Source organism: Papaver somniferum, chromosome 1 (genome assembly GCF_003573695.1).
Source record: "Papaver somniferum cultivar HN1 chromosome 1, ASM357369v1, whole genome shotgun sequence".
NCBI classification, from domain to species: domain Eukaryota; kingdom Viridiplantae; phylum Streptophyta; class Magnoliopsida; order Ranunculales; family Papaveraceae; genus Papaver; species Papaver somniferum.
This window is the reverse complement of record NC_039358.1, coordinates 172,079,905-172,151,993: the sequence shown is the minus strand read 5'-3', so window position 1 is coordinate 172,151,993 and position 72,089 is coordinate 172,079,905. Positions and strand designations below refer to the sequence as shown.

General features: G+C 38.1%; 4 protein-coding genes and 1 long non-coding RNA gene across 6 annotated transcripts; 2 read left to right on the top strand and 3 right to left on the bottom strand.

Annotated features, from left to right (window-relative positions):
- Positions 1-21,272: 21,272 nt before the first annotated feature.
- Positions 21,273-24,236, top strand: LOC113334123 (peroxidase 19). Its single transcript, XM_026580476.1, has 3 exons — positions 21,273-21,701; positions 21,960-22,160; positions 23,642-24,236. The coding sequence occupies exons 1-3, from the start codon at positions 21,432-21,434 to the stop codon at positions 24,221-24,223; spliced, it is 1,053 nt and encodes a 350-aa protein (XP_026436261.1). The 5' UTR covers positions 21,273-21,431; the 3' UTR covers positions 24,224-24,236.
- A 268-nt stretch (positions 24,237-24,504) lies between these two features.
- Positions 24,505-27,293, bottom strand: LOC113308135. 2 transcript variants are annotated; one of them, XR_003339523.1, is made up of 3 exons: positions 27,083-27,293; positions 25,187-25,248; positions 24,505-25,076 (listed from the first exon to the last, which is right to left on the bottom strand). It is a non-coding gene; the product is annotated as an uncharacterized LOC113308135 (long non-coding RNA). The 2 variants fall into 2 exon arrangements; XR_003339521.1 differs by lacking the exon at positions 25,187-25,248.
- On the top strand, positions 25,844-27,076 carry LOC113308121 (ethylene-responsive transcription factor 1B-like). Its single transcript, XM_026556609.1, has one exon. The coding sequence runs from the start codon at positions 25,867-25,869 to the stop codon at positions 26,707-26,709; it is 843 nt and encodes a 280-aa protein (XP_026412394.1). The 5' UTR covers positions 25,844-25,866; the 3' UTR covers positions 26,710-27,076.
- A 439-nt stretch (positions 27,294-27,732) lies between the features above and the next one.
- On the bottom strand, positions 27,733-28,515 carry LOC113308127 (pathogenesis-related genes transcriptional activator PTI5-like). Its single transcript, XM_026556617.1, has one exon. It carries the CDS (start codon positions 28,423-28,425, stop codon positions 27,886-27,888), a length of 540 nt encoding a protein of 179 aa, XP_026412402.1. The 5' UTR covers positions 28,426-28,515; the 3' UTR covers positions 27,733-27,885.
- A 9,955-nt stretch (positions 28,516-38,470) lies between these two features.
- Positions 38,471-39,472, bottom strand: LOC113354130. The gene is made up of 2 exons (XM_026597560.1): positions 39,079-39,472; positions 38,471-38,961 (listed from the first exon to the last, which is right to left on the bottom strand). The coding sequence occupies exons 1-2, from the start codon at positions 39,470-39,472 to the stop codon at positions 38,471-38,473; spliced, it is 885 nt and encodes a 294-aa protein (XP_026453345.1).
- Between the last annotated feature and the right edge of the window lie 32,617 nt (positions 39,473-72,089).

Here is a 72,089-nt window from a genome sequence, read left to right as displayed (position 1 = left end):
GAAATCAGTGCACAAACTCACCCCTGCCCTTGGCTCACAGCCTTGGTTCCATGCTGTTTTGTCATCTTTGCTTTGTTAACTGTTTTGGTTCTTTGCAATTGCCATATCACAGCCTTGGTTCATGCCATTTTCCCTCTTTATTTCACTGCCACTATAACATTGTGATCTTGCATCTTGTTTTACATCATCTGCCAGCATAGTTTAACTTCTTTATGCTCCCACTCCCTGTGGACTAATCCCTTGCTTACTCTCTATACTAAAACTTGGCCTTGTATACTTGCAAGTCTTTTGTGTGTCGTTCCCAAGCACACCAAAAGCTCAACCAAATTAACCACAAGTAAACCCATGATTAATTCAATTGGAATACGCAATTAAATCAAACCACAAAAGTGATCAATTTAATTGAAAGTGCTCAACATAATTAAACTCACGGAGCTACGACTAAGTCAATCACACGGAGATGACTAACTTAACCGTTCAAATACTCAACATAAGGAAAACCTTACGGAATATATGACTACATTAACCAAAGAACATGATAGTGTAGCCTTTCATATACTCAACACAAGAACTTGTGGAATATATGAAAACTCAACTAGATTAAATACAAGAGAACCTATAATTAGTCTAATTGGAATACAAATAACCAAACTAATCACCGAAGTAATCAATTTAATTATTTTGGAATCAACATAAAAGAACTTATGGAACCCCAACTAAGTTCATCATAGAATATGACAACCTTAACCGTACATGTACTCAACATAAGAAAGAAAACTTATGGAGTACAAACTAATAACCAAACGGGTTGATTAATTTATTTCTTAATGCTCGACATATAGCATCTTATGGAACAACCAACAAATCCAAGGTAAATCGACTTAGTTGGAAGGTGCTTAACATAGGACACACAATGGAGCCTTCACGGTAAAACATAATAAAATGGATCAATGAAGATCAATACCGTGGATAACATACAAGGATCTATTCTATTTTCCATCATAACGACATAATAGACTTTATCCTTGTTGAACAAAAGATTTTTATCCTATTTTCCATCAAATTAATGATTACATAGGCTTCACTTTTGTATATGTCAAAAGTCCATTCGTCCTTTCATCAATACGAATACCGATTCATGAACGACTTTACTTTTAACTGCAATATGGGACCTTCAAGTTCACGGACGTAAAAAATACATATCCCATAAAAATATTGCAATATCACAAACCACTAAAATACTGCAATAATCATCATCCTCCAAATATTTTTAGAATTTAATACCGATAAACCTAAAAAATAACATAAGAAGATGAAAACAAAAATAGCTATGTGTAGTCACAATCATCGTTATTCAAAGCACTAGTTATTCTTCCAACTAATCCAAAATGAAGACATACTAGGTATCTATACCTCTTAACAATCATTTTACTTACCTTGAATATTCTTCTCGTATTCCCTATATTCTTCAATCTCATCTTCGATTAGGTCAATCCTTGAATCAAGACTATCCATTTTCTCCTCAAGTTTTTTGTAAGACAATTCAAGTTCATTTTTCAGAGCACGAACTTGTTCCAAAATGAGATTCATGGTTATAGAGAGCTTATCAAACTGAGAGACAAAAGGTTTCTCATCAGAAGAAGAGACATGTTTGTCATAGCATATCTCATTGTCAGAGGAATCGAAACGAATCTTCTTTGAGGGAAATAGAATTGTCCATACATCACTTTCTTTACTTGAAAGACTAGAGGAGGACATGATAGAGAGGATGAAATGAGAGTGCTGAAGAGGTAGAGCCTTTTAAAAGGAATACAGGTGTAGAACTACCAGAAACACCCTTTTTACCAAATCATAACAGAAGTTGGTTATCAAAAAAAACTGAAGCCGTTCTCGAACAAGACCTGGAAAAAAAAGGCACACAAAAATATGTTACAGTCCCATTGTATATTATGATTCTTGTATAAGAGGAAGAGAACACAAGAATCATTTTTCAACAAGATTACTGAGCATAAGGCCTCCAATCCAAGATTAGACTGGGATAATCTTTGCAAAGAGAGAAACCAACCATTTCACTAGGTTTCTGCTTATCCATTGTGATCAGAGTTTTAGAAAACTTGATTGCAGATCTTTGCAGATTCTGCACCGTTTTTGAAAACACCTTTTGATGAAAGGTAGACTTCCTTTTTGTTTTCAGCATACTAGGTTAGACAGGAAGGACTGTTTTTGATTTGACGTGCTAAGATAATCCTGAGGAGAACTCAACTGAACGGAGTGATTTGGTAGACTCTTTTCCGATAAACTCCTGGAGTTCAACACAAAATCAGGAGAGGTTTGCTGATCCAACACATGCGGACATGTCACGAAGGAATCATGAGAATGATTTTCAGCAAAAAGACTGAGAGAGTAATCATAGATTTCCTCAGGACAATAATCAAGAGTATTCATCCATACTTTAGTTATCTCTCTTATCTCCGTTTCAGGATTTTTCGAAGAGGCTTGAACACACATAAGACCAGTTTCATTAGTACGGCTCTTCTTGGTATTCTTATCCTTTATATTGACTAACACAGTTTCTTTTTGAGACTTTCTTTTACTACGTCTGAGGATCTTCTTAAGTTTTTGTATAAACAAAGAGAACGTAGAAATAAAACAATTCTCACTTTTGTCTTTCGTCAATTTTGGATGAAAAGATTTATGATCAGGAGAGGTGACACGGTTGTCAAGCAAATGATGATCGTCTCTTCCCATATATTCGCGATCGAAAATTCTAATTTTTCCGACCAGTGTGTTACGTGAAATAGTATTAAATTTATTTCCTTCAACGATGGCATGTCTTTTAGAGTCGTATCTGGATGGCAGCGATCGAAGGATTTTCATCACAATTTGCTTTTCAGGAATTGTCCTACCCAATGCACATGATGCATTAACAATTTCAGAGAGTTTGTGATAAAAATCGTCGAACGAATCTTCTTCTGCCATAGAAAGGTATTCCCATTCGGAATTAAGGTTTTGAAGCCTAGTTTTCTTTTCACTGGGGTTACTTTCAAATACACTTTCTAAAGTATCCCAAGCTTCTATAGACGTAGTGCATGAGACCACATGATGTTTAAGATTTGGGGAAACAACATGTAGGATGGCGTTCAACCCGTCAGAGTTTTTCCTTGCAGCAACTAACTCGGCAGTATTGTACATACATAAATCTTTTGGTACAATAACATATCTTTCCATAACAACGGGAGTCTCATATCCATTCATAACACATATCCATGATTGGAAGTCACGCGACTGAAGAAAAGTGCGCATAACAACTTTCCACCATAGATAGTTTGAGCCATCGAGGACTGGTGGTATGTTAATAGAGATAACACCCATGTCCATAGAGTCAGATCGCTACAAACATAGACTTGTTAGGTCTTGAATGTTTGCCTGCTCTGATACCAATTGAAAAAGCGGGGGTCTAACAACACCACCCAATATTTCGATTAGCAATTTGTATGGACTAACTCCGAAATACTTTGCTAGAGAATCAACTAGACAGTCAGACTCAATCTAGATAAAAGTATCTCAAGGAGTTAATATCTCTCTCTTGATTTGATTTTTACTCAAGCTAAAAACAATAGCGAGTCTTTATCAAATACAAGGGATACTTGGACGGTACCAAAGACCAATGTCCAAGGATCAATCAATATCAATCAACAACCAAAGGTTGGATTTCCAATTGATGATCACGAACGCACAACCTGTATTATTTCAATTATAAAGATAAACAATATAATGCGGAAAAGAAATAACACAGACACCAGAAATTTTGTTAACGAGGAAACCGCAAATGCAGAAAAACCCCGGGACCTAGTCCAGGTTGAATACACACTGTATTAAGCCGCTACAGACACTAGCCTACTGCAAACTAACTTCGGACTGGACTTTAGTTGAACCCAATCAGTCTCCCACCAATCCAAGGTACAGTTGTACTCCTACGCCTCTGATCCCAGCAGGATACTACGCACTTGATTCCCTTAACTGATCTCACCCACAACCAAGAGTTGTTGTAACCCAAAATCACAGACTTGATAATAAACAGATCTGTCTCACACAGAAAAGTCTATAAAAGGATAAATATGTCTCCCACAGATAAACCCTAAGTTTTGTTCCGTCTTTAGATATAAAATCAAGGTAACATGAACCAATTGATAATCCGGTCTTATATTCCCGAAGAACAGCTTAGATTAATCAATCACCTCTCTACAATCCTTCCTGACTACACAAGCGGATTGTCGAGGAATCACAAACAGTGAGACGAAGATGTTTCTGACTTCTTTATCTTTCCTATCGGAGAACTCTCACGATCTCAAGTCAATCAATCGATTGTACTCGTACGATAGAAGATGCAAGATCAGATCACACAACTACGATAAAGTAGCATCGGTCTGGATTCACAATCCCAATGAAATCTTTAAGTCGTTAACCTGATTTTAGAGAAGAAAATCAAAGGTTAATGGAGATCGACTCTAGCGGGCGCACTAGTAGCACACAGACGTGTGGGGATTAGTTTTGCACAATGCTAGATGTCTCCTTTATATAGCCTTCAAATCAGGGTTTTGCCTTAGTTACAAAGCAATCCTTATTCACCGTTAGATGAAAACCTGACTTAGATTCAAGCTAATATTTCTCAACCGTTAGATCGAAAACTTAGTTTGGCAGACACACTCGGGTAGACGTTTACTGGGTTCTTGAAAACCATGCCCAAACATGTACGTGCATGTTGGTTCAACATAGTAGCCCAAAAGGTTAACCATATGAGCATTTCATATTAACCTTGTTCTTCTTCACCATAACTAGTTCAATTGACTCAAATGAACTAGTTAAAGAACATACTACACAAGACACAATTGAAACAAAGATGATTCGATTCGATTGAATCGGCTCATGAACATTATAGCCACGGTGTGCATAAAGCATTCCTTAGTAATTTAATGTTTCATGTTCAGAGCACATCTTTAGATCATAACCTCTTAAGTTCACAAACAAGTTCGCGGACTTAAGTTAATCGGTTGAGTTTTCCAAACTCAGCAGAAATTCTCGGGATGAGAACTTCCGCCAGTTCGCGGACTTAGCACACAAACGAGTTTTGGAAAATCCAAGCAGAAATTCTCGGTCGAGAACTTCTGACAGTTCGCGGACTTGGCAAGCCAATTCCACAATCCTCCCGATTTCTCTTGATCAACAAAGTTCGAAAACTTCGGTTCAAGGAATACATGGTTATGTAATCTAAACTCTCATTTCAATCATTGAGACATTCTCAGAGGACGCTATGTATCCATTATTCACAGACCGATTCACATCAGAGCAATTCTCAAAGTGATTGAAACTTTTCATGACTTTCGTCACTAGGTGAAGATAAACTTGATCAAAGCGAAAAGCTTTACCAACACACGATTTCGAGATAAAAGATAAGCAATGAATGCTCAGCTCGAAATTTCAAATGTGTATGATCCAATCTATATAACATACGCCTTTTGTCTCATAAGAAGTAGGAGATAGAAGAGATAGACTTTTGAGTGATAGATAAGTTCAATTCTCCACATACCTTTTTGTTGATGAAGTTCCATGGTTCCTTGTATAGATCTTCGTCGTTGTATGATGAATAACCATGAAGTCCTTGAGCTCAACTACACTTTTCTATCCTAGTCCGATACTTAGCTATGTAGGCTAGAAATCAAGACTTATAGTTTTGATCACTAACAATGACAAACATGCTTGAGATAGCAACGCATGCGAGGTTGACCGAGCTATGCTCTAACACCTATAAAGGATCTCATGTTATAGTGAATGAGCTTGCGAATCCAATGAGCCAAGAATCACTCAATTCCGAGTTATAACGATAAAGTTATGAGTGATTTAAGTTCATTAGTAGGAAACATTCCATGGGCTTTGGAGTGGTTCGCGAACTTGGGCCCAATAGTGACTAAAAGGGATTTTTGGTCAAGTTGGTGATGTTTCCTTATCTAGGAAAGTTAGCTATTGTTCCAAACACTTTTGATTACCATATTAAAGTGTTTGTGATTCCTGCCTAAGCTAAAGTGTGATTTATTCACATAAATACGATTTTTGCTAAATAAGTTATTTATTTAATTATTTTGGCAAGAGTTTTAACTTAGGAAAGACTCCCATATTTAGGAGAGTCTTGTAAAAGGAAAATAGCTTTTCTTAGCTTCCAAGCTATTGTTCATTATAAATAAGGAGTTCGCGATTTTATACATTTTTTTCACCCCTTTGGAAAATTGGCGTAAGCTCTGCGGGTTGTTTTCCACGTCTTCCGTTCTTCGTGAACGAGAGTGAGATAAAAGTCTTTGTATTAGGGATCACAAAGCCAAGTTGGATTTAATCTTTCTGATTGATAATACAACTTGTAATCTAGGTTTTTCACCTCTTGTCTATTCTAAAGTTTTCTCTTCTGATATAAAACCATTCAAGAGTTGTTGATCATAAACCCTAGGTTTTGATAGATTTCAGTTTCCGATCGTATACCAACACTTGTTAGTCGATATCGGAGACTAGAAAGAAAAACTTCTATTGAGGCATATCGTAAAAATCCTTGAGAAGTTTTAAAGAAGATATCTCTAGATTTATTCTAGTTGTTCTTGTTGTAGAATTATTAGGGTTTTCTTAACTTGGAAATTGATCTTTGGAATCACCCAAGTTTACTTACGAAAATCAGGTTCACGGACTCATTGTGTGTACGCATACTAATTGTAAGTTAAAACCCTAATCTACAAGTTTGTTTTGATATTACTTTTACCTAGTAATTGTTTTATCAAAATAAACACAAGATTTCCAAAACCTTGATTGACATCTAAAGGGAAATCAAACCGGTGTTTTGTGCAAACAAAATAACGAATCGTATCAATCGTGGTGGTGTATCTTCTAAAGGGAACCTTGGGTTCCGCTAGAATATTTGTGTGAAGAGTTCCTAAAGAGAATCAGTATTCTGCTAGGAGTTCTACAAGTGCTGAAGAAGGTATTACATCTAGTCTGAATAGGTAGTAGGAAATTGGTGTAACAGCTTATTGTTCAGTGTGTATTTATTCTGGACTAGGTACCGGGGTTTTTCTGCATTTGTGGTTTCCTCGTTAACAAAATTCTGGTTTCTGTGTTATTTCTTTTCCGCATTATATTTTATTTATATAATAGAAATATCACAGGTTGTACGTTAAGATCAATCAGTTCTTGTATCCGGCCTTAGGGTTGTTGAGTGAATTGGTTGACACTTGAACATTGGTCTTTGGTACCGTTCAAGTTAATTCTCTTATATTCAATCGGGCTCGCAAATCCCTATTTGATGATTGCGGATTTAAATCAAGAGATAGAGATATAAAACTCTTTGATATACTTTTCATAGATTGAGTCTAACTGTCTAGTTGATTCTCTTGAAAATATATTGGAGTTTGTCTATTCAGATTGCCAAACGAAATATTGGGTGGTGTTGTTAGACCCCCGTTTTTTCACATATGTGTTTCCACACAATGATTATATCCATCATTGGTTATATAGACCTAAAATCTCATTCCAACCATTAAAACATTCTTAGAGGGCGTTATACAGTTGTTGCATTATTTCTCGTCAAAGCGATTTTCAAAGTGATTGAAACATTATGACTTTCGTCATTAGGTGAAGATAAACCCGATCAAAGCGAAACGCTTTACCAACGCATGATTTCGAGATATAGATAGGCGAGATATACTCGGCTCGAAATATCAAATATGTATGATCCAGTCTATATAGCATACGACTTTTGTCTCATAAGAAGTAGGAGATAGAAGATATAGAATTTTGAGTGATAGATAAGTTCAAGTCTCCACATACCTTTTTGTTGATGAAGTTCCACGGTTCCTTGAGTAGATCTTCGTCGTTGTATGATGAATCGCCATGAAGTCCTTGAGCTCAACTACACTTTTCTATCCTAGTCCGAGACTTAGCTATGTAGACTACAAATCAAGACTCATAGTTTTGATCACTAACATTGACATACATGCTTGAGATAGCAACGCATGCGAGGTCGACCGAGCTATGCTCTAACAATATCCCCCTTTGTCAATTTTAGTGACAAAACTATTAATACATATGGAATACAAAAAAGATAAACTTTAGTGGCTCCTATTCCATAGTCTAATCTTCAACGTTCCCTGAAATATTCGTCCTTCCAAGTACTCCAATGATCCCAAAGGTTGTAAGTTTAGCATCACCGTTGTTGAAGATCCATAGCTATAACAATGAGAGAAATCGAGATTCTCGATCATTATTATACAGTGACATAGTATTATTATGTAACATCAAAGTCCAATTGCATCACGACTTTAACAATAATACTACGGTGATATGTATCACTCCCCCTTAGTCAATACTCCATCTCACATGGAAACCACTCCCCCTTACACAATGATCTGAAAACCATATGTATATGTAGTAGAACTACACATTAATTCTCCCCCTTTTTGTCAATAAAATTGGCAAAGGTACAAGAACGGGTTCCTAATGAAATTTCCGAGAAGAGACGTTTCACAGACTAAAAGATGAAATACATAACAAATTAATTTAGATGCAATCATAAAGTCGAAGCTAAATGCATTCATCAATGAGTTTTAAGATACAAGATAACCCCTATAAAATTCCACAGCTGCACGCCCCGCAAGATATTACCATTAACCACAAGTTCAAAAGAACTCTCCCCCATTTGATGTCATTCCCGAGAGAACAACAAGAGCGACCTTAATTTCGAAAGAAAAGAAGGATTTTTAATTGGACACCAAAAACCATAGGAAAATGATTTTCTATATCCAAAACTCAATCAAATTAATCACAAGTAAACCCATGATTAAGTTAATTGGAATACGCAACTAAATCAAACCACAAAAGTGATCAATTTAATTGATTATGCTCAATATAAGTAAACTTACGGATCTACGACTAAGGTAATCATACGGAGATGACTAACTTAATCGTTCACATACTCAACATAAGGAAAACCATACGGAATATACGACTACATCAACCAATAGAACATAGTTAGTATAGCCGTTCATATACTCAACACAAGAACTTGTGGAATATATGAAAACTCAACTAGACTAATTACAAGAGAACCCATAATTAATCTAATTGGAATACAAACAACCAAACTAATCACGAAGGTAATCAATTTAATTGTCAAAAGTTTTGCTCGACAAAAGAAGACTTTCGGAGCAAATAACTAAATAACCAACCAAGATGATTAATTTGGTTCATAATGCTCAACATATAGCATCTTATGGAACAATCAACAAATCCAATAAGAATAATCGACTTAGTTGTATCGTGCTCAACATAAGACACACAATGGAGCCTTCACAGTAATACAAAAAGAATGGATCAATGAAGATCAATACCGTGGAATTCATACAAGGATCTATTCTATATTTCCATCACTATATGCATAATGACATAATAGACTTTATCCTTGTCACACAAAAGATTTTATCCTATTTTCCATCAAGTAGATGACTGCATAGGCATAACTTTTGTATTTGTCAAAAGTCCATTCGTCCTTTCATCAATACGAAAACCAATTCATGAACAACTTTACTTTTGACAACATATGGGACCTTCAAGTTCACGAACGCAAACAATACATATCCCATAAAAATATTACAATATCACAAAATCATAAAGATTAATACTACAATAACATCATCCTCCAAATATTTTTAGAATTTAAAACCAATAAACATAAAAAATAAACATAAGAAGATGAAAATAAAATAGTTATGTGTAGTCACAATCTTCGCTATTGAAAACGCTAGTTATTCTTCCAACTAATCCAAAAAGAAGACATACTAGGAAACAAACTAGAACCAAGGTCAGACGAAAAACTAAATCCTGTCTGCAACCAGGGATTGAACAAGAATGAGTTCCTCAGTTTCCTTCCTTAGTTCGCCTTTTAGGTAGTCAAGGTTCCTCGTTGCAATACTGAGTTGTTCTCGAACGACCTTAAAGTCTCCAAGAAGATTTCCTACCAGTTGTGAAGAAATCTGAACTGGTAGTTTGTCTTCGTTTTCATGATCAAGAGCATGAAAGCAAGACATATTAATAAGACAAAGGTCAACATCATCAACCTTGTTACTTCCCTCCATTGTGCACCAAAAAGAATTTTAGAAAATCTTTTTGCACTTCCTGAACACAATATATATAAGGAATTCCATCAAACCCTAGGAAACATGCCGTTCGTGAGTGTTGGTGCGTGTACTGGAGAAACGGGCCTAAGATAGACCAAAGAAGCCCAAAACGTAAAAAGAAATAGATGTTGAGGAGCAAATGGAATAAAGTAACATCGAATGCAGTACAATCCTGACAGCTTTCTCAAGATGAAAATCCTTAGAATCATGAGCATCCCTTTTTAACTAAACATAATTAAAAGAGATGCAACATGAACATGCCAGGGTGTAATAAGATGAGCATCTTGCTCATCATTATTTACTTCTTATTTTCCCTTTTCATCGGTATTTATCAAGCTACCTGGTATAGTTGAAGAAGCAATATCAAGAGAAGATTTAGAAGTACCTTTGTTAACAGCATTCCATGTTTTCTTGATATTCCGTCTTAGGTTGTTTATACAGATCTTTAGATCAGACACCCTATTGCTGACGTGTAGAAAATTTGAGTTGGAAGACTTGAATTAACAGTCCTTTTTGAGAAGATTAGAAGAACTTAAATCGTTTTTCTTTCTCCTGTTCGTTTTTCTCTTTCCAGACTGATTTACAACACTTGTCACACTTTTGCTGTTTTTCCTTCCACCATTGTAGGCATCCTTCGGTTTGAAAACATAATTAGGAAAAGCCTTATCACAGTATATCCCTTGAGGCCGAGCAGGGTTGATTCCAATCTGTGATATAGGTTTAACAACTTCTTTAGACATCCAAGTAAGAATGTTGTGAAGTTTTTCATTCCTTATCCGAAGACGACACCTTCGCTCAGAGCGTCCTTTGTTTCCGCAGTAATAGCAGTTGAAGGACTTACGTCTAGTAGTTCTCTTTTGAGCATATTTAGAAGAAGTAGAATCCTTGTTTTTGCAAGCTGACACAGGTTCTTCACATGGAGAAATATTAACAGCTTTAACAAACTTAATCTTACCACTGTTAGGAGCGTCTATTCCTTTATATCCCATACCATGTTTATCATTATGTTCTTTACAGGCTCCCACCATAGAAGACAGTTTTGTAGAGCTAAAACCGAACCTATTTAGATTCTCTTCCAGTGATTTTACCTTATTAAGAGCAGCAGTGAGTTTGGTTTCCAAGGATTTCTCTTCGGTAAGAAGACTGTGTTCTTTGTCATTGAAACATTTCTGTTGAGATTCACATCTTGCTTCAGTTTCGGCAAGTCTCTCTTTTAACATACAGAGGTCACGAAGAAGATTATCACATTCAGATTTTTTTGAGCGAACCTCTTCTTCATGATCTTTAACGGTAGATTGTAACAGTTTGTATCCACCATCATAACCTTTGAAGAGTTTTCTCAACTTTCTGTTTTCTTGACAGAGGGGACCCATGCAATTTCTCAAGCAAGTAGTTGTCCTTGTTTCTTTCAATTCATGATTAAACAACTTGATGTATTGAGAAACTTCCTCATCAAGACTTTGTCCTTCTTCTGAATCACTATCATCCGAGAGATCATCCAACTGTTCATCAAGATATTTTCCCCAGTTGAATGCGGATTCGGATGAAGGAGACGTGAAGGAGTTTTCCTCAGTGGTTTCAGATCTTTGAAACTTATCTGAGCAACCATGTACTTATGTTGCGTTGTCAGAGATAGTACTCTTGTCCATAGAGTCAGATCGCTACAAACACAGACTTGTAAGGTCTTAACCGTGTTTGCAAGCTCTGATACCAATTGAAAAAGCGGGGGTCTAACAACACCACCCAATATTTCGCTTAACAATCTGTATGGACTAACTCCGAAATACTTTGCTAGAGAATCAACTAGACAGTCAGACTCAATCTAGATAAAAGTATCTCAAGGAGTTAATATCTCTCTCTTGATTTGATTTTTACTCAAGCTAAAAACAATAGCGAGTCTTTATCAAATACAAGGAATAACTTGTACGGTACCAAAGACCAATGTCCAAGTGTTAACAATGAAATCGACAACCACAAGGTCGGATCTCCAATCGATTAACCTTTAAAGCACAACCTGTATTATTTCAATTATAAAGATAAACAATATAATGCGGAAAATGAAATAACACAGACACCAGAAATTTTGTTAACGAGGAAACCGCAAATGCAGAAAAACCACGGAACCTAGTTGATAGACACATTTATGTGTCTATTTTCATCTCTTTTGTATATTTTGTTAGTACCCATTTGTTCTTATTACGGTGTTTTTATGTTTGTTTAGATGTTTTTGGAGAAAATACCCTTATGTGGAAAGAGTTGCTCAAAAAGTGATGATTTACACCCCGGAGAAAAGTACTAAAGGCACCCCAGAAATGCATCGGAAACGTCCCGGAGGAACCCGGAAAAATTACTATTTCCACCCAAGAATTACTATTTCAGCCCAAATTGCTAAAGGGACACCCGTACAGGATTAGGGGGAGGACATTTTGTTCTCAAAAATTCAAATTTTAGGAAATGGCGGGAAACCAAGAACAGGTTCTGGCAGATTTTTGTTTCGATTTTTTGAACGATCTACAAAGAGATTCAATGGCTGAAACTTGGTGGGATTGTTCCTGGGACATGTATAAATCTATTGGTTGTGCTATGGTCGATCGAATTTGGCTAGGATTAGCTAGGGAAGTCACGGGAAGAAAACAGAGCTGCACGTGCAGGAAAGGGATAATCGTGAGTTCTGGGAGGATCAATGTGTGTTCTGATGATGTGTGAGGGTTCGAGCAACATCTTGGGTGATGATTAGATGATTTGGAACGTGCTGGGGGATATCTAACGCGTGAAGAATCTAATTCAGGAAACTTTTGCTCAAGAAAATATTCGGAAGATATTTTCTTTAAACACCGAGTAATGAAGATTATATGGAGTAATTGAGGGAGATTCAACGAGCTGTAGGTGTATAAATATGTTACCTTGGAGTACTAGAGAGGTTGTCGAGAGTTTGGGGGCTTGAGGAGAACTGAGGAGCAAGAAATCACCATGAACAGCAAGCTTCCTGCTGCTGTTTTATGCTGCTGATGAAGATGAAGAACACGAAGAACAGACTCTCAGAAACCGTCGTTCTTCAACAGTGACAACGACAGCGGATCGTGGGTCTTAGGTGTGGGTCTTAGAACCCTAGCGACAACAACAGTTACATTTTATCGTTTATTTTGGACGCCTTTTGTGCGTCGCATATTACAGTTTCACACCATTTGCTCTTCTTCTCTTTATTGTAAACACCAATTGATCTTAATAAAATATTTTGAGAGGTATTTCACCATGATGAGCTAAACCCAACATTGGGACAACGGAGGAGGCGATTTTCCTCATTCTGGTAAATTCAATTTATTATTTTTATGACTTTTGCATTGATTTAAAATTGAAAAATGATTTTGATTAATTAGTTATCATTTTATTTGATGCGGCATGCTTGCTTAAATGTTTGATGTCCCATGCTTACGATTTATAACTAATATTCTGAGAATCTATATTGGCAAAATAAGAGTCCTTACATTTTATGTTTTGAGCGATAATTGTGAAGGATAAATAAAATGTACCATATGCATGAGAATTGGACAAGTCCTTAGTCCCAGTAACTCTCTACCAATTTGTCAATATTTGTATATATATTTATTTTCTAAAAAAATTATCCTTCACAAGTCCGAGAGTTTGAACCTCACTACTACAACCACGAAAAATCAATAATCACTAGTCCAGATTGAACACACACTATATTAAGCCGCTACAGACACTAGTCTACTCTAGGCTAACTTCGGACTGGACTATAGTTGAACCCCAATCAGTCTCCCACTAATTCAAGGTACAGTTGTACTCCTACGCCTCTGATCCTAGCGGGGTACTGCGCACTTGATTCTCTTAGATGATCTCACCCACAACTAAGAGTTGCTGCAACCCAAAATCGCAGACTTGATAATAAACAAATCTGTCTCACACAGAAAAGTCTATCAAAGGATAAATCTGTCTCCCACAGAAAAACCCTAGGTTTTTGTTCCGTCTTAAGATATGAAATCAAGGTGAATAGGAACCAATTGATAATCCGGTCTTATATTCCCGAAGAACAGCCTAGATTAATCAATCACCTCTCAACAGTCTTACTTGAATACACAAGAGGACGTCGAGAAATCACAAACAGTGAGACGAAGATGTTTGTGACTTCTTTATCTTGCCTATCGGAGAACTCTCACGATCTCAAGCCAATCAAAGATTGTACTCGTACGATAGAAGATGCAATATCAGATCACACAACTACGATAAAAGTAGTATCGGTCTGGCTTCACAATCCCAATGAAGTCTTTAAGTCGTTAATCTGGTTTTAGAGAAGAAAACCAAAGGTTAGAGGAGAATCGACTCTAGCGAGCGCAATAGTATCACACAGACGTGTGGGGATTAGTTTCGCCCAATGCTAGATGTCTCCTATATATAGTCTTCAAATCATAGTTTTTCCTTAGTTACAAAGCAATCAATATTCACCTTCAGATGAAAACCTGATTTAGATTCAAGCTAATATTTCTCAACCGTTAGATCGAAAACTTAGCTTGTCACACACACTTGGGATATACGTTTACTGGGTTTGTGAAAACCGTGCCCAAACGTGTACGTGTATGTTGGTTCAACATAGTAACCCAAAAGGTCAACCATATGAGCATTTCATATTAACCTTGTTCTTCTTTACCATAACTAGTTCAATTAAATCAAATGAACTAGTTAGAGAGTTGTTCAACTGCTACGAGATCTTATGTAACTACAGAAGACACAATTGAAACAAAGATGATTCGATTCGATTGAATCGGCTCATGAACTTTATAGCCACGGTTTGCATACTGCATTCCTTAGTAATTTAAGTTTCATGTTCAGAGCACATCTTTAGATCATAACCCACTCAAGTACGCAAACAAATTCGCGGACATAAGACAACCGGCAGAGTTTTTCAAACTCATCAGAAAATCTCAACAATGAGACTTCCGCCAGCTCGCAGACTAAATACGCAAACGATTTTTTGGAAAATCCCAGCAGAAATTCTCGGCAAGAAAACTTCTGTTAGTTTGCGGACTGAGTTCGCAAACTGAGTTCACGGACTTGGCAAAGCCAATTCCTCCGGTTTCTCTCAATCAACAAAGTTCGCAAACTTCGGATTAAGGAATAGGACTTATGCACATATGTGTTTCCACACAATGCTTATATCCATCATTGGTTATATAGACCTAAACTCTCATTCCAACCATTGAAACATTCTTAGAGGACGTTATATAGTTGTTACACTATTTCTTGTCAAAGTGATTTTCAAAGTGATTGAAACATTATAACTTTCGTCATTAGGTGAAGATAAACCCGATCAAAGCGAAACTCTTTACCAACACATGATTTCGAGATATAGATAGTTGAGATATACTCGGCTCGAAATATCAAATGTGTATGATCCAGTCTATATAGCATACGACTTTTGTCTCATAAGAAGTAGGAGATAGAAGAGATAGACTTTTGAGTGATAGATAAGTTCAAGTCTCCACATACCTTTTTGTTGATGAAGTTCCACGGTTCCTTGAGTAGATCTTCGTCGTTGTATGATGAATCGCCATGAAGTCCTTGAGCTCAACTACACTTTTCTATCCTAGTCCGAGACTTAGCTATGTAGACTAGAAATCAAGACTCATAGTTTTGATCACTAACATTGACAAACATGCTTGAGATAGAAACGCATGCGAGGTCGACCGAGCTATGCTCTAACACTAACGTCTCTTCAACATTCCCACACACACACAACATTTACTAACCAAATTAATCTTGAATCTGTCGCGAATCTTGTCATTCGTAGCACAAATTAACTCCACGTAAGAACTTCCAGTTCCGGGAAGTTAACGAAGGATGCACTGCTTGCCTCCAAATAAGCAACGCACCTTCCAGAGTTTCATATTGATTACGTATTAAATTTTACGCTGAAGTGACCTCTGAAATATGGCATCCATACCCTGCAATCTTCACCACCCTGCAGAGTAGGTATGTCGTGAATATCTATCCCAGCTGCTAGCATTATGGATGTATGTTCCCGCGAGATAACCCACTTACCATCCGCCCATAAATCACTGACCAAAGTATTCATATCCAGGTTCTGGTCATTGAGGATCTCTGCAATATACTCATTAGCACACCAAGCATCAAAATATAAAGTAGTGGACCTACCATCACCAAGTGAAACTTTAGTATTTGCATCCACCAATTTGTAAACACTGTGAATTCCCGGAAGAATAGTTGATTGGACCCCATTCTCCTTAATATGACCATTACTTCCAAAAAAAATTGCTCGAAGATACCCATCCCAAGCTTTCTTGAAATTGTAAATTTTCCACCACAGTTTCATAAGCAACTCATTATTCATTATAGCCATTCGAGTTAAGCCAAGGCTTCCCTCGACATAAGGACTACAAATATTGTCATAAGCCACCACCATAGCCCGACTAATATTCGAATCTCCAAACCAAATGAAGTTCCTAATAGATCTTTATTGCAAAATGAATTTTCTTGGCCATTTATAAACAATGATGTTATGTATAGAGTAACTCGCAATCACTAACTTAACAAGCACAATTCGGTCATGAAAAGATAATAATCTCCCCTTTCCATCCTGCAAGTTGAATTAACAAGCACAATTCGACACACATCACAAGCCCTTAGTCTGTTGGATCTTCAATTTCCCGCATTACTTTATTTCTTGTTTTTTTTAGATTGGAAGAGAGATTTTATTAAAATAAGAGAGAACTTACAAATCTACCATTGGTAGAAATATAAATATAAATGAAAAATAAAATAAAATAAAAACTAACAAATTAGCAAAATACAATTTTTATATAGTTACATAGTTAGAAAAGTTCAGATAAACCCTATTTCTTGCAGTAGATGCCCATGCAAGAATTAAGGCTTCGACATCTTCACATAGACTGATGTTAGACTTAAAGGTAGACTTATCTTCGAAGATACAACATATCATTTCCTTCTAGAAGGTCCAGACTAAAACGGCCAGAATGAGGTCCAAAACAATTCTACCAGCAATAATGAGATTATTATTTGGCCAAGTGTATGCCACTACTAGGAATATATCTGGAAAAACCTACGACAATTGTGATCTGGGTTATAGCTGAACATACTTTTCGAGCAATCTTGCAGTGCGAAAACAAATGATTATGAAATTTCGCATTATCTCCATGATGAACACAAGAATTATAAAGAGTGATTCCTTTGCGCAATAACGTATGTGTAATGTTAATTTTCCATGAACCAAACACAAAACCAGGAGATTCATTTTGAGTGGAGTGTGGGGTCTCCAAATTAAGTTGCAAGGGAAATAATTAATACCAACATGGACAACCAACTTACTATACAAGGACATCACAAGAAAAAAAAAAGTAGAAACATTTAAATACCAATCTTCTAGTATCAGACAGGTTGTCTAGAGTGAGAGGATTGGTGCCAATGACAAGTAAAAGTGATGCAACCTTGTTAGTTTTATCAGTTTATAATACTCTTTTGAAATAAATTCTCCAAGACCCATCAGAAGTAATATGCTCAGCAACGAAGGAATGGTTCAATTTGTAAAGCATGGAGAACTCAACAACTAAGAAAGAATTTCCTATCCAATTATCACACAAAAAGGATATTTGCAAATCAGAATGAATATTGAAAGTAGAATTTGAAAAAAAAATTAAATGACCATCATCCTCAATAGTTCTTCAGCAAGAGACACTAATAGCAGAAGTTACATTACCAAGGACCCAAGAGACGGATTGAGAATGAAAAGGTATAGAACTATAAATGGGCTTAGAACCATTAGATAAACTTATATGATTCTTGTATGAGACATTTTGGCTAGTTTCTTAGACTACTCGTGTAATTAACAGCTAGTCTATATTAACAACAATCAATTCAAATGATGAACCAGTGGATCTTGGATCTCGAGGTAGGCGTGGCCTGTCATCAAAAGAGGTGGGAATATATTTAACTCTTTTGTAACCATTGTTATTTTCTTTTACAAAGATTTATGTTTGTGAAACTCATGCATTGTTTGATTGTATATTTCATGCATTATTTCATTTTGAGTTTCGAAAGTTATGTTGATTCTTTTAATCTTTCCATGATTTGGAAAGGAATTGTAATGCATTGTTTGTCTTTGTGAACGTTTGAGAAATAATAATTTCCATTTGAATGCTTGGGGAATAAGAATTCCTATCTGTGGTATATAGGAACTACTCCTTCTTTTATACCTACTTACTTTCAGCTTTTACGCAATGGCTAGGGTGATACATTGCAATATTATTATTGAGTGTGGTTAGAACAAATATTATACATTGTTTGACGAAGGAGTTAGTTCCATATACATGATTGTTTATATCTGTGAATTGGTTGCCTTTTAATGTTTAGGAAAAACATGTAATGTTTTCCAGATCATTCTAGTGATTACTTGAAATTTAAATGTTATTTCCACTGGGAAACCCTTTTAGGGATGATGTGCTCACCCATTCCCACTTTCAGTTTCAGAGACAGATCAGAGTTGCGCAGCGAAAGCTTCAAGGGTTGAGTTTTTGTTTGATGATTATATTCCACAGATGGAACCTCAACAATAGATTTCCAACACTATTTTTCAACATAACATAACCTTTAGATTGAGCACATCAAGACCATCTCTACCTTTTTTTCCCCGCATATTTGAAGACAAGGAAAAACCATAAAACTCATCTGATCGCAGTTATATCTAGATATCCTGAGAAACCTTTTATGATCGCATTGAATAGAAGATGGGAAATGGGGAAGTATTTCCTAGTTTCCCGACCGAATATCTCAGAGACGTAAAGATCACTTAGAGTTATAGTTTTCTAAGCTCCCAGCTTGGGAATACTTTATAGCTAATAAGATGCTCTTCTTTATCGTCTATAGACACGAGCTTTAGTTTTTGCTGAATGGATCAGTGTGAGCCTTCCAGTTCTTTGTTTTTGGTGTATTGCAATAATTTTCTTTTATTTTATTTTTTGCTGAATGGATCAGTGTGAGCCTTCCGGTTCTTTGTTTTTGGTGTATATTGTAATGTTTTTTCTAAATTGGGTCAAATGGACGAGTATCCAACAAACCTGGTCGTGATGGACGGGTAAAATATTGTATTGGGTGAAATCGACGAGAGACAAATAATTGTAAGACAAACTATTATACCCTCCACTAAGCTTTGTCTTCCTTTGAGATAAGAAAAAACTTCAGATCTTCTTTCTCAAAAATATCGGACTTCTTCTCAATCATCGGCATCATCTTCCTCCACCATCTCCACCACCACAAAACACGAGTACCACCAAATACATCATCTACCTCCACCACTTGTGTCGTCTCCATCACCACCAAAAACCCCGCATCATCTTCCTCTAACACCATCATTGAAATCATCATGTTTTTCTAACACCATCATCAACACCGACGCTAACCCCACCATCATCCACAATGAGTTTGCTTAATGCACTAATTTAATTGAAATTTTCTAAATTCATAAAATGCCCTAATTTGATTGAAATTTCTCAAAAATTCATAAATTTAATGAATTTGGGTTTTGTGTCAAATCAATTTCACAAGATTTGAAATGAAGATCATGGTCAAATTGGTTGGTTTCAAAACCCTAATAGTGTTTTTGATTATATTTGATTTCAAAATGGTTTTGGTTTTAGTTTATGAGTTTTCCATCTTAGTATACACTTTGATATCATCATGTGTTATCACTGGATGAAATTGGATTCATCATGTGTTGCCACTAGATGAGCCTAGTTTTATCATGTGTTGCCACTGGATAAAATTGGTCTATGTTATCACTGGATGAAATTAGTTTCACTATGTGTTATCACCGAATGAAATTGGTTTCATCATGTATTGCCACCGGATGAGCCTAGTTTTATCCAGGTTTCATCATTTGTTGAAATATGTTACTGTAGTTTCATTATGAAATACAAAATAAATGAAGACTTGTTTTTGCAGTCCTGACTGTGGAATTTTTTGCATTCCTGATTCAATCTGTTATTATCTATCATCAGCTAATTGAGGAAGATTTATTGGAGAAGAAGAAAGACAATGTATTTGAGGAAGAAAAAGCATGTTCTTCTTTGAAGCGAAGGTCTCTGCAACATTTAAAGAAGACAATGGCATATTGGTCCGTTCCAGATAATTAATAAACAAAATTCTGGGTGGAATTCCCAAGATGGATAATAGAAAAGTATCTTTCCAATTCCTGTCCATTTAAGCAGTATCAAACATTACATGTATTTTTCATCCAGGAATTACTGTTTTAGGGCTATTTGACCAATTTCGTGTCTCCTAATTTGGTAGCCAAGGGAGCCACAATGTGTACCTAACAACCAAAACAATCTTAAATATCTCTAATCAAAGCGAAAGAATGTAATATATGGTTTTCACTTCATCATATATACTCTCCCGTCCCAAATTAGTTGAGCTAGTTATTTTCAAATTTTATCCCATTAATAGTTGACTTTATATCATTTGATAGTCATGTTTATTTTCATTAGGTATAGGTGTTTTAAAATGCTTTTCAATGATATAAAATTTATGGATATCCATAATATAGTTTGAGAAATAAATCATTTTTAAATTGTATTACTAGCTCAACTAATTTGGGACAGAGGTAAGTATATGCTCTCTGATTTAATAAGAAAGTATGCTTTATTGCGTGTTCAAAACAAAAGAAAAGAAATCTTGATGATCATAAAATGCATCATTAACAGTGAAGGCTGATGATCAACCTCCACGGATGGTTTGAGAATTTTAGAAACATGCATTCTTTCCGGGTGCAATTAAATACGCTCACTGCCATAATTTATCATACGGGACCGACTCTTTGAATTGCCTCTTTAATTAGAGCGAGATACTTGTTATATGTAGTAGTCTTATACTATTCATCATGCCTTGCGCAAGTATCCTTTCGCTTCGTGGTGCATGATGAAATAGTAATATTTTCAAAAACCAAAGGGTAATTTGATTCACATCGTTTGTAATCAATGCATTCATGTTCTTTACATCACAAACTTCATTCTTTCATCACCCCCTCGTCTCTCTCTCTAATATTTTATATCCTTCTTCCACTCTCTCTAGTCTTTCATATTTTTAGTTTTCCATTGTCTGTTCCTTATGTTTTCATTTTTTAGCTCATCACTTGCACATTTGTCTCATTAATCTACCACATATATATAAATAACTATGAGCAAGCCGTTCATCTCTTCTTCATCTTTCTTCTTATGTCTTCTGATTATAGTTACTATAAGCATTGCAGCAGAATGTAGCAAGAAACCAAACAAGGATGCCAAGGCTACTACCGGTGGTGGGCATGAATTGAAAGTGGATTACTACTCAAAATCATGTCCAAAAGTAGAAAACCTGATCTCTTCAGTAACCACTGAAATGTTTAATACAGCGCCCATTACTGCTCCATCGACTATTCGTCTCTTCTTCCATGATTGCTTTGTTGATGTAAACTTAACCTACTTCTCTCTATTTTCCTCTGCTCTTTTTTATTTTCTTCCATATAAGCGCAATTTAGCATTGGTATATAGTCATTCAGCTAGTATGTACCTGGTGGTCCAACTAATATTCCTTTTTGATCTTTCCGCCGTCTTTTATGCATGACCTATCTTGTTTTCTACCCTCGCGGCGCATTTTAATAAAACCTAGTAGATTTCTTTAAATTTTGGATGATCAAATTGAGCAGTGTTGGGGGTAATGATGCAGGGTTGTGATGCATCAGTGTTGATAACAAGTAAACCAGGGAGTGGAGATTTAGCAGAACTGGATGCGCAGGTTAATAAGAACTTTGCAAATGAGGCGTTCGTTAGCATCCAAAAGGCAAAAACTTTGGTTGAAAGCAAGTGTCCAGGTGTTGTGTCTTGTGCAGATATTCTTGCCATTTCAGCACGAAATTTTGTCAACTTGGTAACTACTTATTCTCCCTCACTCTCTTTTCTTCCTGCGACAAAGCTTTACTGTAAAACAACCGGCAAAAGTCTTTTTACAACTTTACTTCAGTGGATTTTACTTTACTCATTTCCAAGTTCCAACCAATGTAGTTAATATCGGCCGTATCGGCCGATATATCGGGGATATTTCGGATATCGGTCCAAAACGATACGATAAGAAGGATATCGGGGATACGATATTCACCCGATAATATCGACCGTATCGGTCGAATATCGGCCGTTTCGGTCAAATATCGGCCGTATCGGTCGATACGAAATTTTCCTACATTTCCTGATATGAGACGGTATTGGTCGTTTTCTATAAAGTTTAAGGGTAATTTTGGCGAAGAAAGTCTTCCGGATGGTAGTAGAGGTGCATGTAGCTCTCGAAGCAAGTCTACTAAAGTTACTCTTTTGTTTTTTTGATAAAATTGATGTTATCTATTATATTTTATCCGAAAATGTGTGGAGAAATGTTTAATATAAAATTATAGTCTCTAAATCTAGAACCGATATTTCAACGATAATATCCCCGATATAAAATCGTACCAGTGTATCGTTCTCGGCCGAGATGAACCGATATCCGATATTAACTACATTGGTTCCAACAACAATCATGAATACTGACAGCCATATAGGTAGAAAGTGATACCAGAGAGGAATAAATGTATGCCATCTGATAAATGTATGTGCCACGATTGATCACAAACATAATTGACAACCGATCAAAAAAAATGTCCGTTTAAGCACTTTGTATTGTGTAATTTCTTGTAAAATAAAAGACTGCGACGAAAGTAGGATATTTGATTTGATCAACATGATAAGAGATTTTTTTTTTTACCACGCACAAATTTGACTGGCGCGTGAAAAACAATGTTTCTTTTTCTCCTTTGTAATAATAACTAACTTCGGTATAGAAAATATTTTACTCGCATGTTGCTCCGGCATATTTTAATTTAACAATATTATAACCAACCGTTATAAAGAAGAAATCCACGTTAGGAGTTTAGTGACCAATAAAAATCCGACTGAGCCAAACAAAATAGGGAACAGGATGGATGGAGTCTGTTGGAGATGCTCTTAGTTTAACTAGTAAGGTTTTTTGCAGAACATACCTGTTGAGGTATTTTTGTGATGTTTTCTGTAGTTTGTTTCTGACAGCTGTCTAGTCTTTTCCATGATGGTAGTGTTTTGGGTTTCTAGTCCTTTCAATCTGTTCTCAGTACCAAATGGGGACAAAGACACAGTGATATGATTTTTTATTTGACGCCTGTTATCTGTCATCGATGTTGACTGCTATGATTTTGAGACATTTTTGGTAGCAAATGAAAACATTTCATCCAATTCTTGTTTTTAGGTTAGTTTTCTAGTCATCGTGAACAAAAGGAATAATTGATGGCTCAATATGAATCATTCTAATTATGGACTAAGTTTTCTTTTCCTGTTCCTTTTATCTAGACTGGAGGACCTTACTATGAAGTCAAGAAAGGAAGATGGGATGGAAAAATATCAATGGCAACTAGGGCGACCTCAAACATACCAAGACCTAATAATACAGTTGATGAACTTATCAATCTCTTTGGTTCCAAGGGATTGGGTCTCGAAGACTTAGTTGCCCTTTCAGGGGCACACACAATCGGTTTCGCTCATTGTAAGAGCTTTCTCCACAGGCTTTATGATCACCAGGGAACAAACAAGCCTGACCCATCCATCGATCCAAGACTCCTGAAAGCTTTAAGAACGACATGTCCACGTTCTGGTGGTAGCAATAACGTAGTTGCACCGTTCGATGTTACTACACCCTTTACATTCGATTACGAATATTACAGGAATCTGGAAGCGAAATTGGGTATTTTACCCACAGATCAAGCTTTGTTTACGGACCCTAGGACTAGGCCGGTCGTTTTGGAGCTAGGAAGGGATAATAAGAAATTCCACAAGGCATTTGCCAAGGCAATGGAGAAAATGGGTAGCATAGGAGTCAAAAGAGGAAAGAAACATGGTGAAAAAAGAAAAGATTGTAGTCAGCATATGTCATAGACTCATAGGTAAACGGTTGTTCTCTTTCAATATTGTTTTTTTTTCTTTTTTTTTTTGTTGGTGTTTTTGTATTACCAAAGAAAAAAAAAATGCATAACTAGTGGGGTTTATAAGTTTCTGTTCATTTTGTTATAAGCTTTTGATGATGCTGAGAGATCTTCATCTTCTCAACCAAATTGACCAACAGAAAACCCCCGGGACTTGAACCCGGGTCTCTCGGGTGAGAGCCGAGTATCCTGACCACCTAGACTACAACAGAATCAGTTGATGAGACGATGCAGTAAAATGAAATAGTACAATAGAGCTAATTTGAACGCAGAAATTGAATTATCTAAATAGTATAGGATAACACCCAACTGATATAGAAATAATACTCTAATAAGACTGCTGATGCATTGATAAAAGCTATGAAACATTCGTTAGTTATGAATGCTATCGCCTATCGAGGATGATTTCTTTGGAGTTAATACCAGAAAAACTTGCTATGTACTCAAAGACACCTATCGCTTGTCCCTCTCTCATGGCTTACGCACATTTCTTAGCAACACTATATTCCGTACTGCAAGTTGATAGTAATTTCAACATCATTTGCTTCTTTTTCAAGCTTGGCTCCGTCCACTGGTCACACTTGGAGCCACCTAAATTCTAAAAATTTGGACTTCATTAAATCTCGTTTACACCAATCTGGGATTTTAATACAGATGTGATGCTACTGTTAAGGATACCCCGTTATCAACCAACTATTAGAAAGGAAAGAAAGAAGAACTGGAATAAGATTACATACTTTTAGTCCGGTAAGAAATTGATTCAAACTTGGAAAACAAATCTAGTTTTGAACATTAGCACGATGATCCTACAAAAACACACAATAAAAACTGTTAGCTAACGCGCTTACTTGGGGTCTAGTCTGCTGTTCAAGTTTGCCCCCTAAAATATTATGTTGAAAACTGGAAAGAAAGATACCTCTTACAGCCTTGGGCATATACTGGCTTACTCTGTGAAGTGCAAATAAAAGAAAAGAATGTCTGGCATGGAAATTGGAACACATTAAAGTTTGAAATTCCTACTCATGAAGTATTCTCTTTGAAGGAACAATTAAAAAAACAATAAAAAGAAAAACAAGCCCAGCCTTCTTTTCAAATGTACACAAAGAGTTTAAGAAATTTCAGTTGGAGACTTGAAAGACAGATAAACGATTATATTATAACAGAAAACAATTCTAAATTCTGTAGTGAGTTCTCTTCGTCTCAGTGTTCTTATCTAATCGGTCCTGAATTAAACGAAAGGGATTACGCATACACAATATTATAAACACACTTCATACGTATATTATATTATACATAATAAGAGTAAACCAATAAAACAACTAACCCGTAACCACAGAAGTCAAACAAATAAGCTTAATATAGACACTAATCCTTCTCTTTATGGTTTGAATCCTAATAAATTCCCTTAACTAAGCTATTCAATGGTTTAAATTACAAGTTTCTTGCTGTTTTTCTTTCCCATTCATGGAATTGGGATTGATGTTAAGCTAACTTCTTCCAATAAGAAAAGATTTATAAAAAACTCGTAATTGTTGCTCTCACCGCTTTTATGAATACTAAACCACCGCTATTGATTGCCCTTCGAAACCTGTAACTATGCCTATTGAATTGGAGCAGCAATACCGTGCAGAATCCAACGAACTCCTACAGAACGCATGGGCTAGTTTCATATCAGGAGATTCACCGACAGGAGAAAAAAGGGGTAAAACACACACTAATCCTAGCTCATCTCAAGACTGGGTCGAATTGCCTCGTCTTGCCAGAAGAGATGGAGCAACAGAACTTCTACAAAATCTGCCAAGTCTAGGAAGATGGATGTCGATGGGTGCAGATAGTTGGGAAGAACTGCTAGAAGGAATTGTGCCGGCAAACAAACTTGAGCCATCTGGTTATAATCTTGAAGCAGAGTTAAGCCACGCTGATACGTCCTCAAAACCAAACACAATGAGGGTGAATAAGGTGACTACCAGACATTACAGAGGGGTACGACAGAGACCATGGGGAAAATATGCAGCAGAGATAAGGGACTCATCGCGGAAAGGCGCCAGAGTTTGGCTTGGAACTTTTGATACAGCAGAAAAGGCCGCACTAGCTTATGATAAAGCAGCTTTAAGAATGAGAGGACCAAGAACTTTCTTGAATTTCCCCTTGGAAGTAGTTGCTGAAGCTTTAGAAGAAACACATCAAGAACAGGATTTTAATGCCATCCCCAAATTAAGCACATCTCAAGCAATTCAACCCAACACTAATGTTAACGAAAAATCCAGCCGAAAAAGATCTGTAAGTGAACGCGATTTGTACGATGAATTGATGATAATGGTTGAACCACAAACTTGCAAACAATCAGACAATGAGGATATGTTTGGAGAAGGCAGTGATGTACTGGTGTTTCAAGACCTTGGAAGTGATTATTTGGAGAGCTTATTCTCTTCATTATGATGAAGGAAATTTGAACTCAAAAGAAAGCTTAGCTTAAACTAAAAAAAATGTAATTAGGTATTTTTGCAGGAATTAGCTGCATGTAAGTAATTGGTATGCCAACGACATTCTTTGAAACTGTGTACTAGACTACTGACAAGGTAGAGTCAGTACTCATTTATTATGAATTTTGTATCTCAGAAAATGGATGTTCTTATGTGGTATTTGAGCATCAATAAGTAATTTATGATGCTTCAAAAGAAAAAGAAAAAAAAAAGTAATTTATGATAACAACTATTTCATTCACCTAGTTTCTGCTTAAACCCTAATCCCTAACAAAAACCTAATCTCAAAAAATGAAATTTGGAAAAGGGTTAGGGTTAGGGTTTCTTACCGATATTATCAAGAAGAATTTGAACCCGTTCTTTGATGTTTATTCTTTTCATAAAATTGAACTTGCTGAAATGATTCTCTATTGCAACTTCCCGCGTAGATATTGAGAGATGCAAGGGGAGAAATATGTTTTGAGGGAAAAAAAAAACGATGTATCTTTACTTTTTCTTTGATTTCTCCATTAATCTCATTTTGGCGCTAGGTCCAGTTACTTGGCGCAAGAGATTGGGACATACTATTTCCTAGTCCTTCATTTTGGGTTTGGGCATTGGCACTCCTGCTGGTTAGCACGAGACTCAAGAGTCAACGGGAACGAAGGATGATTCACGAGTCATGACTGTTCATGCACCAATTTTAAATTCACCGATTTATTGGTATAATTCAGTTGACAGAGCTGGAATTTGCTGACATTGTTATATTAACAACATCTTACAACTTCAATATTAGGCGCTAACTTTTCTACTTTGTAACTCTTTTAGATATCTTATGATTTTAAAATAAATTGAAGAAAAAGGAGCAAATCGATGAAGCAAATCCGAAAGTGTAGACATATTTATGGAGATGTGTTCATATGGGATGGTAAAGTTGTTTAAAAGGTTATGTACCCAGTACCCACAGTGATCCATGACGATGGAAAAAAAGAGACGAGTATAAATAATATTGTAGTCTGTTAAACCAGAGAAATTGAATCGGTGCAAACGGCACTTGTCTGCATTCATAATTCTACCCTACCAGCATTTAAAAAAATTACATAACCCAAAAGTGTTCTCGCGCCATGAATTCAAACTGTGCCTATTAATTCTTTCATTCCGACTCGGAAATTTTCTCTCTCTTGGAGATAGCAGTTGATGTCTCCGTTGAGTTTGAAACCTCGTTACTTAAAGAATCCAAAGATTCAGTCTTGATTTCAGCTGGGAAATTGAGTATTGCCTTGGAACCCCGCATTCGAAATGCAGCTCTGTCATAAGCTAATGCAGCTTCTTCAGCAGCATCAAACGTTCCTAACCAAACACGTGCTCCATGTCGAGCTGAGTCACGAATTTCCGCAGCATATTTTCCCCATGGACGACGCCTAACACCTCTATAATGCTTCTTTTCGATGTGTCCTGTGGGTTCGATTTTCACCTTGTTTCCAGTTGATGGGGTTGTTCTGCGGGAAGATGGCAAGGATAAGTTGCCCCCTTCATTGTTGTTGTTTCCGTTGCCGTTGATGGTCATGGCTTCTTTTAGAACTTCAAACAAAACCATCTCCTGAGAGTCATTTTCGTTGAGAGGGAATTCAGTATCTGACATTCCTCCTCCTCTTCTACCTAATTTCAGCGAACCTTGTAAAGAAGGAAACATGAGTTTTCAGTTCTTAGCTCTAGTTGTGTCTTAATCTTCCTAGGATTTTGTATTTGTATGGTGTGTGTGCTGTAGATTTGTAGTTATTTAATTGAATAGATAATATATTAAGGTTATGGTGGTGGGGGGAAGTTTGATTTTAGTAATATAGATATCAAAGATGGTGTGCTACTGTTAAGACTAGAATAAAATTGGGAAAGGAAATTTGAAGAAGGTGGGAGGAATCCCAAGTTTGATGAGGTGATCGCATCTTATTAGTAAAACATGGTCAATGTAATTGGTTGTGTACACTACTTAATTTGCCAACTGAAATGTCATTGGTAAAAGGGAGCCACTGGGTGATTCAGAATTTTAGAGAAGAACCTACCGTGTCCGAATCAGCGAAGTGACATCAAGTACCCGGATGCGGAACAAGAAACTTGGAAACTATATGAAGTCAGCAGGGTGCTAGGATTGACTTGTGGTGGGCTCCAGATCAATCAGAACTCGACTTTTCAACGACTCTGACCGTCCGGATACATTACACGACTATTAGTGAAAAAGACAGTCAAACCTCAAGTCAAGAAAACAAAATGGACTGTCAAAATTCATTGCCCCTACCCCTATGTTACCATTTTGCTCACGTGTCTTATATGATTATATCAAACCTTATCTGGCGCTAATTTATTTGTTTGCTTTTTTTTTACACTAGACTAGCTGTCAGTATACAACATCCAAACTCCTTAAATCTGAGTGGATTGCAATTACAAGATTCGAACCCTTACCTCCGTAATGGGAGGGAGCATTAGAACCATCAAATCACTTGATGGTTCTTCAGTTTGCTTTTCTTTTTGATAGAACTAGTATATGGTTCGATAATAAGTGATGTCATATGTTCCGATTTTGATCCATGTTGTTTTATTTGCAGTTATTAAATAACATGATAATTGATTCAAGTTATTTTTATTTATAATTGTTATGTACTAGCAGTCATTTTTGTAAAATTAATCTGTATGTTTTTTCATTCTAACAGTTCATATTGTAAAATGAACTCGTATGGTAGTTGCTTCTAGTAACTACCGCACTAGTTCATCTTTGATAATGAAGTTGTATAATAGCTCATTTGGTAGTTGATTTTTACTTAATAATAACATAAAGTTGATGTTTTCAAATATAGTGAAAGTGGAACTCGTTATATTTATCTTGTGGAGAGCTTTCCAAAAATAGATATCATTTTTCGTTTATAATTAAGAATAAAAATACTAAATTAGCAAATTGTGATGACTATATATAATTAAATAAACGAAAAATACTAAATAAATGATATATATCTAACGGGAAAAAAAATAAAAAGATATGTTATAGTTAAATAGTTTTTCCTTTTGAGGCAAAAATAAAAGAGGAAAATGCATAATCCTGACACTGTTTAAATGAGGATGACAACATCCTTGGTGGGTAATTCACCCTCGGACCAAACACATTTCTTTTTACCGAATTAAAATATATTTTAAATAAAGGACCTTAGTGCAATTAGACCAAGTTAATGAGATAAAACCTACCCATTGTATTTTATATTAGGACTATGAACATAAATGTGGATTCTTTCAGAATTCAATATTCTAATATATAAACTTTCTACATGTAAAAGTTTAGCATTTTTCTGATAGCGCGATTTGTAGTTTTCGAAAGAAAAAAATATATTATAGTCTTTCATGCTATTTTTTTTATATAGTTAATGAGGTCTAGTCTTACAACTCTTTTCCATTTTTTTATTTATTTAATTATTAAACATATTTATTGCAAGAGACAGCTGATTCCTTCGGCCTACAAATCGTAAATTACCAAGACTAACGAACAAACGGAGATTATTCTTAGCCTATGGTATTTGAGACCACGAATAGGTCATCCTCCACCATTTTTCTTGATTCGTTCCTTAAATAAACCACGATAAAGCATGATTCATGGGTTGTTATATCAAATTTCATTGATGACTTAGTGGCGTGTTAAATCTGCAGAATATTGGAGAAATAAGAAGAATTTCGAGTTTGGGTTTTTTCACTAATAGGAAAATAAAATGAAATGAGGAAGAGAGGAGAAAGAGATTCGGAAATAATAATTATAATTAGGTGTTTTTCTCTCTTATTTTGTTACACGTACTAGAAATAACCCGTGTCCTAACGACACGACGTGAGGCTAACAGAGAGTTCTAATAAATATCTAGAGATAGCTTGTGCCGTAACGGCACTGCTTTAATATGATGTATGACTGGTGTAATTGTTATTTTTTCCCGGACTTTCAATCATGTTCCTTTGCAAGATAGCTTACTATTTTGTTTTAAGCGAAAATAATGTCTAAAAACACATTGTGAAATTATTCATACACATTATCCAAAAGGAACACAAAATAATTTAAGTAATAGTGTGTATGCATATCTCACTTATGAGTTATGAATAAAAATAAACAAATAAATCTCATTTCCATTAGATTCATCATGCCACCACTACATCCAATTAATGCATATATGATATATTATTATTTCATTTAATGTTTCTTTGAATATCTTGAGTTAAGAAGTGAAGCAATAATTAAAGATTAATAAATTTGGATTCATAATGAGAGGGGTTACAGAAACGACAACCGCCGGATGTCTTTCGCTGGGATGGTTGGATGCAACGTTTGTCTCTCAAATGTTATACGACCGTCCAAGCTCAAAAACCCATTCTGTTTTTGTATTATAGAATTTTTTCCGAGTTTATTTTAACATTAAAACGATCATTCACGATGTACACTTTATAATGTTACACGTTTTGTGGCGTCACATAATTAACATAGTCTACTATTATTCACCAATACCCGCCACCACCATAATTAAAATCGCGTGATACCATTTCTTTCTCCATCACACTTAGTATCAGTGTAACACCCCGAGTTGTGGACCAAGGTCAAACCCATATGGAGATCTGAATTCGAAGCGTTACGGGTCGGAAAGAGACAAAAGTTCCATTTTTTTATAATTATTTCACTAAGATTCAGGAAATATTTTTATGCATGAGTTTAATTAAGTATATAAATCTACTAACAACATTTTCAACAAAATCTTAAATTCAAATTACAATTCAAACAAAAATAAATACAACACAATCAACAAGATAACTAAATTCTTAATTTCCACTTCCACATTCCATATCTGCAAAAAAAAATGTCAATTGGGGTGAGTTGACGGCTCAATAGGCATACTTTCCCATCATCTAAAAATATACAAACATCACAATGAATTAAACAAGAAATGCATTCAACCATTTGTTTATAATTTCACAATACCCAAAATAATTCTGAATTATTATTTCATTTTTATTTTCATTTTAGTTTATGAGTTCATTTTAGTTTACAAGTTCACGGTACGAATGTCCTTGGTTCGCACACCCACCTATCGTTTCTCCGGCACGGACAGCCGCCATCAATGGTCGGGAACAAAAGTTCCTATGGGGATCATACCCATTGCTCTCAGGGATCATCACCCATTTCATATTCGTTATCCGGCACGAACAACCACCATTGATGGCCAGGAAACACAAGTTCCTACTGGGGATCATTACCCATTCAAATATCGGGGACCATTACCCGCCGTTAGCATGAAATGAAGTTTCATCTAACGGAAAAACATGAACTCTTCCTTTTAGTAATTATTTTTACAATTTAATTTATATAGTATTCCCATTTCAATTTCATGGTCATGCATAAATTAGCAAAAAGCAACAATCATACTTACTCATTCATAATTCCAAATAAAATAAGATGAAGACATCATTTCCAATCCATAAAATAAAAAATAAATATGATTAGAAGATGAGTTAGTAAACCTACCTTGATTATTGTTTATCATCTCATAGTTAAACTCCAACAAATTCGTTCCACAAAACAACATATTTCTTCCAACCCACAAACAACTATTCATGTTGAAAATATAATTCAAGATGACAAGGTAGACTAATGATTATAAAAAATTTGCAGGTGAAAAAAACAATGAGAATAATCGCTTCTCCCAAAACCAATATATATACATAAATCAAAATAAGCTAATTAATTTTTATTTATTACCACTAAGACATTAGTTCTCTTTTATTACCATTAATAACTTTAGTTTTTCTTTAAGCCTACAATATGAATCGTATTAACAAGATTATATTTTGCTAAATCTTGACTAACCTTTCCACTTCTAATTAAATGGTCACTATTAAATCTCTTATATCATGCGCATGCACAATAAGTGAACCACAAAATATTGGATATTAATTCAATTTTTAAAGCAATTAATTATTAACCTTCATCACCCTTTTAATTCTAATTACCTTTTTTTTTCTTACATTAATTTCTTAATTTCATTTTTCCATGTCCCACATAAATTATTATTGTTATTTTAATAATAATATACTAGCTATAGTTCTTCTATTATCCAAGCTCAAAAAGTCTAAGCATTATTTTTAAATGTCACCATTAATAATTGTATGGGCTAAGTAACTACTTAATTAAAATATATATTGGCCTTCCAAAAACTTTATACGCTATGGGTTATACTTGAGTATCTAAAATGTGATTAAAAATACCGGGTATTACATTCTTATCTCGTTAAAATAAATTTTGTCCTCAAAATTTAAAACACTCTTCAAACATCAAAATTATGTTGATGGTAAATATGCAATTCAATACTCCAGAGTAGCAGATGACTATTTACTACATGTGGATTTCGACAAATCAAAAATTCATGAACAAAAAAATTAAGCAAACAACACGAGCAATCAACAAACAATCATGCACGAAAATTCATATGATTTATTATTATTATTTTTCTCGATTTTAATTTATTTTTATTTTTTATCAAGGTCCTATTTAAGATCTAAAACCTAGAGCTCTGATACCAACTTGTAACACCCCGAGTTCCGGACCAGGGTCAAACCCATATGGAGATCCGAACTCGAAGCGTTACGGGTCGGAAAGAGACAAAAGTTCTATTTTTTTTTATAATTATTTCACTAAACTTGAGGAAATATTTTTATACATGAGTTTAATTAACTATATAAATCTACTAACAATATTTTCAAAAAAATCTTAAATTCAAATTACAATTCAAACAAAAATAAATACAACACAATCAATAAGATAACTAACTTCTTAATTTCCACTTCCACATTCCATATCTGCAAAAAAAAAATGTCAATTGGAGTGAGTTGACGGCTCAATATGCATACTTTCCCGTCCTCTAAAAATATACAAACATCACAATGAATTAAACAAGAAATGCATCCAACCATTTGTTTATAATTTCACAATACCCAAAATAAAAAATTCTGAATTATTATTTCATTTTTATATTCATTTTAGTTTATAAGTTCATTTTGGTTTACCAGTTCACGGTACGAATGCCCTTGGTTCGTACACCACCCATCGTTTCTCCGGCACGGACAGCCGCCATCAATGGTCAGGAACAAAAGTTCCTATAGGGATGATACCCATTGCTCTCGGGGATCATCATCTATTTCATATTCGTTATTCGGCACGAACAATCGCCATTGATGGTCAGGAAACACAAGTTCCTACTGGGGATCATTACCCATTTAAATCTCGGGGATCATTACCCGCCGTTAGCATGAAACGAAGTTCCATATAACGGAAAAATGTGAACTCTTCCTTTTAGTAATTATTTTTACAATTTATTTATATAATCTTCCCATTTCAATTTCATGGTCATGCATAAATTAGCAAAAAACAACAATCATACTTACTCATTCATAATTCCAAATAAAATAAGATGAAGACATCATTTCCAATCCATAAAATAAAAAATAAATATGATTATAAGATGAGTTAGTAAACCTACCTTGATTATTGTTTATCATCTCATAGTTAAACTCCAACAAATTCATTCCACAAAACAACATATTTCTTCCAACCCACAAACAACTATTCATGTTGAAAATATAATTCAAGATGGCAAGGTAGACTAATGATTATCAAAAATTTGCACGTGAAAGAAACAATGAGAATAATCGCTTCTCCCAAAATAAGCTAATTAATTTTCATTTATTACCACTAAGACATTAATTCTCTTTATTACCATTAATAACTTTAATTTTTCTTTAAGCCTACAATATGAATCGTATTAACAAGATTATATTTTGCTAAATCTTGACTAACCTTCTCCACTTCTACTTAAATGGTCACTATTAAATCTCTTATATCACATGCGCATGCACAATAAGTGAACCACAAAATATTGAATATTAATTCAATTTTTAAAGCAATTAATTATTAACCTTCATCACCCTTTTAATTTTAGTTACCTTTTTTTGCTTACATTAATTTCTTAATTTCATTTTTCCATGTTCCATATAAATTATTATGGTTATTTTAATAATAATATACTAGCTATAGTTCTTCTGCTATCCAAGCTCAAAAATCCTAAGCATTATTTTTAAATGTCACCCTTAATAATTATATGGGCTAAGTAACTACTTAATTAAAATATATATTGGGCTTCCAAAAAATTTATACGCTATGGGCTATACTTGAGTATCTAAAATGTGATTAAAAATACCGGGTATTACAGTCAGACCTAAGGTTTGACTAACCTGGTTCTAGTCCCTCTAAAATTCTAATAAATACATAAAAAAATTTAATTTCATTTTATAAATAATATACTTAGCCCATCTATATTTAGTGTTTAGTACATCAAAGTTTGCATGTTTCTTTAAATAAAAATAGCCCTCTCAATGTCAGTTTAGGACTCCGCCACTGCTACCACCATTGAGGCCCACCCCCTGTAGGTTGTTGGGCGTAATTCTAATTTTCAATCACAAACACCATGTATGACTGTATGAGGTTTAGAATTGATAAAATTAGGTCGTCAATTAATTTGGAATTAATTTTATTTTGTATTCGGACCATTATGTTGAATCTACATTGATATTTGCAACCATTTTCGGATGAATATAACACCACTCTGCACATTTTCGATATTTGATATTTGCAACACCAAATCAGGGATTGGAAAGCTGGAGGTGAATTATGATAATAAATAAGAATTTGGTGATAGTGATGGATCAGTAATCGAAGATTTAGATGATAATGCGCAATCGTATTTTTTGTTTTTTTGATAAATCAAAATTGTAGTAATGAAATAACAAACTATACAATCCAGTTTATAAGAATAGAGGATAAAAAAATCCCAAAAACTTATAAACTACTTAAATCTGAAATAGGAAACAGTTGGGAATTCAACAAAATGTAATAAATCAGGTCTTCCTTCATAACTCCATCTTTCCCCAACACCCAAAAAGAAACCTCTCTTCGCCATGACATCTGCTGCAAAATTTGCTTCACGAAACGTATATTGAAAAACAATCGAATCATATAATCGTCTTGCAAACCAAGGAACTTCAGATTTTTCAAGAGCATGAATGGCACTTCTCGAATCATATCGAATTAGGACATGTCTAACTCCCTACTTAGAAGCCCACTCCAAACCAACCAAGATCCCATACAATTCAGCTAAATAGTTATTGCTTATGCCTAACCCTATGCTCAGAGCTCTAAGTACACGACAGTCACTATCACGCACCACAACTTCAGCACCGGCCAAATCTGGACTCCCCCTAGAAGCTCCATCGCAGGCTAGTAAGATCCGATGACTTTCCGGAGGTTCCCAACAAACCTCAACAGGCTCGGCAATCTTCACTTTTCTATGCGGAACTTTAAAATAGTTCAGAATCCGCACATCTTCACAAGTGTTGTACATAAAACTCTTAAGCCTTGTCGCCTATTCCATAATCAAATAAACAACCCGCTTTTTAAAGAAAGTCCAATTCGCTACTTTGTTCTCATAAACTGCCTTGTTTCTTGTATTCCATAACTCAAAACGTATAACTAAAATCTCCACCAGCCATAGGTCCTTTATAATGCGACTCCTCCCTTTTGCTGATTTGTAAGAAAGAATTAGATTTAGATGAGGCCTCAACCCAAAGATATCAACAATCCATTGCCAAGCCCGAGTTGCAAAACTGCACGACCAAATGATATGATCCAGCGACTCCTCAGCACACCTGAAAACATAAAACTTAGTAGGTAGTGAATATTTGGATCTGCTCCGCACCTTATCAGTTGTCGCACACGCCTCCCTCAAAATCTTCCAGTTTTGAGCTGCAAGAACATGGTGAATTGCTGGACGCCACAGTAGATGAGTACCAGGAATTGGCACTTGCTTTTTACGAATATTCTCCTTTGCTGACTTCACCGAAAACCTCCCATGTAAGTCTGGCATCCAAACAGTACAGTCAGGTCCATCACGTAAAGTAGGCAGCAGTTCATAAACCACACCAGCACGAATTAGGTTTTGTAGGTGATCCTCCGGCAAAACCCACTCTCTGTTGATGATTAAATCACTAACACGAGCAGCCCTGTCTAAACCTTCAGCACCTATAATATCAGCTAAGCAAGTTGTTCCGTACCAGATATCAAAATATAAAGATGTAACACGACCATCCCCAATCAAATATTTTGAATTTCTTTCCACGTCTTTATGAACCTAGCGAATTCCAGGCAAGATTGTAGACTTCACTCCATAAGTCTTGACCTGACCATCCCTTTTGGTATATTTAGCCTCCAAAAAAGGCGCCCATTTTCTATTAGACTTCTTAATGCTCCACCAAAGCTTCATAATTAAAGCTTTGTTCAACACCGTCATCTTAGTTAGGCCAATACCACCCTCATTGAAAGGGCAACAAATTTCATCATATCCCACCACAAACGCTCTTGAGAGACCGGAATCCCCAGACCAAAGAAAATTATGAATCACCTCTCATATAAAATAAACTTCCTAGGCCATTTATAGACTGCCATATTATGAATGGAATAAATAGCAATAACAGATTTGATAAGAACCACCCTATCATGAAAAGAGAGCATACGCCCCTTGCAAACTAAGAGTTGATTCTTAATCTTATCAATCACATTACAAATGTGTCTATATCTGACTGCCCCCGGCATCACTTGAACTCCCAAGTATCTATCGGAAAAGTAGCAAGACCCATGCCCAAGAAATATGTAGTTTCTCTCATTCGAAGTAATGAACCACCATCATAATATACTTTGCTTTTTTGTCTACAAACTGTCTGTCCTGAAGCACGTTGATACATAAACAACAAGTTTACTAAATTCATCACACTTTTCATATTACCTGTGCAAAAAATCATAATATCATCTGCGAAAAATAAATGGGTAGGAGAGATACCTTTTCGCGAAACCATAAAAGTCATCTTCTTATCACGGAAGAGCTTAGAAATATTTTTGCTAATTAAGGACATCTTCAATCAAAACAAAAATCAAAGGGGAGAGAGGATCCCCTTGACGCAAACCTCTATTAATAGTGAAGAAACCTTCAGGGCTACCATTTAGAAGTATAGAAATGCGAGCGGATTGAAGAATGTTCAGAATCCAAGTGCACCAATCATCCGAAAAACCATACCTTATAAACACCTCCAAAACAAAACCCCATCTTACAGTATCCGAAGCTTGAGATATGTCTAACTGCGTACCCAGATTACCATCCTTTCGCTTAATGTGCAATTCATTTACCATTTTAGAAGCCAAGCTAATATTTTCATGAATATTCCTACCTTTCATAAAAGCAACATGTTCCTCAGAAACAAGCTTATCCAAGACCGTCCCCGATCTAGTATCCAGAATCTTAGTAAAAAACTTAAAAAAGAAATTACTAAGGCCAATAGGTCTATCGTAAAGAATTAACTCCTCTAACCTTGGCCAGAAGAACTATCAAACTAGAGTTAGCCCCATCAGGAATACACTTGTGAAGCCAGCAATTAAAAATAGCACTCTCCAAATCATGATGAATGATGTCCCAACATTGTCTATAAAAACAACCCGAACCATCTGGGCCAGGATCACTATCAGCACCTAAATCAAAAATCGCAGTTTTAATCTCCTCCAAAGAAGGCAAACTGTCCATAAATTGACTTTCTTCTATCGAGATAGAATCATGCTCATAGTCAAACAACTACTCCTCAATTTGCTGACTTGTGCTATTGAATTTACTCTCATAGTAATTAACGACGTGAATACGGAGCTGGTCACAATCCGTAATTGTCATTCCTGAATCATCAACTAATTCATAGATGGTATTATTATTCCTACGAACCCAAATGTTACTATGGAAGAAACTCAAATTACTAGAACCCTCAAAAAGCCATTTATTTATGGATTTTTGTTTAAGCATAATGTTTTGTTGAACTCTTATGTCTTGAACTTCCTCTGAAGCATCTTTCATAGAGTTAAATTTGGCTTCATCCGTCGGATCCGCATCGGAAATATTAATAGCAGATTCAAAATGTAATTGAGTTTGCTTGAGATGTACATTCACATTGCCAAAAACATGTTGATTCCAATCCTTTAAAGCTAGCTTCAAGCATTTCAATTTATATGGAAAAATGAAATCCGGATTGCCCACCACTGGCGTATTCCAACTCTCGTTAACCACTCGTATAAAATCTGAATGAGTAAACCACATTTTTTGAATCCGAAAAGGAGCACATTTAGGACGTAAATTAATAAAAGAATAACCAATAAGAGGATAATGGTCAGAAACTTCCATTGGAAGAGCTTTACACCGCCAATTCTCGAATTTGGTTAACCAAGCTTCATTAATAATAGCATGGTCAAGCTTGGTAATAATTATTTGAACCCCAGACTTCCCATTTTCCCACGTAAAAGTAGTACCCAAAGAGTCAACCTCAAAAAAATTGTTATCATCCATCCAATCACTAAATTCATTAGTAGCGGAAAGCCTCGGTTCTAAACCCCCCTTCTTTTCTTCATTGCGTAAAACACAATTAAAATCACCCATAACAAGCCAAGGAATATCAATATTAGCTCCATTCAGTTTCCGCCATAATCTGCTACGAGAAATAAGCAAGTAACTAGCATGGACGAAAGAGATACGGACACCCTCAGTAAACACCGTAATAGCTTGTCTGCTTGAATTAACTACCACTAGTTTCATCACGTCAGAAGACCAAAAAATCCAAATATTGCCTTTAGAAGAAAGAGACAATCGTATTTTTATGGAGGAAGAGACAATCAGGATCAAGAAGATTAAAAAATATATTTAGTAGATACAGAGGAAAAGGAAAACCACCCAAAAATTCAGGGAGGTTTATGAAAATATTGAGGGTTCAGTGCCAGTGTAACTTTGAAAAGGAATGTGATTCCAAGCTAGATTATTGTCCCATTCGCAATGATGCAAAGAATGCAAGCTTGCGAGTCTACATGTCCTACCTAGGTCAATTATAAGCTTTAAAATAGCATATATTGTTTTCACAAAGTCTGGTGATGTAGGACTAATATTACGTTCAATGTATCCATATTATAGTAGATGATCCGGAGCAGGTAGGAAATTAGGGGCTCTGAAATCTATTCTGACTGCTTTCCACGGGATCTCCATATTTCCTTAGTTGATTATCTCCACTAGCTGTTTGCAATCTGTTATTATGGACACACTAGCTAGATAAAATATTATGTTAGTAATTAACATGCCTTAAGTAAAGTTTTTGATTCTACTTGAAATGTCAATGTTGGTTTGTCCGAACCTGCTGCTATGTGCATGAAAGCATATCCCATTGACGAGTCTTCTTCTTTGAAAAAACCTTCTATGAAAATTGTTCAATCTGTTTTTATAGAAAACCATGAGAAAAACTTGGGTATTCTCATGTTCTGCTGAGAATTTGGATCTTGTTCATTAGGAGGGATGTAATTCAAGAACTTCCTTACTTGATCGATTAACCCTTTCGGACTTGTTGAAAATATGTGAATACTCATTTGATGCAATCCAATCATTGACCCAGCCGCTTACAAAATATGACAAAAATTGGGCATTAACCGAATCCGGGAGGATGCGAAACCAATTTCTCTCGCAAAAGGACATTGTCGGAATAATCGTTGTTCAGTTTCATGTGCTTGTGACATTGGGTATATGATATACTGACCTGCTCGATATAAGTAGAGCTTTTTGGACCAATTTCCATATGAAAAGCCTGATTTTCGGGACGACCTGCAAATTCCAAATCGTTTTCCACAGAAAATTTAAGATCTATATATTTTCATGTTCTTGATATACTAAATAATTAAAAAAAATTATCGATATATCCTTTAAGGATGATGTTTCCATCTGATTTTATCTTCAACATTTTTTGTAGCGATATTGCTAATATTTTTTCCTTTAGTTTCTGGGTTAAAGAGATTATCAATCTTAGAAATATCCCACCTACCTTCACGAGACATCAACTCTTGGACCATATGCAGTATTAGTTGTTCAAAATATACATGCCTATGTAATATATCTGAGTTGGGAACCCACTTATCTTCCCGGATTTTTGTAGACGCACCATCATTTACTTGCCAGACAAAGTTATCTTTTATTAGGCTTAGGATTTTTTGGATGCTGGTCCAAATCCAATATAATTTTGAGGATCTGTTTAAGTAAAAAGGGTGGATTTTGGGAAATATTTAGCCTTTATCAGTTTCGCCCAATTGGTGTTTTTCCAAGATTGATCCACTTGCTAATTTTATAAGGAGGGTTATGTTGAACTCATGAGGATTTTTAATCCCCAATCCTCCTTTAGATTTAGGCTTGCATATTTTTGACAAGCTTTAAATATACCTCCTTTACCTTTTGAATCATCTTTCTTCCCCCAAAAATTCATTCAATACGATCAAGATGGTCCAGGGTGGTTTTGGGAAGTGCAGTATATTGCATTTGGTAGGTTGAAAAAGTTTGAAGAATTGAATGAATAAGGATAGTACGACCATCGTGGGACATAAGTTTTTATTTTCAACCTTGTAAGGTAGAGTAATATTTCCGGACCAGAGGTACAAAATTTTCTTTTTTGTTTTTATCAACAACAAAAATATGTGGGTACCAAGATATCTATCTATCTTTCTTGTTTTTTTTGGTCTTTAAAGGGACTTTTAGAATTTTTTCTATTACTCTTTTATGTTTTGGATGTATCCGGGAACTGAAGTAAATTCCTGATTTTTGGAGATTCACCATTTGTCCCGTGATTTCTCCAAATTTATTAAGAATGTCAAGCAAATTCTTAGCCTCCCTCATGTCCGCTCTACTGAACAGGAAACAATCGTCATAAAAGAATATATGAGAAATATTTTGAGCCTCTTATTAGTTTTAATCCCCGAGATCTTTTTCTCCAAAATAGTCTTGTTTATCCGTGATTTGTCTTCTGGGAAGGAAATCAGACTGATTCGGGGATATTAATATATTGAAGAAAGATTTTAGCCGATTTTCTAGGAATTTTTAAATAAGATTATGAATTGTATTGCCTAGGCTAGGCTAATGGGTCTAATATCCATCGAGGTTTTGGGGTACATATTTTTTGGGCGCAATACTTATATACATGTTAAACCTATTGCAATTGACAACATAAAGGGTGAATTTATTAAAATTCCTAATCAAGGGATTTAGGTTTTTTCTGGCACGGACAAATTCAAAAATTCCAAGTGTATTTTAAAATTCACGTGTGTTTTTGCGTTGTCCAAAAGTTCTTGTATCTAAATGGACAACAAGACAGTTAAGTGTACGACTTTAATTACACCAAGTACTGTCTTAGGCAACATGCGTTCCAACATAAGTAGGATATACACTCACCTAGGACATTAATTTTTACAACAAAATGTATAACGGTTTAGTCTTTATTCAGGAATTGTAAGTTTTTGTAGGCGCAAATTGGCCTTATGAGCTTGGGTCCATATGCTCTCTCTTACACTAAGACAACAATGGACACGACAATGGGTACACCAATTTTTTTAATGGATTCACAGGATGACCACTTCATACTGTGATTCTTTTAACACCACAAACCTTCCATAAAAGAAAAAAGAAAATATGTATATAGAAAAAGAACTAAAATCAAACAATTATCTGAAAACAGGCATCTATCAATTTTCATCGTCAATTTGTTAAGAAGAAAAAGAGCTTCGTTGAGAGGTATGACAAAAACTTACGGGTAAATATGAATATTCTTCTATCAGACAATTACAATCTTCTCTCGTATTCATCTTACGGCTACTCCCTATAGATACTGTCTAATTGAGGCGGGCAACTATCAATTTTCATCATCAATTTGTTAGAAGGAAAGAAAAGGTTATTTTGTTTTTGGTACTCAAGTTTTGTCCAGCTAGCTTTAGAGTTTGGTCTAACATTTGCCCAACTTGGTGTTTAGTACTTGGAATTGACGTTGACTTGGGTTGACCTGATTAAGTTATGACGTGTCTAAACTTTCAGTTAACTAATACGTAATTACTAAAAAATATTTATCTTTAGCAACAATGACTGCCATGTCCTTAACCCATAAACACGTGGATGATCCACAAGTATCCACATACAAAATGTTAACGGCTAAGATTTCCAACTTATCTCCTTTATTCATCCCTCTCACTTGAACAGAATCACCATTTGCGTCTTATTCTTCTTCTAAAAATGCAGTACACACACAGAACCCAAATCTCAAAACCATTTCATTTCTTTTTTCTTCTTTAAATCCCTTATCAACATCACCTTGACATAATTTCTCCTCTCTTTTTCTCTTTCTATTTTTCTTATGTGATTGGAGTGTTGGAATTTCAGCTTCATAATCATCATTCATTATACTTAAACATGATCATGTAATCACCCTTGTGCTTAGAACATTCTTAACCCTAGTATTAACATTCTCAACAAACTAGAAATCACCTTATGCAGGGCTATTAACACATACTAAACTGGAATGAATCACCATGATAGTTCTGACTTAGCTATATCATTAATATGGTTGTATTAGTAAGAACAATAAATTACAGACAGCTAAGAACATGATACAAACACCTTTAACAATTCAGTAGAAGGAAATAAAAGCATCACATAATTATAATAGGTCAATGACTTAGCTTCTACTTTTATTTCCTCTAACTTAATCAATGGTAAATCAGAAATTCAGGTTATATATGAAAGAGGCTAGAAGAGGGCTTAGTCATTCCTTAAGTAGTTGTGTGTCATCCAACCTGTCCATCATTAGTTGGATGGCACCTCACTAGGTGAGTCATGCTTAGTCAACATGACACCTCAGCTAACATTAAGCTAATCTAATTCCTATATTTAAATCTAATCAATTCTTAATCTGGCATATACCTAATCCAGTTTAGATTAGAACTAATCATAGATTAACTTAGTTAAGTCTGATTTGTTGCTAAACCAACATAAAGTCTAACATGAAGAACTCTACATTCCAAATTTTAAGAACAATAAGAAAACTACATCAAATTTTGATTTACTTAATATCCAACGAGCAAATTAATAATATCTCTGCTTGTAATAATAATATATGATGTGATTCACAGAGATTAGCTTGTTTTTGGATAATAAGAGCATAACCCTAGATGTTCATACCCACTGAAAAGCTTGGGTTCTCCTTTGATTTTGATTTTGTTTTTATGTTATATATCTTGTGAATTTGGGGATTTTCTGTTTTGGTTTTAATGAGGGTTCTAATGGGCATCATCAAATTAACCAGAAGTGGTCGTTGCAGATCGAGATGATGATGAAGATCCAACGGGTGGAGATTTCGAAATTGACAAATGGTTCATCAATTAAAACTGAACTAACTTCAGAAATTTAGGGTTTATTTTATCTCTAGATTGAATTGAATGTTCCATTGGCATTTGAATAGAAATGAAACATGAACCTTGTTGATGTTTTTTTTCTTTCAGAAAATGGAATTGAATTGAAGGAGGAACCCTAAATTTTAATTCGAGAACTTTTTTTATTTCCTAACGGTCATCTAAACGACGTTAAATAATGTGATTTTATTTTAAGTTTTTAATAATTGTTAAACAGAAGTCAAGATTTTTAATGGTCAACCTGGGTCAACGTTAATTCCAAGTACCAAACACCAAGCTGGACAAATGTTAGACCAAACTCAAAATATGGACAAAACCTGAGTATCAAAAACAAAATAACCCAAGAAAAAATCTTGGTTAGAGGATATAACCAAAAGTTAAGAGCAAACTATCAGTTGTCATCATTATTTTGTGAGGTTATTTTCATCAATCAAATAACTGCAATATTTTCTTATTGACATCGACTGGCTGCGACCATACAAATTGACTACCTTAGACGGATAACTATCAAATTCAATCATCATCTTGTAGCAAAAAAAAAAATAGTTTGGTTTTCCACGTCATTTTTTTAGGTGGAAAATTAAAACAATACATTCTCACAGAAGGTTCCGCCTAGTGCATATCACGAGTACAAATATAATTGTAACGGTTCCTCTTAATACTGAATACGGGTTCCGCCATTGAGTTCTTCGCAGCCGAGACTTTATACTCCAACTCAATTGCAAGAACTTTTGTGACCTTGGCTTGTCCAGGTTTGTAACACTTTTTTTCTTCTTCTTTTAAACATAACATATTTTTTTTTCTGGGAAAAAAAAACGAACTTGCTAGAATCTAGGTAACTTAACCTAGAACCGTCCTTAACATATGCGAGACTTTTTTTTTTTTTTTTTTAAATTACTTATATTAAAAAATAAGACAGGTTACACAGGATTTTCCATAATGTTGATTACCCTTATCTCATCTAAATGTTTTGAGATATTGGTGTTTACCAACATAATGTTACTCCTATTTTGTAAGCTAGAACTAGCAACTGAATTTGAAAAACATAAATCTGCTAATAAAAGAGAGTTTAAAAAGTGTGGCATCAACAACAATTGTTGTTTATGATTTCCCGTTTGCGTGCTACTTTTGCCAAAATGTCTGCCACTTCATTGCCTTTCCTGTTCGTAAACATCAAGCCCAAAAAGTTTTCACAAGACTTCAGAATTTTCACTGCTTCTGAGACTATGCCTTGGTTTCTCCAAAAGATGTTACTCTGCTTGTCCTGAGAATAGTATATTAACCTCTGACAATCACTTTCCACCTAGAAGTTCTTTAAGTCCATGTTTTTTTCCCAATTTGCATTCTACAACATACTCAGAGCCTCTTCTTCTTCTGTTGTAGAGGCCCTGAAAGTCCCAGCTATAGCTTGGATTGCACCACCTGTATCACATCGCAGAATTATACCATATCCAGCAGGAGTACAAGAATCAATCCAAGATGAATCAAAGTTTACTTTAAGTTGATTTGCTTGAGTTTTAGACCATCCACTATTATTTGTATCATTTTGGTTTTGCAACACAGAAAAGGAGTTAGAAGTTACTCCATGTTTTACTTGTCTCAGAGGAGACTAAAAAGCCAAGTTGATCGAAATTTATATAGTGGTAAGAAAAGTTGTCGTTCACTCGGACTTTGTTGGATTGATTTTAAGTTTTAATAAAATAAAAATACTACAAATAAGAAAATATATATACAAATTTTGTCACAGGATGAAGAGAGACTGGGACTCGGGATTCCACTGCTTTTCATGTTCATGGGGTTCATAAATTAATCCTAGACATTTATAGCTCAAAACAAAAGAAACAATAACTCTATTCTTTGCCAAAGTATATTTCGTAAAACATCAATTGTAAATTACAAGCATAGTGTATCTAAAGCATCTAAGACTAAGCATACACTATCTAACAAGATAACAATTGATTAATAGAAATCGTAAATCATTTAAAATTTGTGCAAAAAGTAAATAAGGAATTTATTAAAGTACCCCAAGGATGAAATACAGCTTCCTCCGTCGTCCCAGTGATGGGTTCTAACTCCACATGGTGAAAACACACTCAAATGAATTTTTCATTGCTCAAAAAGGTGTTTGCAAGGAGAAAAGGTATAAAGCAGTGTGTTTGTAACAATTATAATTGTTACAGAACCCACTGTTACAAAGAAACACTAACAGACTGTTGCGAACTGGATTAAGTGTTACAGAAATTGTTACAAAGATAATCAAATTTGAAAGTAAAGGCAATGGTTTCTGCGACTGTCTATATGTGTTGTTTTGTGTTCTTTCTCTTCTTCTTCGTTGCAGCAATGGTGATTGTCTGCAACTCGATTCTAAGCCTCTGTTTTCTCCCCTAACTCTCCATCACCCTTCTCTGAGTCCCATGAAACCTTTTTATACTCGACAACGAAAAAATATCTCCTCATAACTGTGCCAAATCTTCTCTCTGTCAAGCCATAAACTCGGGAATATTTTCTTCCCTGATTTATCTTCCCATGCACCTGATTGTGGCTAACTCACTCCAAACACGCAAAAAATATTGTTGCACGCTCCAGGAAGTGTCCCAAGTCCTCCAAACTCGAGCAATGCTCATCTCAAACTCACGGCCAGTCATGCTATCCCGTGAATATCTCAACTGCACCCGGACTCCCCTGTTTTCTTCCATTCGATTATTCGTCCAAATCTAGTCAATTCCAAGGACCTTACCAGCCCTGTTTCATCATCACAGGCCCAAACAAAGCCTTTCCCATGAAAATCTCCAAGTAAATCTTTACCCAAACTTTCCCAGAAAACCCGAGAAAACTAGCCTCTCCTGTTTTGTTGAGAAACAATATCCATCCAAATTTGATCTCTCAAATTGCCCGTACTAAGTTTGTTATGCTCTGTTGAATCATCTCAAAGAGTTTCAGCCATTGAGTCTCTCTAAAACACCTTCAAATCTCGAATCTAAATCTGCACGTGTGTCTGCAAAGTTTTCCCGCCAAAAATCAGTTTTGAAAGGTAGAAGATGGTTAGCCCTTATCCAACGTCCTGGGTGCCGAATAACAAATGAGTGCTGTGGAAAAATGGGCTACACATAGACGTGGGTGACACATAGCAAAAGTGGGGGTCCGTATAGCAAATGTGCTCCGGAGGTGCTCCGAGCAACTTTTCGAGCCGAATTTTCCAACAATATTTATTTCCAAAAAATACCTACAAACACACAAAACACCATAATAAGGATGAAAACGAGTACTAACAATACGAAACATTGAGGACAAATTAGACACATAAATGCGTCTATCAAATACCCCCAAACTTATTATTTGCTAGTCCTCGAGCAAAACTAATAAATAAAACCGACTTAATCTCGGGAGGGTTTACCAGAGGTGTACCCACAAAACCATGACTTCTAATTGGTCACAAGTATCCAAAGAGCTATGAGGACATACATATTCTCAACCTATCTCCAAGTAACTAGAATTGCCAGAGAAATTAAAGGTGCCAGCTCTAAAGCTGATTAAAGAAAAGGGGAGACACATCCGCAACACTGCTAGATAAAGAGATATCCGCTACACAGCTAGATAAACATTGTAAGATGCATCCGCTTTATAGCTGGATAAGATTAGGAGAGAGATAAAGATGAGAGGGACATCTGCTACACAGATGGACTAATTACGTGTGATGTTTTACACGAATCCCCTAAGTCGGCGCCAATGTTTGTACCCAAAATTTCTTTTAGACACAAAACACAATTGATTTGATGATGATGATGAAGAAGAAGTAATACAACCATAAAAAATAAATAATGAAAACAAGAATTTTACGTGGTTCGGCAAGTAAGCCTACGTCCACGGATGAATCCCCTTGGGGAGAGAAGTTTCATTGATATAAGTATTACAATGGTTTTTCTCTTGGTTAGGAAACATATCTAAGCAGATGAAACGTGGTGCAAATGGTAGCCCCCTCTCCTCCAGTTGAGATTTTTTTTCTCCCCTTTCTAGTTGAGATTTAGCCTCTATTTATAGGTTTTTGAGGAATTGTATCCATCCAAGTTTTCATCTAGATACATTTTGACTATGTATCTGGACCAAATGCTTGCTAGGTTCTCCTGGTCCCAACCAATTTTCCCTTTTTATAGGATCTGTAACTTACAAGTTATACCTGGTCTTTCAGTAACCGATCCCTCCTTTTTCTGAGGATCTGTAACTCAGAGGGCATACTTGGTATTCTCTGTAACTGATCCCTTCTTTTTCTGGGGATCTGTAACTCCATGTTTGAATATGTACCTGGTGTTCTGTTTTAGAAGGATAATTGTTGACTGGGCTATAATCATCCTTTCATATTTTATTACCCAATGGCCCAATACTAGGTAGAATTATTGGGCTGAGGCACTTGAGCCCATATACAAACTATATGGTACAAACATCGCCCCCTCCTAACCTCCAACTTGTTGGGGGTTAAGAAATTTGTTTATCCTATTGCGTCGAACGTTGATGATGACACTCGCCCCAAGCGTGAGTAGAGATATTACAAAGACGGCCCCAACTGTAATTACCTGCAAAAAATTTGCTCAGTGCTAGGCGAGACTTTTTGCCACGTGGTGGACTTGTGATGCTCGAGAGATGGTCGAGACTTTGGTTTGATGTAGTGTGCTTGCGGTTGGGGAAAGTCTTTTTGCTCGCAATGTAACAAGGCTGAAGCGCTCGCTGCTCGGGCAGGCTGGCTGTTGCTTGTGTTGAGTACGAGTCTTTGGACCAATATCGGTCATTGGGCTCGTGGGTAGACGAGACTTTGGACCAACATCGGGCGTTGGGCTCGTGGTTGAGACGAGACTTTATGCTTGCCTAGGTGCAAGTTTTTATACTCGCGTGGAAGACGAGATTTTATGCTTGCGATAAGAGCAAGATTTATGTTCTCACGTGCGAGGTGAGGCTTTAGGTGCTTGCGATGTGATGCAAGGCTAAATATTGAAGGGTCTAAACAATCCTCATCTCGAACTCTCGATCATGTCGCTATCCACAAACCTCGATCTCGATCTTGTCGCTATTAACGAACCTCGAACTCGATCATGTTACTGCTCCAAGTGCACATCAAAGTTTCTCGAACACTGGAATTTTTGCTTTAATGTTGTAGGAATTTGAAAGACAATTCTAACGAGCCAAAAATCACTCAATTCGGACTTAAAACGAAGAAGATATTGAGGAAACAAGTTCTGAACGAAGCGCGCATGTTGTTGCTAACATAGCAGTGACTGTATCAAGACTGCTGATGTGGCAGTCGATGACTGGACAAATGTGATGACATGGCATCATCATTCTGATGTGGCAATATGTCACAGAACCCATTGAGCACAACAGGGTCGGGTGATGACGTGGCAACTGCGCTGACTGGATATGTTGCTGAGTTAGCGAACAATGACTGTACCTGTCCGCTGACGTGGCGACAGAACTGTGCTGCCATGGAAAAGCTGACTGTAAAAACTACTGATGTGGTGACGAGTCACGCTGACGAGGCGGTGACATGTGGCAGCAAGCTTGATGACGCGGCGTTGCTGATGTGTCTTTTGGTCAGACCCGAACGGTCTGGACCAGGTTGGGCGACGATGAATCGGTTTGATTCGAACCGAACCTGATAGGTTGGACCAGTAAGTAAACCGGAAGCTGGACCGGAGGCTGAACAGATCGTACGGACTATATTTCATGAATTTGACGGACTCGGTTAATTAGATCTGGAGCTGTATATGAGGCTGGATGAAGAAGAACCTTTTGCAACGCGTTCTGCAACATTCATATCTGTTACAATGGTTTATAACGTTTCGGCTTCGTAACGGTTCTGTAACTGTTTTGTAACAGTTCCGTAAGAACCCTAATCTTTCTTCCTTTCCTTTTCTTCACTGATTTTTGCATGGAATTTTGGGATGATTTGTTCCACACTTTTCTCAATGGTAAAACACGATCGTTTTACACGAATCCCCTAAGTCGGCGCCAATGTTTGTACCCAAAATTTCTTTTAGAAACAAAACATAATTGATTTGATGATGATGATGAAGAAGAAGTAAGACAACCATAAAAAATAAATAATGAAAACAAGAATTTTACGTGGCTCGGCAAGTAAGCCTACGTCCACGGATGAATCCCCTTGGAGAGAGAAGTTTCATTGATATAAGTATTACAATGGTTTTTCTCTTGGTTAGGAAACATATCTAAGCAGATGAAACGCGGTGAAAATGGTAGCCCCTCTCCTCCAGTTGAGATTTTTTTTCTCCCCTTTCTAGTTGAGATTTAGCCTCTATTTATAGGTTTTTGAGGAATTGTATCCATCCCAGTTTTCATCTAGATACATTTTGACTATGTATCTGGACCAAATGCTTGCTAGGTTATCCTGGTCCCAACCAATTTTCCCTTTTTATTGGATCTGTAACTTACAAGTTATACCTGGTCTTTCAGTAACCGATCCCTCCTTTTTCTGAGGGTCTGTAACTCCCAGGGCATACTTGGTCTTCTCTGTAACCGATCCCTCCTTTTTCTGGGGATCTGTAACTCCATGTTTGAATATGTACCTGGTGTTTTGTTTTAGAAGGATAATTGTTGACTGGGCTATAATCATCCTTTCATATTTTATTACCCAATGGCCCAATACTAGGTAGAATTATTGGGCTGAGGCACTTGAGCCCATATACAAACTATATGGTACAAACATCGCCCCCTCCTAACCTCCAACTTGTTGGGGGTTAAGAAATTTGTTTATCCTACTGCGTCGAACGTTGATGATGACACTCGCCCCAAGCGTGAGTAGAGATATTACAAAGACGGCCCCAACTGTAATTACCTGCCAAAAATTTGCTCACGTGCTAGGCGAGACTATTTGCCACGTGGTGGACTTGTGATGCTCGAGAGCTGGTCGAGACTTTGGTTTGATGTAGTGTGCTTGCGGTTGGGGAAAGTCTTTTTGCTCGCAACGTAACAAGGCTGAAGCGCTCGCTGCTCGGGCAGGCTGGCTGTTGCTTGTGTTGAGTACGAGTCTTTGGACCAATATCGGTCATTGGGCTCGTGGGTCGACGAGACTTTGGACCAACATCGGGCGTTGGGCTCGTGGTTGAGACGAGACTTTATGCTTGCCTAGGTGCAAGTTTTTATTCTCGCGTGGAAGACGAGATTTTATGCTTGCGATAAGAGCAAGACTTATGTTCTCACGTGCAAGGTGAGGCTTTAGGTGCTCGCGATGTGATTCAAGGCTAAATATTGAATGGTCTAAGCAATCCTCATCTCGAACTCTCGATCATGTCGCTATCCACAAACCTCGATCTCGATCTTGTCGCTATTAACGAACCTCGAACTCGATCATGTTACTGCTCCAAGTGCACATCAAAGTTTCTCGAACACTGGAATTTTTGCTTTCATGTTGTAGGAATTTGAAAGACAATTCTAACGAGCCAAAAATTACTCAATTCGGACTTAAAACGAAGAAGATATTGAGGAAACAAGTTCTGAACGAAGCGCGCGTGTTGTTGCTGACGTAGCACTGACTGTATCAAGACTGCTGATGTGGCAGTCGATGACTGGACAAATGTGATGACGTGGTATCATCATGCTGATGTGGCAATATGTCGCATAACCCATTGAGAACAACAGGGTCGGGTGATGACGTGGCAACTGCGCTGACTGGTTATGTTGCTGAGTTAGCGAACAATGACTGTACCTGTCCGCTGACGTGGCGACAGAACTGTGCTGCCATGGAGAAGCTGACTGTAAAAAACTACTGATGTGGTGACGAGTCACGCTGACGAGGCGGTGACATGTGGCAGCAAGCTTGATGACGCGGCGTTGCTGATGTGTCTTTTGGTCAGACCCGAACGGTCTGGACCAGGTTGGGCGACGCTGAATCGGTTTGATTCGAACCGAACCTGATAGGTTGGACCAGTAAGTAAACCGGAAGCTGGACCGGAGGCTGAACAGATCGTACGGACTATATTTCATGAATTTGACGGACTCGGTTAATTAGATCTGGAGCTGTATAGGAGGCTGGATGAAGAAGAACCTTTTGCAACGCGTTCTGCAACATTCATATCTGTTACAATGGTTTATAACGTTTCGGCTTCGTAACGGTTTTGTAACAGTTCCGTAAGAACCCTAATCTTTCTTCCTTTCCTTTTCTTCTCTGATTTTTGCATGGAATTTTGGGATGATTTGTTCCACACTTTTCTCAATGGTAAAACACGATCGTTTTACACGAATCCCCTAAGTCGGCGCCAATGTTTGTACCCAAAATTTCATTTAGACACAAAACACAATTGATTTGATGATGATGATGAAGAATAAGTAAGACAACCATAAAAAATAAATAATGAAAACAAGAATTTTACGTGGTTCGGCAAGTAAGCCTACGTCCACGGATGAATCCCCTTGGGGAGAGAAGTTTCATTGATATAAGTATTACAATGGTTTTTCTCTTGGTTAGGAAACATATCTAAGCAGATGAAACGTGGTGAAAATGGTAGCCCCCTCTCCTCCAGTTGAGATTTTTTTTCTCCCCTTTCTAGTTGAGATTTAGCCTCTATTTATAGGTTTTTGAGGAATTGTATCCATCCCAGTTTTCATCTAGATACATTTTGACTATGTATCTGGACCAAATGCTTGCTAGGTTCTCCTGGTCCCAACCAATTTTCCTTTTTTATAGGATCTGTAACTTACAAGTTATACCTGGTCTTTCAGTAACCGATCCCTCCTTTTTCTGAGGATCTGTAACTCCCAGGGCATACTTGGTCTTCTCTGTAACTGATCCCTCCTTTTTCTGGGGATCTGTAACTCCATGTTTGAATATGTACCTGGTGTTTTGTTTTAGAAGGATAATTGTTGACTGGGCTATAATCATCCTTTCATATTTTATTACCCAATGGCCCAATACTAGGTAGAATTATTGGGCTGAGGCACTTGATCCCATATACAAACTATATGGTACAAACATCGCCCCCTCCTAACCTCCAACTTGTTGGGGGTTAAGAAATTTGTTTATCCTACTGCGTCGAACGTTGATGATGACACTCGCCCCAAGCGTGAGTAGAGATATTACAAAGACGGCCCCAACTGTAATTACCTGCAAAAAATTTGCTCACGTGCTAGGCGAGACTTTTTGCCACGTGGTGGACTTGTGATGCTCGAGAGCTGGTCGAGACTTTGGTTTGATGTAGTGTGCTTGCGGTTGGGGAAAGTATTTTTGCTCGCAACGTAACAAGGCTGAAACGCTCGCTGCTCGGGCAGGCTGGCTGTTGCTTGTGTTGAGTACGAGTCTTTGGACCAATATCGGTCATTGGGCTCGTGGGTCGACGAGACTTTGGACCAACATCGGGCGTCGGGCTCGTGGTTGAGACGAGACCTTATGCTTGCCTAGGTGCAAGTTTTTATACTCGCGTGGAAGACGAGATTTTATGCTTGCGATAAGAGCAAGACTTATGTTCTCACGTGCGAGGTGAGGCTTTAAGTGCTTGTGATGTGATGCAAGGCTAAATATTGAAGGGTCTAAACAATCCTCATATCGAACTCTCGATCATGTCGCTATCCACAAACCTCGATCTCGATCTTGTCGCTATTAACGAACCTCGAACTCGATCATGTTACTGCTCCAAGTGCACATTAAAGTTTCTCGAACACTGGAATTTTTGCTTTCATGTTGTAGGAATTTGAAAGACAATTGTAACGAGCCAAAAATCACTCAATTCGGACTTAAAACGAAGAAGATATTGAGGAAACAAGTTCTGAACGAAGCGCGCGTGTTGTTGCTGAACGTAGCAGTGACTGTATCAAGACTGCTGATGTGGCAGTCGATGACTGGACAAATGTGATGACATGGCATCATCATGCTGATGTGGCAATATGTCACAGAACCCATTGTACACAACAGGGTCGGGTGATGACATGGCAACTGCACTGACTGGATATGTTGCTGAGTTAGCGAACAATGACTGTACTTGTCCGCTGACGTGGCGACAGAACTGTGCTGCCATGGAGAAGCTGACTGTAACAAACTACTGATGTGGTGACGAGTCACGCTGACGAGGCGGTGACATGTGGCAGCAAGCTTGATGACGCGGCGTTGCTGATGTGTCTTTTGGTCAGACCCGAACGGTCTGGACCAGGTTGGGCGACGATGAATCGGTTTGATTCGAACCAAACCTGATAGGTTGGACCAGTAAGTAAACCGAAAGCTGGACCGGAGGCTGAACAGATCGTACGGACTATATTTCATGAATTTGACGGACTCGGTTAATTAGATCTGGAGCTGTATAGGAGGCTGGATGAAGAAGAACCTTTTGCAACGCGTTCTGCAACATTCATATCTGTTACAATGGTTTATAACGTTTCGGCTTCGTAACGGTTTTGTAACTGTTTTGTAACAGTTCCGTAAGAACCCTAATCTTTCTTCCTTTCCTTTTCTTCTCTGATTTTTGCATGGAATTTTGGGATGATTTGTTCCACACTTTTCTCAATGGTAAAACACGATCGTTTTACACGAATCCCCTAAGTCGGCGCCAATGTTTGTACCCAAAATTTCATTTAGACACAAAACACAATTGATTTGATGATGATGATGAAGAATAAGTAAGACAACCATAAAAAATAAATAATGAAAACAAGAATTTTACGTGGTTCGGCAAGTAAGCCTACGTCCACGGATGAATCCCCTTGGGGAGAGAAGTTTCATTGATATAAGTATTACAATGGTTTTTCTCTTGGTTAGGAAACATATCTAAGCAGATGAAACGTGGTGCAAATGGTAGCCCCCTCTCCTCCAGTTGAGATTTTTTTTCTCCCCTTTCTAGTTGAGATTTAGCCTCTATTTATAGGTTTTTGAGGAATTGTATCCATCCAAGTTTTCATCTAGATACATTTTGACTATGTATCTGGACCAAATGCTTGCTAGGTTCTCCTGGTCCCAACCAATTTTCCCTTTTTATAGGATCTGTAACTTAAAAGTTATACCTGGTCTTTCAGTAACCGATCCCTCCTTTTTTTGAGGATCTGTAACTCACAGGGCATACTTGGTATTCTCTGTAACTGATACCTTCTTTTTCTGGGGATCTGTAACTCCATGTTTGAATATGTACCTGGTGTTCTGTTTTAGAAGGATAATTGTTGACTGGGCTATAATCATCCTTTCATATTTTATTACCCAATGGCCCAATACTAGGTAGAATTATTGGGCTGAGGCACTTGAGCCCATATACAAACTATATGGTACAAACATCGCCCCCTCCTAACCTCCAACTTGTTGGGGGTTAAGAAATTTGTTTATCCTATTGCGTCGAACGTTGATGATGACACTCGCCCCAAGCGTGAGTAGAGATATTACAAAGACGGCCCCAACTGTAATTACCTGCAAAAAATTTGCTCAGTGCTAGGCGAGACTTTTTGCCACGTGGTGGACTTGTGATGCTCGAGAGATGGTCGAGACTTTGGTTTGATGTAGTGTGCTTGCGGTTGGGGAAAGTCTTTTTGCTCGCAACGTAACAAGGCTGAAGCGCTCGCTGCTCGGGCAGGCTGGCTGTTGCTTGTGTTGAGTACGAGTCTTTGGACCAATATCGGTCATTGGGCTCGTGGGTAGACGAGACTTTGGACCAACATCGGGCGTTGGGCTCGTGGTTGAGACGAGACTTTATGCTTGCCTAGGTGCAAGTTTTTATACTCGCGTGGAAGACGAGATTTTATGCTTGCGATAAGAGCAAGATTTATGTTCTCACGTGCGAGGTGAGGCTTTAGGTGCTTGCGATGTGATGCAAGGCTAAATATTGAAGGGTCTAAACAATCCTCATCTCGAACTCTCGATCATGTCACTATCCACAAACCTCGATCTCGATCTTGTCGCTATTAACGAACCTCGAACTCGATCATGTTACTGCTCCAAGTGCACATCAAAGTTTCTCGAACACTGGAATTTTTGCTTTAATGTTGTAGGAATTTGAAAGACAATTCTAACGAGCCAAAAATCACTCAATTCGGACTTAAAACGAAGAAGATATTGAGGAAACAAGTTCTGAACGAAGCGCGCATGTTGTTGCTAACATAGCAGTGACTGTATCAAGACTGCTGATGTGGCAGTCGATGACTGGACAAATGTGATGACATGGCATCATCATTCTGATGTGGCAATATGTCACAGAACCCATTGAGCACAACAGGGTCGGGTGATGACGTGGCAACTGCGCTGACTGGATATGTTGCTGAGTTAGCGAACAATGACTGTACCTGTCCGCTGACGTGGCGACAGAACTGTGCTGCCATGGAAAAGCTGACTGTAAAAACTACTGATGTGGTGACGAGTCACGCTGACGAGGCGGTGACATGTGGCAGCAAGCTTGATGACGCGGCGTTGCTGATGTGTCTTTTGGTCAGACCCGAACGGTCTGGACCAGGTTGGGCGACGATGAATCGGTTTGATTCGAACCGAACCTGGTAGGTTGGACCAGTAAGTAAACCGGAAGCTGGACCGGAGGCTGAACAGATCGTACGGACTATATTTCATGAATTTGACGGACTCGGTTAATTAGATCTGGAGCTGTATATGAGGCTGGATGAAGAAGAACCTTTTGCAACGCGTTCTGCAACATTCATATCCGTTACAATGGTTTATAACGTTTCGGCTTCGTAACGGTTCTGTAACTGTTTTGTAACAGTTCCGTAAGAACCCTAATCTTTCTTCCTTTCCTTTTCTTCACTGATTTTTGCATGGAATTTTGGGATGATTTGTTCCACACTTTTCTCAATGGTAAAACACGATCGTTTTACACGAATCCCCTAAGTCGGCGCCAATGTTTGTACCCAAAATTTCTTTTAGAAACAAAACATAATTGATTTGATGATGATGATGATGAAGAAGTAAGACAACCATAAAAAATAAATAATGAAAACAAGAATTTTACGTGGCTCGGCAAGTAAGCCTACGTCCACGGATGAATCCCCTTGGAGAGAGAAGTTTCATTGATATAAGTATTACAATGGTTTTTCTCTTGGTTAGGAAACATATCTAAGCAGATGAAACGCGGTGAAAATGGTAGCCCCTCTCCTCCAGTTGAGATTTTTTTTCTCCCCTTTCTAGTTGAGATTTAGCCTCTATTTATAGGTTTTTGAGGAATTGTATCCATCCCAGTTTTCATCTAGATACATTTTGACTATGTATCTGGACCAAATGCTTGCTAGGTTATCCTGGTCCCAACCAATTTTCCCTTTTTATTGGATCTGTAACTTACAAGTTATACCTGGTCTTTCAGTAACCGATCCCTCCTTTTTCTGAGGGTCTGTAACTCCCAGGGCATACTTGGTCTTCTCTGTAACTGATCCCTCCTTTTTCTGGGGATCTGTAACTCCATGTTTGAATATGTACCTGGTGTTTTGTTTTAGAAGGATAATTGTTGACTGGGCTATAATCATCCTTTCATATTTTATTACCCAATGGCCCAATACTAGGTAGAATTATTGGGCTGAGGCACTTGAGCCCATATACAAACTATATGGTACAAACATCGCCCCCTCCTAACCTCCAACTTGTTGGGGGTTAAGAAATTTGTTTATCCTACTGCGTCGAACGTTGATGATGACACTCGCCCCAAGCGTGAGTAGAGATATTACAAAGACGGCCCCAACTGTAATTACCTGCCAAAAATTTGCTCACGTGCTAGGCGAGACTATTTGCCACGTGGTGGACTTGTGATGCTCGAGAGCTGGTCGAGACTTTGGTTTGATGTAGTGTGCTTGCGGTTGGGGAAAGTCTTTTTGCTCGCAACGTAACAAGGCTGAAGCGCTCGCTGCTCGGGCAGGCTGGCTGTTGCTTGTGTTGAGTACGAGTCTTTGGACCAATATCGGTCATTGGGCTCGTGGGTCGACGAGACTTTGGACCAACATCGGGCGTTGGGCTCGTGGTTGAGACGAGACTTTATGCTTGCCTAGGTGCAAGTTTTTATTCTCGCGTGGAAGACGAGATTTTATGCTTGCGATAAGAGCAAGACTTATGTTCTCACGTGCAAGGTGAGGCTTTAGGTGCTCGCGATGTGATTCAAGGCTAAATATTGAATGGTCTAAGCAATCCTCATCTCGAACTCTCGATCATGTCGCTATCCACAAACCTCGATCTCGATCTTGTCGCTATTAACGAACCTCGAACTCGATCATGTTACTGCTCCAAGTGCACATCAAAGTTTCTCGAACACTGGAATTTTTGCTTTCATGTTGTAGGAATTTGAAAGACAATTCTAACGAGCCAAAAATTACTCAATTCGGACTTAAAACGAAGAAGATATTGAGGAAACAAGTTCTGAACGAAGCGCGCGTGTTGTTGCTGACGTAGCACTGACTGTATCAAGACTGCTGATGTGGCAGTCGATGACTGGACAAATGTGATGACGTGGTATCATCATGCTGATGTGGCAATATGTCGCATAACCCATTGAGAACAACAGGGTCGGGTGATGACGTGGCAACTGCGCTGACTGGTTATGTTGCTGAGTTAGCGAACAATGACTGTACCTGTCCGCTGACGTGGCGACAGAACTGTGCTGCCATGGAGAAGCTGACTGTAACAAACTACTGATGTGGTGACGAGTCACGCTGACGAGGCGGTGACATGTGGCAGCAAGCTTGATGACGCGGCGTTGCTGATGTGTCTTTTGGTCAGACCCGAACGGTCTGGACCAGGTTGGGCGACGATGAATCGGTTTGATTCGAACCAAACCTGATAGGTTGGACCAGTAAGTAAACCGAAAGCTGGACCGGAGGCTGAACAGATCGTACGGACTATATTTCATGAATTTGACGGACTCGGTTAATTAGATCTGGAGCTGTATAGGAGGCTGGATGAAGAAGAACCTTTTGCAACGCGTTCTGCAACATTCATATCCGTTACAATGGTTTATAACGTTTCGGCTTCGTAACGGTTCTGTAACTGTTTTGTAACAGTTCCGTAAGAACCCTAATCTTTCTTCCTTTCCTTTTCTTCACTGATTTTTGCATGGAATTTTGGGATGATTTGTTCCACACTTTTCTCAATGGTAAAACACGATCGTTTTACACGAATCCCCTAAGTCGGCGCCAATGTTTGTACCCAAAATTTCTTTTAGACACAAAACACAATTGATTTGATGATGATGATGAAGAACAAGTAAGACAACCATAAAAAATAAATAATGAAAACAAGAATTTTACGTGGTTCGGCAAGTAAGCCTACGTCCACGGATGAATCCCCTTGGGGAGAGAAGTTTCATTGATATAAGTATTACAATGGTTTTTCTCTTGGTTAGGAAACATATCTAAGCAGATGAAACGTGGTGAAAATGGTAGCCCCCTCTCCTCCAGTTGAGATTTTTTTTCTCCCCTTTCTAGTTGAGATTTAGCCTCTATTTATAGGTTTTTGAGGAATTGTATCCATCCCAGTTTTCATCTAGATACATTTTGACTATGTATCTGGACCAAATGCTTGCTAGGTTCTCCTGGTCCCAACCAATTTTCCTTTTTTATAGGATCTGTAACTTACAAGTTATACCTGGTCTTTCAGTAACCGATCCCTCCTTTTTCTGAGGATCTGTAACTCCCAGGGCATACTTGGTCTTCTCTGTAACTGATCCCTCCTTTTTCTGGGGATCTGTAACTCCATGTTTGAATATGTACCTGGTGTTTTGTTTTAGAAGGATAATTGTTGACTGGGCTATAATCATCCTTTCATATTTTATTACCCAATGGCCCAATACTAGGTAGAATTATTGGGCTGAGGCACTTGATCCCATATACAAACTATATGGTACAAACATCGCCCCCTCCTAACCTCCAACTTGTTGGGGGTTAAGAAATTTGTTTATCCTACTGCGTCGAACGTTGATGATGACACTCGCCCCAAGCGTGAGTAGAGATATTACAAAGACGGCCCCAACTGTAATTACTTGCAAAAAATTTGCTCACGTGCTAGGCGAGACTTTTTGCCACGTGGTGGACTTGTGATGCTCGAGAGCTGGTCGAGACTTTGGTTTGATGTAGTGTGCTTGCGGTTGGGGAAAGTATTTTTGCTCGCAACGTAACAAGGCTGAAACGCTCGCTGCTCGGGCAGGCTGGCTGTTGCTTGTGTTGAGTACGAGTCTTTGGACCAATATCGGTCATTGGGCTCGTGGGTCGACGAGACTTTGGACCAACATCGGGCGTTGGGCTCGTGGTTGAGACGAGACCTTATGCTTGCCTAGGTGCAAGTTTTTATACTCGCGTGGAAGACGAGATTTTATGCTTGCGATAAGAGCAAGACTTATGTTCTCACGTGCGAGGTGAGGCTTTAAGTGCTTGTGATGTGATGCAAGGCTAAATATTGAAGGGTCTAAACAATCCTCATATCGAACTCTCGATCATGTCGCTATCCACAAACCTCGATCTCGATCTTGTCGCTATTAACGAACCTCGAACTCGATCATGTTACTGCTCCAAGTGCACATTAAAGTTTCTCGAACACTGGAATTTTTGCTTTCATGTTGTAGGAATTTGAAAGACAATTCTAACGAGCCAAAAATCACTCAATTCGGACTTAAAACGAAGAAGATATTGAGGAAACAAGTTCTGAACGAAGCGCGCGTGTTGTTGCTGAACGTAGCAGTGACTGTATCAAGACTGCTGATGTGGCAGTCGATGACTGGACAAATGTGATGACATGGCATCATCATGCTGATGTGGAAATATGTCACAGACCCCATTGTACACAACAGGGTCGGGTGATGACATGGCAACTGCACTGACTGGATATGTTGCTGAGTTAGCGAACAATGACTGTACTTGTCCGCTGACGTGGCGACAGAACTGTGCTGCCATGGAGAAGCTGACTGTAACAAACTACTGATGTGGTGACGAGTCACGCTGACGAGGCGGTGACATGTGGCAGCAAGCTTGATGACGCGGCGTTGCTGATGTGTCTTTTGGTCAGACCCGAACGGTCTGGACCAGGTTGGGCGACGATGAATCGGTTTGATTCGAACCAAACCTGATAGGTTGGACCAGTAAGTAAACCGAAAGCTGGACCGGAGGCTGAACAGATCGTACGGACTATATTTCATGAATTTGACGGACTCGGTTAATTAGATCTGGAGCTGTATAGGAGGCTGGATGAAGAAGAACCTTTTGCAACGCGTTCTGCAACATTCATATCTGTTACAATGGTTTATAACGTTTCGGCTTCGTAACGGTTCTGTAACTGTTTTGTAACAGTTCCGTAAGAACCCTAATCTTTCTTCCTTTCCTTTTCTTCACTGATTTTTGCATGCAATTTTGGGATGATTTGTTCCACACTTTTCTCAATGGTAAAACACGATCGTTTTACACGAATCCCCTAAGTCGGCGCCAATGTTTGTACCCAAAATTTCTTTTAGACACAAAAAACAATTGATTTGATGATGATGATGAAGAAGAAGTAAGACAACCATAAAAAATAAATAATGAAAACAAGAATTTTACGTGGTTCGGCAAGTAAGCCTACGTCCACGGATGAATCCCCTTGGGGAGAGAAGTTTCATTGATATAAGTATTACAATGGTTTTTCTCTTGGTTAGGAAACATATCTAAGCAGATGAAACGTGGTGAAAATGGTAGCCCCCTCTCCTCCAGTTGAGATTTTATCCTCCCCTTTCTAGTTGAGATTTAGCCTCTATTTATAGGTTTTTGAGGAATTGTATCCATCCCAGTTTTCATCTAGATACATTTTGACTATGTATCTGGACCAAATGCTTGCTAGGTTCTCCTGGTCCCAACCAATTTTCCCTTTTTATAGGATCTGTAACTTACAAGTTGTACCTGGTCTTTCAGTAACCGATCCCTCCTTTTTCTGAGGATCTGTAACTCCCAGGGAATACTTGGTCTTCTCTGTAACTGATCCCTCTTTTTTTGGGGATCTGTAACTCCATGTTTGAATATGTACCTGGTGTTCTGTTTTAGAAGGATAATTGTTGACTGGGCTATAATCATCCTTTCATATTTTATTACCCAATGGCCCAATACTAGGTAGAATTATTGGGCTGAGGCACTTGAGCCCATATACAAACTATATGGTACAAACATCGCCCCCTCCTAACCTCCAACTTGTTGGGGGTTAAGAAATTTGTTTATCCTATTGCGTCGAACGTTGATGATGACACTTTCCCCAAGCGTGAGTAGAGATATTACAAAGATGGCCCCAACTGTAATTACCTGCAAAAAATTTGCTCACGTGCTAGGCGAGACTTTTTGCCACGTGGTGGACTTGTGATACTCGAGAGCTGGTCGAGACTTTGGTTTGATGTAGTGTGCTTGCGGTTGGGAAAGTCTTTTTGCTCGCAACGTAACAAGGCTGAAGCGCTCGCTGCTCGGGCAGGCTGGCTGTTGCTTGTGTTGAGTACGAGTCTTTGGACCAATATCGGTCATTGGGCTCGTGGGTCGACGAGACTTTGGACCAACATCGGGCGTTGGGCTCGTGGTTGAGACGAGACTTTATGCTTGCCTAGGTGCAAGTTTTTATACTCGCGTGGAAGACGAGATTTTATGCTTGCGATAAGAGCAAGACTTATGTTCTCACGTGCAAGGTGAGGCTTTAGGTGCTTGCGATGTGATGCAAGGCTAAATATTGAAGGGTCTAAGCAATCCTCATCTCGAACTCTCGATCATGTCGCTATCCACAAACCTCGATCTCGATCTTGTCGCTATTAACGAACCTCAAACTCGATCATGTTACTGCTCCAAGTGCACATCAAAGTTTCTCGAACACTGGAATTTTTGCTTTCATGTTGTAGGAATTTGAAAGACAATTCTAACGAGCCAAAAATCACTCAATTCGGACTTAAAACGAAGAAGATATTGAGGAAACAAGTTCTGAACGAAGCGCGCGTGTTGTTGCTGACATAGCAGTGACTGTATCAAGACTGCCGATGTGGCAGTCGATGACTGGACAAATGTGATGACGTGGCATCATCATGCTGACGTGGCAATATGTCACAGAACCCATTGAGCACAACAGGGTCGGGTGATGACGTGGCAACTGCGCTGACTGGATATGTTGCTGAGTTAGCGAACAATGACTGTACCTGTCCGCTGACGTGGCGACAGAACTGTGCTGCCATGGAGAAGCTGACTGTAACAAACTACTGATGTGGTGACGAGTCACGCTGACGAGGCGGTGACATGTGGCAGCAAGCTTGATGACGCGGCGTTGCTGATGTGTCTTTTGGTCAGACCCGAACGGTCTGGACCAGGTTGGGCGACGATGAATCGGTTTGATTCGAACCAAACCTGATAGGTTGGACCAGTAAGTAAACCGAAAGCTGGACCGGAGGCTGAACAGATCGTACGGACTATATTTCATGAATTTGACGGACTCGGTTAATTAGATCTGGAGCTGTATAGGAGGCTGGATGAAGAAGAACCTTTTGCAACGCGTTCTGCAACATTCATATCCGTTACAATGGTTTATAACGTTTCGGCTTCGTAACGGTTCTGTAACTGTTTTGTAACAGTTCCGTAAGAACCCTAATCTTTCTTCCTTTCCTTTTCTTCACTGATTTTTGCATGGAATTTGGGGATGATTTGTTCCACACTTTTCTCAATGGTAAAACACGATCGTTTTACATGAATCCCCTAAGTCGGCGCCAATGTTTGTAGCCAAAATTTCTTGGAGACACAAAACACAATTGATTTGATGATGATGATGAAGAAGAAGTAAGACAACCATAAAAAATAAATAATGAAAACAAGAATTTTACGTGGTTCGGCAAGTAAGCCTACGTCCACGGATGAATCCCCTTGGGGAGAGAAGTTTCATTGATATAAGTATTACAATGGTTTTTCTCTTGGTTAGGAAACAAATCTAAGCAGATGAAACGTGGTGAAAATGGTATCCCCCTCTCCTCCAGTTGAGATTTTTTTCTCCCCTTTCTAGTTGAGATTTAGCCTCTATTTATAGGTTTTTGAGGAATTGTATCCATCCCAGTTTTCATCTAGATACATTTTGACTATGTATCTGGACCAAATGCTTGCTAGGTTCTCCTGGTCCCAACCAATTTTCTCTTTTTATAGGATCTGTAACTTACAAGTTATACCTGGTATTTCAGTAACCGATCCCTCCTTTTTCTGAGGATCTATAACTCCCAGGGAATACTTGGTCTTCTCTGTAACTGATCCCTCCTTTTTCTGGAGATCTGTAACTCCATGTTTTAATATGCACCTGGTGTTTTGTTGTAGAAGGATAATTGTTGACTGGGCTATAATCATCCTTTCATATTTTATTACCCAATGGCCCAATACTAGGTAGAATTATTGGGCTGAGGCACTTGAGCCCATATACAAACTATATGGTACAAACATCGCCCCCTCTTAACCTCCAACTTGTTGGGGGTTAAGAAATTTGTTTATCCTATTGCGTCGAACGTTGATGATGACACTCTCCCCAAGCGTGAGTAGAGATATTACAAAGATGGCCCCAACTGTAATTACCTGCAAAAAATTTGATCACGTGCTAGGCGAGACTTTTTGCCACGTGGTGGACTTGTGATGCTCGAGAGATGGTCGAGACTTGGTTTTGATGTAGTGTGCTTGCGGTTGGGGAAAGTCTTTTTGCTCGCAACGTAACAAGGCTGAAGGGCTCGCTGCTCGGGCAGGATGGCTGTTGCTTGTGTTGAGTACGAGTCTTTGGAACAATATCAGTCATTGGGCTCATGGTCGACGAGAATTTGGACCAACATCGGGCGTTTGGCTCGTGGTTGAGACGAGACTTTATGCTTTCCTAGGTGAAAGTTTTTATACTCGCGTGCAAGACGAGATTTTATGCTTACGATAAGAGCAAGACTTATGTTCTCACGTGCAAGGTGAGGCTTTAGGTTCTTGCGATGTGATTCAAGGCTAAATATTAAAGGGTCTAAGCAATCCTCATCAAGAAATCTCGATCATGTCGCTATCCACAAACCTCGATCTCGATTTTGTCGCTATTAACGAACCTCGAACTCGATCATGTTACTGCTCCAAGTGCACATCAAAGTTTCTCGAACACTGGAATTTTCGCTTTCATGTTGTAGGAATTTGAAAGACAATTCTAACGAGCCAAAAATCACTCAATTCGGACTTAAAACGAAGAAGATATTAACGAAACAAGTTCTGAATGAAGCGCGCGTGTTGTTGCTGACGTAGCAGTGACTGTATCAAGACTGCTGATGTGGCAGTCGATGACTGGACAAATGTGATGATGTGGCATCATCATGCTGAAGTGGCAATATGTCGCAGAACCCATTGAGCACAACAGGGTTGGGTGATGACGTGGCAACTGCGCTGATTGGATATGTTGCTGAGTTAGCGAACAATGACTGTACCTGTCCGCTGACGTGGCGACAGAACTGTGCTGCCATGGAGAAGATGACTGTAACAAACTACTGACATGGTGACGAGTCACGCTGACGAGGCGGTAACAAGCTTGATGGCGCGGCGTTGCTGATGTGTCTTTTGGTCAGACCCGAACGGTCTGGACCAGGTTGGGCGACGCTGAATCGGTTTGATTCGAACCGAACCTGATAGGTTGGACCAGTAAGTAAACCGGAAGCTGTACCGGAGGCTGAACAGATCATACGGACTATATTTCATGAATTTGACGGACTCGGTTAATCAGATCTGGAGCTGTATAGGAGGCTGGATGAAGAAGAACCTTTTGCAACGCGTTCTGCAACATTCATATCCGTTACAATGGTTTATAACGTTTCGGCTTCGTAACGGTTCTGTAACTGTTTTGTAACAGTTCCGTAAGAACCCTAATCTTTCTTCCTTTCCTTTTCTTCACTGATTTTTGCATGGAATTTGGGGATGATTTGTTCCACACTTTTCTCAATGGTAAAACACGATCGTTTTACATGAATCCCCTAAGTCGGCGCCAATGTTTGTAGCCAAAATTTCTTGGAGACACAAAACACAATTGATTTGATGATGATGATGAAGAAGAAGTAAGACAACCATAAAAAATAAATAATGAAAACAAGAATTTTACGTGGTTCGGCAAGTAAGCCTACGTCCACGGATGAATCCCCTTGGGGAGAGAAGTTTCATTGATATAAGTATTACAATGGTTTTTCTCTTGGTTAGGAAACATATCTAAGCAGATGAAACGTGGTGAAAATGGTAGCCCCCTCTCCTCCAGTTGAGATTTTTTTTCTCCCCTTTCTAGTTGAGATTTAGCCTCTATTTATAGGTTTTTGAGGAATTGTATCCATCCCAGTTTTCATCTAGATACATTTTGACTATGTATCTGGACCAAATGCTTGCTAGGTTCTCCTGGTCCCAACCAATTTTCCTTTTTTATAGGATCTGTAACTTACAAGTTATACCTGGTCTTTCAGTAACCGATCCCTCCTTTTTCTGAGGATCTGTAACTCCCAGGGCATACTTGGTCTTCTCTGTAACTGATCCCTCCTTTTTCTGGGGATCTGTAACTCCATGTTTGAATATGTACCTGGTGTTTTGTTTTAGAAGGATAATTGTTGACTGGGCTATAATCATCCTTTCATATTTTATTACCCAATGGCCCAATACTAGGTAGAATTATTGGGCTGAGGCACTTGAGCCCATATACAAACTATATGGTACAAACATCGCCCCCTCCTAACCTCCAACTTGTTGGGGGTTAAGAAATTTGTTTATCCTACTGCGTCGAACGTTGATGATGACACTCGCCCCAAGCGTGAGTAGAGATATTACAAAGACGGCCCCAACTGTAATTACCTGCCAAAAATTTGCTCACGTGCTAGGCGAGACTATTTGCCACGTGGTGGACTTGTGATGCTCGAGAGCTGGTCGAGACTTTGGTTTGATGTAGTGTGCTTGCGGTTGGGGAAAGTCTTTTTGCTCGCAACGTAACAAGGCTGAAGCGCTCGCTGCTCGGGCAGGCTGGCTGTTGCTTGTGTTGAGTACGAGTCTTTGGACCAATATCGGTCATTGGGCTCGTGGGTCGACGAGACTTTGGACCAACATCGGGCGTTGGGCTCGTGGTTGAGACGAGACTTTATGCTTGCCTAGGTGCAAGTTTTTATTCTCGCGTGGAAGACGAGATTTTATGCTTGCGATAAGAGCAAGACTTATGTTCTCACGTGCAAGGTGAGGCTTTAGGTGCTCGCGATGTGATTCAAGGCTAAATATTGAATGGTCTAAGCAATCCTCATCTCGAACTCTCGATCATGTCGCTATCCACAAACCTCGATCTCGATCTTGTCGCTATTAACGAACCTCGAACTCGATCATGTTACTGCTCCAAGTGCACATCAAAGTTTCTCGAACACTGGAATTTTTGCTTTCATGTTGTAGGAATTTGAAAGACAATTCTAACGAGCCAAAAATCACTCAATTCGGACTTAAAACGAAGAAGATATTGAGGAAACAAGTTCTGAACGAAGCGCGCGTGTTGTTGCTGAACGTAGCAGTGACTGTATCAAGACTGCTGATGTGGCAGTCGATGACTGGACAAATGTGATGACATGGCATCATCATGCTGATGTGGAAATATGTCACAGACCCCATTGTACACAACAGGGTCGGGTGATGACATGGCAACTGCACTGACTGGATATGTTGCTGAGTTAGCGAACAATGACTGTACTTGTCCGCTGACGTGGCGACAGAACTGTGCTGCCATGGAGAAGCTGACTGTAACAAACTACTGATGTGGTGACGAGTCACGCTGACGAGGCGGTGACATGTGGCAGCAAGCTTGATGACGCGGCGTTGCTGATGTGTCTTTTGGTCAGACCCGAACGGTCTGGACCAGGTTGGGCGACGATGAATCGGTTTGATTCGAACCAAACCTGATAGGTTGGACCAGTAAGTAAACCGAAAGCTGGACCGGAGGCTGAACAGATCGTACGGACTATATTTCATGAATTTGACGGACTCGGTTAATTAGATCTGGAGCTGTATAGGAGGCTGGATGAAGAAGAACCTTTTGCAACGCGTTCTGCAACATTCATATCTGTTACAATGGTTTATAACGTTTCGGCTTCGTAACGGTTCTGTAACTGTTTTGTAACAGTTCCGTAAGAACCCTAATCTTTCTTCCTTTCCTTTTCTTCACTGATTTTTGCATGGAATTTTGGGATGATTTGTTCCACACTTTTCTCAATGGTAAAACACGATCGTTTTACACGAATACCCTAAGTCGGCGCCAATGTTTGTACCCAAAATTTCTTTTAGACACAAAACACAATTGATTTGATGATGATGATGAAGAAGAAGTAAGACAACCATAAAAAATAAATAATGAAAACAAGAATTTTACGTGGTTCGGCAAGTAAGCATACGTCGACGGATGAATCCCCTTGGGGAGAGAAGTTTCATTGATATAAGTATTACAATGGTTTTTCTCTTGGTTAGGAAACATATCTAAGCAGATGAAACGTGGTGAAAATGGTAGCCCCCTCTCCTCCAGTTGAGATTTTTTTCTCCCCTTTCTAGTTGAGATTTAGCCTCTATTTATAGGTTTTTGAGGAATTGTATCCATCCCAGTTTTCATCTAGATACATTTTGACTATGTATCTGGACCAAATGCTTGCTAGGTTCTCCTGGTCCCAACCAATTTTCATTTTTTATAGGATCTGTAACTTACAAGTTATACCTGGTCTTTCAGTAACCGATCCCTCATTTTTCTAAGGATCTGTAACTCCCAGGGCATACTTGGTCTTCTCTGTAACTGATCCCTCCTTTTTTTGGGGATCTGTAACTCCATGTTTGAATATGTACCTGGTGTTCTGTTTTAGAAGGATAATTGTTGACTGGGCTATAATCATCCTTTCATATTTTATTACCCAATGGCCCAATACTAGGTAGAATTATTGGGCTGAGGCACTTGAGCCCATATACAAACTATATGGTACAAACATCGCCCCCTCCTAACCTCCAACTTGTTGGGGGTTAAGAAATTTGTTTATCCTATTGCGTCGAACGTTGATGATGACACTTTCCCCAAGCGTGAGTAGAGATATTACAAAGATGGCCCCAACTGTAATTACCTGCAAAAAATTTGCTCACGTGCTAGGCGAGACTTTTTGCCACGTGGTGGACTTGTGATACTCGAGAGCTGGTCGAGACTTTGGTTTGATGTAGTGTGCTTGCGGTTGGGAAAGTCTTTTTGCTCGCAACGTAACAAGGCTGAAGCGCTCGCTGCTCGGGCAGGCTGGCTGTTGCTTGTGTTGAGTACGAGTCTTTGGACCAATATCGGTCATTGGGCTCGTGGGTCGACGAGACTTTGGACCAACATCGGGCGTTGGGCTCGTGGTTGAGACGAGACTTTATGCTTGCCTAGGTGCAAGTTTTTATACTCGCGTGGAAGACGAGATTTTATGCTTGCGATAAGAGCAAGACTTATGTTCTCACGTGCAAGGTGAGGCTTTAGGTGCTTGCGATGTGATGCAAGGCTAAATATTGAAGGGTCTAATCAATCCTCATCTCGAACTCTCGATCATGTCGCTATCCACAAACCTCAATCTCGATCTTGTCGCTATTAACGAACCTCGAACTCGATCATGTTACTGCTCCAAGTGCACATCAAAGTTTCTCGAACACTGGAATTTTTGCTTTCAAGTTGTAGGAATTTGAAAGACAATTCTAACGAGCCAAAAACCACTCAATTCGGACTTAAAACGAAGAAGATATTGAGGAAACAAGTTCTGAACGAAGCGCGCGTGTTGTTGCTGACGTAGCACTGACTGTATCAAGACTGCTGATGTGGCAGTCGATGACTGGACAAATGTGATGACGTTGCATCATCATGCTGATGTGGCAATATGTCGCATAACCCATTGAGAACAACAGGGTCGGGTGATGACGTGGCAACTGCGCTGACTAGATATGTTGCTGAGTTAGCGAACAATGACTGTACCTGTCCGCTGACGTGGCGACAGAACTGTGCTGCCATGGAGAAGCTGACTGTAACAAACTACTGATGTGGTGACGAGTCACGCTGACGAGGCGGTGACATGTGGCAGCAAGCTTGATGACGCGGCGTTGCTGATGTGTCTTTTGGTCAGACCCGAACGGTCTGGACCAGGTTGGGCGACGATGAATCGGTTTGATTCGAACCAAACCTGATAGGTTGGACCAGTAAGTAAACCGAAAGCTGGACCGGAGGCTGAACAGATCGTACGGACTATATTTCATGAATTTGACGGACTCGGTTAATTAGATCTGGAGCTGTATAGGAGGCTGGATGAAGAAGAACCTTTTGCAACGCGTTCTGCAACATTCATATCCGTTACAATGGTTTATAACGTTTCGGCTTCGTAACGGTTCTGTAACTGTTTTGTAACAGTTCCGTAAGAACCCTAATCTTTCTTCCTTTCCTTTTCTTCACTGATTTTTGCATGGAATTTGGGGATGATTTGTTCCACACTTTTCTCAATGGTAAAACACGATCGTTTTACATGAATCCCCTAAGTCGGCGCCAATGTTTGTAGCCAAAATTTCTTGGAGACACAAAACACAATTGATTTGATGATGATGATGAAGAAGAAGTAAGACAACCATAAAAAATAAATAATGAAAACAAGAATTTTACGTGGTTCGGCAAGTAAGCCTACGTCCACGGATGAATCCCCTTGGGGAGAGAAGTTTCATTGATATAAGTATTACAATGGTTTTTCTCTTGGTTAGGAAACAAATCTAAGCAGATGAAACGTGGTGAAAATGGTATCCCCCTCTCCTCCAGTTGAGATTTTTTTCTCCCCTTTCTAGTTGAGATTTAGCCTCTATTTATAGGTTTTTGAGGAATTGTATCCATCCCAGTTTTCATCTAGATACATTTTGACTATGTATCTGGACCAAATGCTTGCTAGGTTCTCCTGGTCCCAACCAATTTTCTCTTTTTATAGGATCTGTAACTTACAAGTTATACCTGGTATTTCAGTAACCGATCCCTCCTTTTTCTGAGGATCTATAACTCCCAGGGAATACTTGGTCTTCTCTGTAACTGATCCCTCCTTTTTCTGGAGATCTGTAACTCCATGTTTTAATATGCACCTGGTGTTTTGTTGTAGAAGGATAATTGTTGACTGGGCTATAATCATCCTTTCATATTTTATTACCCAATGGCCCAATACTAGGTAGAATTATTGGGCTGAGGCACTTGAGCCCATATACAAACTATATGGTACAAACATCGCCCCCTCTTAACCTCCAACTTGTTGGGGGTTAAGAAATTTGTTTATCCTATTGCGTCGAACGTTGATGATGACACTCTCCCCAAGCGTGAGTAGAGATATTACAAAGATGGCCCCAACTGTAATTACCTGCAAAAAATTTGATCACGTGCTAGGCGAGACTTTTTGCCACGTGGTGGACTTGTGATGCTCGAGAGATGGTCGAGACTTGGTTTTGATGTAGTGTGCTTGCGGTTGGGGAAAGTCTTTTTGCTCGCAACGTAACAAGGCTGAAGGGCTCGCTGCTCGGGCAGGATGGCTGTTGCTTGTGTTGAGTACGAGTCTTTGGAACAATATCAGTCATTGGGCTCATGGTCGACGAGAATTTGGACCAACATCGGGCGTTTGGCTCGTGGTTGAGACGAGACTTTATGCTTTCCTAGGTGAAAGTTTTTATACTCGCGTGCAAGACGAGATTTTATGCTTACGATAAGAGCAAGACTTATGTTCTCACGTGCAAGGTGAGGCTTTAGGTTCTTGCGATGTGATTCAAGGCTAAATATTAAAGGGTCTAAGCAATCCTCATCAAGAAATCTCGATCATGTCGCTATCCACAAACCTCGATCTCGATTTTGTCGCTATTAACGAACCTCGAACTCGATCATGTTACTGCTCCAAGTGCACATCAAAGTTTCTCGAACACTGGAATTTTCGCTTTCATGTTGTAGGAATTTGAAAGACAATTCTAACGAGCCAAAAATCACTCAATTCGGACTTAAAACGAAGAAGATATTAACGAAACAAGTT

Excerpts from the sequence above, each read along its gene's own strand:
- LOC113334123 (XM_026580476.1), top strand. The coding sequence starts at position 21,432 with ATGAGCAAGCCGTTCATCTCTTCTTCATCTTTCTTCTTATGTCTTCTG. Across the intron at positions 21,702-21,959 it reads TCCATGATTGCTTTGTTGAT|GGTTGTGATGCATCAGTGTT; the intron begins GTAAACTTAACC and ends GTAATGATGCAG. Across the intron at positions 22,161-23,641 it reads CACGAAATTTTGTCAACTTG|ACTGGAGGACCTTACTATGA; the intron begins GTAACTACTTAT and ends CCTTTTATCTAG.
- LOC113308121 (XM_026556609.1), top strand. The coding sequence starts at position 25,867 with ATGCCTATTGAATTGGAGCAGCAATACCGTGCAGAATCCAACGAACTC.
- LOC113354130 (XM_026597560.1), bottom strand. The coding sequence starts at position 39,472 with ATGAAACTAGTGGTAGTTAATTCAAGCAGACAAGCTATTACGGTGTTT. Across the intron at positions 38,962-39,078 it reads CAAATTCGAGAATTGGCGGT|ATTTTATACGAGTGGTTAAC; the intron begins GTAAAGCTCTTC and ends TTACTCATTCAG.
- LOC113308127 (XM_026556617.1), bottom strand. The coding sequence starts at position 28,425 with ATGTTTCCTTCTTTACAAGGTTCGCTGAAATTAGGTAGAAGAGGAGGA.